This window comes from Pinus tabuliformis, chromosome 8, assembly GCF_031772625.1.
Source record: "Pinus tabuliformis cultivar Carrire ecotype Pingquan chromosome 8, CPIR1, whole genome shotgun sequence".
Taxonomy (NCBI): Eukaryota; Viridiplantae; Streptophyta; class Pinopsida; order Pinales; family Pinaceae; genus Pinus; species Pinus tabuliformis.
In genome coordinates, this window is record NC_142294.1 from 1,410,386,677 (window position 1) to 1,410,458,765 (window position 72,089).

The following is a 72,089-nucleotide window of genomic DNA, read 5'->3' on the forward strand; positions in this document are numbered from 1 at the left end:
AGACTTGTTTAGTAGGAAAGATTCTTTGCCCGTTAATGGGAAAATGTTGAAAAGGTACATTTCTTAGGAGATAACCTCGTCAAATTTTGTAATATATTTCTTTTTAGGAAAATAAGGGTTAACTAGTATTTACTCCTGGCATTTCAAAATAATTCTTGATAACATTTCTGATTTTTCTCTTTTATAAGAAAATAGGAGTTATAAGGAACAATTAGGACATTTGAGTACTAAAATAAACTTTATCCTTTGGAAAAACTTAATCTTGCTGAAAAAAAATTATTTTATGAAAAACTCTTATCTTTATAGGATATGAACATTTTCTTATTAGTTAAGAAAAGAATCTTTAACCTAGAAGGACTCCCTGCAAAGCAGTGTCTTAAAAACTCTATCATTATCACCGAAAATGCTTAAAAAGGCCAATGGCCCACTCCATATGTTAAAATATTCCTTTTTCAGAGTGTAATTCTAAAATATAAAAAACTTAAAAGATAAAGAGTCTCATTACGAGCTTGTTTACCATGTTCCTAGGGAAGTAATTAAAACTGATATTACCAATATGCATATCAAAATAGGGTAATAGCTAATGATATTATTGATCAGAAGACACGGGGTCTCATCAAGAGCCAGATTTTTTAGTTTATTTACAACCAGTGAATGGCATTGTCATCAGTAGGTTACCACACCTAGACAATGGCTTTTAAGGAAAAAGATTACACTCAAAAGGTAAAAAAGAAGGGACAAAGTCCAAGAGAGATTCAATTCAAATGAATATCATTTTGAAATATGAAAATTCATACATATGGGATAATGGATCATTGTTGGTTAAAAGGTAACCTTGTTGAGGCTTTGAACACCAACTGGCAGCAAAGGCTCTATTTGTGATAAATGAGTAAAAAAAACAAAAAACTAATTTGCAAGAGGCACCTACTATATTATTTTAAACCTTATTATTGACTAATGCTAACATTTATATTTCTATCATTACAAGGGTGAATTAATTAAGCATATGGGCCTGAGAAAGTAATGGTGGTTCAAGAGAAATGTTGTTTACCTTATAACTCATGAAATCATTATTCTTATAACTCCAATTACTTTGAAAGTTTTTAGAAATTTCAGAAAACTACTCAGAGATAATTGGTTCTCCCAAGTGAATCACCAATTGTTGTACTACGAAACAACCCCCACATTTTTATCTAATAATAGCTAGCATTTTAGTTATAAATGGGGACCCTTTTTAAATTTTTAAGCCTAGGACAATAATGCCTAACTCTAAAGAAAAACTTTGCAAAAACCTTGCAAAATGAGCTAAGGAGGAAACTTATATCGCAAATCACATATCGCACTTTTTCACATCATTATTTTATAAATCCTTTATGAAATTGAAATATGCGAAAAGGTATCCCGTTGCGATAACCTCATCTTGTCATTGCGCAATCGCATTTCAAAATTCGCAAAAAACTTGAACATGCCTTAGGGAAAACATTAACGATTTTCAAAATGCGATATTGCGAATTTCACAATCGCATTTCGCCTGATATATCTGATAAGTGTTACATGGTACCCCTTTAAAGACCACGATCTGTAATTAAGGAGGTAAAGCATGTAGAATAATTACATTTTAAATAATAAGAACAAATGAGTTGATAGGTTATTAAATGTTTAGCAGCCCGAGGGAGGATAATCATTCTCTAGGTTATGGGTAGTTATAATTGAATATCTCATAAAAACCTTTCTCACGATCCAAGGTCATTTTAGAAAGGATTTTAGTCTTAATTATTTGATATCATCTGCGTTGATATATCTTGTCTGTTTCAGGCAAGCGAAAAAAGACATGTCCTTAAGAAAGGTGATGCAGAAGCAAACTAAGAAGACCATTGTTGAGATAGAGGATACAAAGATGGCTCCTATCTTTGTTGATATCGTCTGTGATGCAGATGGAGGCACAACAACTTGGGAAGTAATTTACAAAATACTAGAGGATGAGTGTCCTAAAATTATTCCTACGAGAGAAACAAATGGGCCGACAAAGCCTTCAGGACCTCAATGCAAGGATGCCTCTTGTCCTTTCCTTCATAGGATAGGAGCAAGAGCCAAAATCCTTCCCTACATAGACATGATTAGATGGGTGGTCAAAAACCTTATCATTGAAGACAGGCAGTTCAAGAATTCAAGGATGAAGCTCGCAGGATCGTTCAAGGTAGAATACTTGAAGGTTATGTATCACATAACTGACCCGTAGGAAATCTACGATAACACATTTGTGGCTAACTTCGCAAAGAATAATCCAGACCCCTTCAAGTTAATTCAGACTTAGATAATGTTAGACAACAAATTCAAGTATGACAAATCGAGTATGTAAGAAATAGCGTCTTTGGAAAACCCCTACAATTATGCAACAACAATGTTATGTAGACTGTATGGACTGCCAAATAACACTAAGTTTTCAATAGAATGGATTCCATTAATTGATGCTTGTGTTAATTCCTATATCATGAATTGGCCTTCTATCCTATCTTACAACTTAGCCACCTCCATTACTGAATATTGACAAAAGAAATCCTCCTCTTTAGATAACCTCCCTCCCTTCTATTTCTGTGCTTATATTATTGATGCTATCTATTTTTGCACAACATTTCCAACCATGGGTTGGAAATGGACCATACAAGATCCTTACCCAATCTATCTTAGTCATAAACAAATATGGGAATATCATTACATACCTCACTTCTACAAGATATTTCATTCTATCGTGTTGCCCCTAAACCAAATGATTTTCAATAAGGAAGCCCCTAGGTTTTCCTAAGAAGCTACAACAGACCTGCTTGTTGTAGGCAAGTATTTCACTGAGGAATGGTTCACCTACATTATGGTTTTTGGTAGCACTTCTGATCCACACATCCTTCCCTTATATGGCCTACCATACTATGGGAAAGGGCCTGACGAAAGTTCTTAAAGATGGCAAGAAGTCATTATAGCCTACTTTCCCTATCAAATTCAGCTCTTTTACTTCAGCTAATTTTGTTCATGCTACTAAGGAATCAACACAAATAGAAGCCCTTAGGGTTCATACATTTTTGAAAAGGAAATTTGATCCAAACAAAGTGGCATACAATGTTGCTACAGGAGTAAATCTCAAGGCATACAATCATGGAGATAATTACTTTGAGGATTTGTTACAGTCAGCAATTTCTTTCAAGCAAGCACTTGAATGGGCAAAGGATAACCTGAAACTCAAACATTTTCAAAGATTTTAGAATTCAGGAATGATAGGCTTTGGGTCATTCCAATGCATCTATTAAAGCCCGAGGATAATCCTACCCCAAGTAACACTGTTGATAGCGCAACCCCTATCTCTCAAAAGGACTCTCAGGTAAACACTGAAAATACAATAGACATAGGGAAAGTCCAGGATGAAGACAATACAACTGAGTCTAGCAGGAAGCCAACCGAAAAAAATTTAATGGACACTCTGGCCACAGAGACAAGTTCAGAAGCCTAAGGCACTAGTTTGGAGCAGGAATGGGAGCAATTCAATAAAAAATTGCAAGAAACCCCCAAAGCTCCAAATACTCAAGAAACAAAGGAATTTAAGACTCCTTTGAAAATTCATCAAGATATAGAGCCCAAGTCTATCAGTGAATAGTTTACACCTATGGATCAAGAAGCAACAACATCCCAACATGCTAAGATCATCCCTGCTCTGTCCACATCAGAAATTGTTCTTAAAGTGACAAAGATACCTCCACTTGATGTATTCTATAGCCCTCTCCACAAGGTTGTAGTCTGAAGGCAAAGGAAAGGGAGAAGGGTAGATGCACTCGAATTCTCACCTAGAGATGAGTCAATAGACGTTGTTTGGAAGGATATGCCTTTTAATTTGGCCGAGAACTTGAATATACTATCACAGTTCATAGGAGCATATGCATCAGCCACTATGGATAAGGCTACTGAGGTGTCTACTCTTCTAAAAGAAAAGGAGGAAAGTATTTCTTAGCTCGAACAAGAGCTCAAGACAGAAAAAACAAGTGCAAACAAGCAGGCAACCGAGCAGCTCACACAATTGCAGAAGGACATGGAAGTCTTGAAAATAAGCCATTAAGCTGACTTATCAGCCAAAAACATGCAGCTCCAAGAATTACAGAATTCCTTGGATAAGTACAAGAATGTTCCTACTGCTGAGGAATTCATCAAAGAAGCTCTAGAACTAAATTCTCTTCTAGTCAAGCAGCAAGAGTATTTCTGCCAGAAGTTGTCACACATCACTCCCTACCTGAGTACCAGCGACCAGTTCACAGAGAGAGCCATTGACTAGAGAACATAGTTTAATTATTTAAACACCAAAATCTCCAAATTCATTAAATGGAAGGAATCAGAAGAGAGAAAGAAGGTCAATCTACCCGAGATTAAGGAAACTCACAAAGACATCCTCTTCACTGATTGGGATGCTAGGATAAAACAGGCCGAGCTGGCAGTCGTGAAGGAAACTGGAGTATCAAAGAACATCATATAGGTAGTAAATCATACACTGTTCACTACCAATCTCATGAAGGAGGGTAATTCGAAAGAAATGCTCAACTTAACTGCTCTGAGTAAAGGCTGGCAGGGAAAAGCAGGGAAACAAAGAGATGCAATTACAAAATTGACTACGACCGACTAGGAGTCATATTTGCAGTATCTGGTCAAGCCACATAGCCAAATCATGACCCTCAACTGTTCCCTCCATGCGACTCAAAGGATGATGCCACCTCTTGCTGATGTAATCTTTACAAGACAACTCAAATCTCATTTCGGACCACCTCCTCAAATTCAATCGATGATCAATATTTGCGATTTAAAGGACAAGATGGCAGACAATAAGTCATCCTCTTAGTTCTGTTTAGTTGATCTCTGTTTATTTTTGGAGTTAGTTACCTATGTAGGAGGAAGGTTGTTTGAAACCTCCTCAAATTTTGTATAATCTATTTTTTCATACTTAGTTAGAATAGTATTTATACCCTTCTTATGCATTTAGAGAAGGGTCCATAATTTTATCAGAAAACATTTGCAAAGAATGCACTATTGTAAGTTTGTGAATGCTTTGGTGAAATGATGGAACATGATATTTTTTTTAGATATCAGACTACTTTCCTTTGTTGATGCACTTCTATATTCTTAGGAGACAATTTGATTTGAAGGAAGAATTTGGTCTATGTCATTTGTCAAACGAGTAGAACATCATACATCTGGTGCTATTATCGTGTATGCATATTTCTGTTTACATTTAATTAGTGTTAAAACTTTATTTTCATGAATTATATGTGAGATCTATTGTTTCTGTGAAGCATTAATTGTACTTTTGTATTGATGCCATAACTGAGGTTTTGATTTTCATTTATAACTCATTAAACATGCGATATATTTTATAAATTCCTTTGACTAACTATTTAGTCAAAGGAAGTATCTTTTACATTATCATCTCCATTTAATTGTGTTCAATCTTTATTATCACATGTTAAAAGGATATCATTGTAGATCGCATACCATGCAAGTACACCTGGGTTTATATTACAATAAGTTAAGTTAGAGAAATTGCATCACAGAATAAGTCATTTAGATTATCAGTATTCTATTTCAAATCACTCATGAACCACCCATTCTCATCTTAAAGCCCATATTGGGAAGTTGGTCCCATTATCCCTAGCCGGAGAAACCACTTTAAATGGAAAAGGAGATATCTTAAGGTCTGGATCGAATGGTTATCCCCCATGTTTCAGAAACATAATTCTGAGGCCACAACATTAGGTTCTAGTCAACAAGCCTACACTAGTTTTGGTCAACATCACATTTATCCTAGTTCCCAACAACAACCTTATACTGGATATGCTCAACAAACCTATCCCTATCAAGGTTACCAACAATAGATTCCTTATGTTGGTATGCAAAGGCTTAATGCCCAGGCAATTCCATCTTACCCTGGTTACTCTGAACCCAAACTAAATCGACAGTTGCCTTTTGTTGCAACACTTGAATTACCAGATTTAAACCGGCTAACCAATGATCCCAATCTTTATTCAGCTTGGTGGCCAGTCATTCCACACAAATTGCCTTTTGCATTCCTCAGTTCAATGGAAACCCTGGAGAAGATTTGCCCAATCACATTATGACTTTTCATTTATGGTGTTCATTCAACTCCCTAAATGATGATTCAATAAGACTACGTCTTTTCCAGTGAACGCCCAATGGTCTGGTTGCAAAGTGGTATATTGAATTACCACAAGCTTCATTTGACAACTTCACAGCTTTAGCCACTACATTTTTAACCCACTTCCAGTTACCCATAAGATATGAAACTGGAACGAAATTGTTGACCAACTTTAAACAGGCCACTGATACTCACATTTTTTATCATATTCATGAGTGGCGTCGTCATCTTTGAATGGTAAAAAATTTTGTTCCTGATCAGCTTTTAACCGAGTGGTTTATTAAATCCTTGTTGCCATCTATCACCGAGGATGTGGTTAAAGGAGGAGTTTTTACTAAAGAGAAAGTAATTGCTCATGCCCAATACTTAGACTTGATTTACACCTAGTCTAGCATGCTCTATGATAAGATTCCAAATGCACCTAGACCAAATTTTACTATTCCACCACCTCCATCCAGTAAGGACTCTCATGCCGGTGACAGTGTGATAGGTTCTTCAAGCACTCAAACAACAAGTAGATCATCTAGTCAAACACTTTCTATTTCAAATCAAACCTCTAATACACCTAATAATACACTTGATTCTGAAATAAATGGCATGTCATTTGACAAAGGTAAAAATGAAAAGCAACCTGGAAGCAAGAAAAAGGGGAAAATAAAAAAGAAACAAAACTCTCCCCCTCAAAAGAAATCATCTGATTCCTCTTCTCTGGCTAGGAAATCTCATTACCCATGTTTAATTTTTAATGAGGAGCACTTTACGCAAGACTATCCTCACTGCTCTGAAGTCTCAAAACTTCTTAAGACTTCTAGTACATCCTCTATGTTGATAGACCCTTTTCCAAACCCAGAGAATCATTTGGTTGCTACAAATCATGCTTCCACTTCACAAGTGCTTATGCTATTCGCCACTAAGCCTAAGACTGATGTTTTGGTGACTACACGAAGTAAAGATTATGGTAATCCACCATCGTCATCAAATAACCAGGCTATAGATCAACCCAATACTTTGACTTCGACTTCGTCTGACTCCATTCCACCACCCATTGCACCAAAGTTAACAATAAAACCGCCTAAGGGAGTTGTTCATAAATCTACATTCAACCCTCGAGCTCGAGTAGCGCAAAATTATAACATAGTAGAAGATTTGGCTCAGTCACCTTTTGCTATGTCGATGCTTGAGGTGCTTCAAAATTGTCCCTCCCAAAAGCATGCTTTATTGTCAGCAATTGGTGGAATTGATCCAACAGATTCCAATCTCGTAGTTTTTAACCATGCGGGTTATACGCCACAATTACCAGCGCAGTTAGCATTCTTGATCCAAGAAAATGATTTGAATCACCTTATTCACTGAACAATTTTGATGAAGGTGCATATACTTGTGTCATGTCAATGAATTGCTAGAAAATACTTCTCTCACCACCTTTGTCACGATCATGCAAAGTTATAATGTCTATAACTTTCGAGCATGTAATGAAAAGTTTATATGTTGAAAATGGGTATGCCTTCCCTCAGCGATTCATGAAAAATTCAAAGATATCATGATATTATGTATTATAATTGACGCAGGTCATTGTTTGCTTCAGGTTCTCCTCATCACATCATCAAGCATATCACTCAACATTATCATTTTTGACTTCATGCTTTAGGGGGCAGCTGTCATAGGTCTATTCGGGCACATCACTCCCAATGATCAAATAAGTGTAAACAGGGTCTATCAAACTCTAATTTAGTTGCTACATGCCCTAGACATGCCACCTTATTGATTGCTTTCATCCATGAGAGTTTCCTGACTTCAAACCCTACTGAAGTGCTTCCTTGGGTCAACAACACACCCCTGGACAAGAATAAGTTCTCTTCAAAGTAGGTAGCCCCATTCAAGGCTATGTTGTAGAGCCCCTAAGCCCACTCAAGCCTGCATTGGGCAAGAATCCTCAAAATGTTCATTGGATCTTGAGTATATTCCTCCTTTCTAGAGCCTTCTAGAAGGAACCCATATCCTATCCTATCAAGATGAGCTTGACTTAGGATAGCTGTTGAGTTCCAAAACTTCCCTTTCCTTAGCAACTTTTCTCATCCATTCTTCTTTTCTTTTCCATGAAAAATGCATCCTTATCATCAATCACCATTATACATTGCCTCAAGGAGAACATTTTAATGATTTACATGTTATACTTTTATGTTTGTTGTTTGAATAAGTTTTTGTCTTTTAGCTACGGAATGCAGCCACATTCTGCAGCTAATCGGCTGTTCCGCAACTACTTCCACGCTTTTACAGGTTCCAGGTGTCAAGAGGGAAAAATGACTACATGGGCAGCTTGGAAAACATCAAGGCATGGATCGTGTCCTATTCACCTGGCCCAATTCGATAAGGAAGACTCTGGTCAAAGGGAAGTCAAACATAGAAACCTAAGGCAAATAGGACTCTATTTTGTACACATTTCTCAGTGATGGGATCCGAAGTAGTTTCCTGAGGCCACAGACTTCATCAACCACTTGTGCAAACTGAATCCAACAGCCATTACCTTAGATTTATGTCTCCAACAACTAAGGAAGAGGATTCCATGTACCTGTCTGCCTACGTGTTTTTTTGTAGCTTATTTTTCTCCTTAAAACAGTTGTATAATTTCTCTATAAATACCTGTGTGAAGAATGCAAAACCAGTTTGATTTTTCTCATGTGTTAAGTTCAGATTATCGCTTTCTAATTTTGAGAACTCAATCTCTGTTTTAAATATGAAGACTGTGTGTTTCATGGATACTTGAAAGCGTTTGTTGGAGTGTTGATTAAGTACGTTTAACCTGAGCAGTTGCAGAGGGCCCCTGCACTAGCTAAGGTTATAATTTTGTTTTGTCTTTCATAGTTGAACTGTAAATTCATTGTGTTTTTCCATGATGTTTATAACCATTTGCTAACCTTGTTCATAATGCAGTTTTTGTCATCTTCTTATTAATGCATAACAGTTTATTTCAGTATATAATAGTCTTTTGGTTTAATTTATTTTCAGTTCTTCATCATTATTTTGAAGTTGAGTTCAGTAGTGTAGAGTAATTATTTCATTTTCTATTCCTTAGTCTTTAAGTTTTTAGTTAAAACTGATCAGTACCATTTCTGCCTTGCCATTTCATTACTAGTTTAATGACTCATATTGTAAGTGAATATTTCTAAAAAACCCTTCTGGTTGATGGTTCATCTTAAACCAAGTGGTTGGATATTTCATTTATGTAATGAGTCTTTTTCTGCATTTTTCTATTTAGTTTTTCTTAGAACAATGAATTATGGACTCAAAATTTTATCACAAGGAGGTTGTTCTCCCAAAATTGTGTAGTAGAGTGACAAAGCACTTAATCTAGTTTCCATATTAGATTAGTTGCAATTTCATTTTCAGTCTTAGTCTTTCAATTAGTTTTTTTGTAAATTCACTTTCCGTTTTTCATTAAGTTTTGATTCTTCCATAGAATAATCAGTAGTTGTAATCTCACTTTCAGTATTTCATTTCAGTTCTTTTTTCATAATAGATAGTTGCAATTTAACTTTTAAGTCCTTTTAGTTCATGATTTGGAACAATAATAAGAGTAGGAAGAGAAACTCTGTTTTCATTTTCTTGGTTAAAACTTTACTTCCAAACCTATCTTAAAGCACTTTTAGCTCTCATTTCATTTCTTTAGATTCTTAGCAACAGTAGATTTAAGATTTTGTTAATTACATTGCAGAAAATTAGGAATTAAAGGATCAAACCCCCAAAACAACATAAAACTCAAAACAGTGAGGTAAGAAGGGTCATCTAGCACGTATAGTGCACTACATTTCATCAGTTTACAGTACTCGGATTGACAATTTATGTAGAGAAATTTAGGACACTAAATTGACCAAACATTTTGGCATTGTTGCCAGGGAGTACATCGACATGAAAGGTATTGATCCTAAGACTTGTATCCATCATATCTATATTGATGAAAACAGTAGACCAATTAGACAACCTCAAATAAGAATGAATCCAAATCTTAGGGAAATTGTGAAAGAAGAGATCCAAAAATTACTCAATGTAAACTTCATTTACCCAATTTCACATAGCCAATGAGTTTCTCCTTTGGTAATTGTGCCTAAAAACAATGGTAAATGTAGGGTGTGCATTGATTACTGAGAATTGAATAAAGAAACCTTGAAAGATCACTTTCCTTTGCCCTTTATAGATCAAGTGTTAGATACATTAGCAGGTAAAAGGTATTTCTCATTCTTGGATGGTTTTAGTGGTTATAATCAGATTCAGGTAGCACCTGAGGATCAGGATAAAACCAAATTTACTTTTCCATGGGGAACTTTTGCCTACTGAGTGCTTCCTTTTGGGTTATGTAATGCACCCGCAACATTCCAAAGAGCAGTACTAGGAATTTTTTCTAATCTAATACATGATTGTGTAGAGGTATATATGGATGATTTTACAGTCTATGGTAACACATTTGAAGAAGCTTTGGAGAATTTGGAAAAAGTCCTTAAAAGATGTAAAGAAACAAACCTTTCACTAAGCCATGAAAAATGCTTTAGGATGTTCGCAGAAGGTATTGTTTTAGGACATCACATTTCAGGAGATGGGATTAAAGTTGACAAGTCTAAAGTTGAAGTTATCTCTAAGTTGTCAATTCCAAATTGCCAAAAGGATGTTAGAAGTTTTCTAGGATTTATAGGATATTATAGAAGATTTATAGAAAAATTCACTAAAATAGCATCTCCACTCTTCAAATTGCTTACAAAAGATTGTGAATTCAAGTGGAATCTTGATTGCCAACTAGCATTTGAAACCTTGAAAGCAAAAATATCTAAAGCACCAATCTTAAGAGGACCAATCGGAAACTTCCTTTCCATATTTCTACAGATGCTTTAGATACATCTCTGGGAGCTGTATTGGGACAAAAAGATTTGATTCCTTATTCCATTTACTATACAAGTAAAAATTTGACTCCCACTAAGTTGAATTATACTGTGACTGAAAAAGAATTCTTAGCTGTTGTTCATGCAATTAACAAGTTCAGACACTATATAACAGGCTATGAAACCTTTTTTCATACAGATCACTCTGCAATTATATATTTGATGAATAAACCTATTACTAATGACAAAGTTACAAGATGGATTTTACTTTTGCAAGAATTCAACATTACTGTGCTAGATAGACCTGGAAAACAAAACACAGTTGCTAATTTCTTGTCTAGGATTCAGAATATCAAATAAGACTCTCCAGTTGAAGATAAGTTTCCTAATGAATATCTCTTTGCAGTAACTACTCAAACTCCTTGGTTTGCAGATGTTTCTAATTATTTGGTTACAGGGAAGTTACCTTCACATTTATTTCCTAGAGAGAAAAGAAAAATTATTCAAGAAAGTGTAAGATATTCATGGATCACTAACGAATTGTATAAAACAGGGCTAGATCTTATGATCAGAAGGTGTGTCAGGGAAGATGAGATGCCTGATATTCTCAAAGCATGTCATGATGAGTCATGTGGTGGACACTTTGCTGATAAGAGGAAAACCTATAAAATCCTTTCTTTAGGATATTATTGGCCATCCATCTTCAAAGATGCTAAAGAATATGTCAAAAGGTGTGACAACTGCCAAAGGGTAGGGAAACCTACTCCCTTAAATGAAATTCCATTGCAAACTCAGGTACTTATCGAAACCTTTGAAAAATGGGCTTTAGACTTTATTGGACCTATTAATCCTCCATCCAAGCAGAAAAAGTATATATTGGTATGCACTGATTATGTCACCAAATGGGTAGAAGCCAAAGCATTGCTCTTTGCTAATGAAAAATCTGTAGTTAATTTTCTTTTTGAGGACATCTTCACTCGTTTTGGTGTTCCAAGAGAAATTGTGACAGATCAGGGATCTCAATTCACATCCAACATGATGGAGAATCTTATGGAGGAGTACAAGATCAAGCATAGGAAATCTACTCCTTACCATCCACAAGAAAATGGTCAAGTGGAGTCTACAAATAAAGTGATTGAAGGAATCCTCACCAAGACCGTGCATCTACATAGAAGAGATTGGGCAGAAAGGCTTCCTGAAGCCTTATGGGCCTATAGAACTACATGGAGGAGTCTAAGGAGTCATAATATAATCAGAGCTGACATAACAATAATAATGTAAGGGCACAATAATAACAATAGTGGGCTTCTATGGGGCACAATAGTAACAATATGGGGACTACATGGGTACAACAATATAATAAGGGGGTTATACTAATAACAATAAGGGGTTACACTAGTAGTATAGGGGCCTAACATACACCCTCTGAACTTGTTTATGGGAAGCAAGTCCTGTTCCCCATAGAGTTCCAAGTCAAAACTTTCAAGATGGTAGTCCAGTTGGGGATGGATTTATCAGAAGCTCAAAAGCATAGAATGGAGCAATTGAATGAACTTAAAGAAATAAGATAATAGGTTGTTCAAAGAACTAGTCTAATTCAACAATAGAGGGCTGAATGGCATGACAAATACATCAAGGACAAGAAGTTTCAAGAGGGAGATTGGGCACTTATTTGATTCAAAGTTTAAAGATTTTCAAGGGAAGTTTCAAACTCATTGGCTTGGGCCATATGAGATTGAAAAAGTTTTCAGTAATGGAGCAGTAAGGATTAGAACAAAAGATGAAAGTCAAACTCCTCTCCTTGTGAATGGTCATAGATTGAAAATTGATCAAAACCCAATCTCAAAGGAGGAGTTCATTAAGATCTTTCAAAAAAATTCTGAAAGGAAGTTGGTGAAGAAGAATCCTTCTTCCCCACCAACTTAGTCTTTGTTTTTCCTACCTAAAAAAAATAATAAAAAATAAAAAATAAATTGTATAAGGTTGAAAACCAATCGCTGATTGACATGCTTATACATAAAATACAGGGTCAAAATCAGAAGCTTCTAACACCCTATATTTTCCATTTCCTTTTCTGAAAAAATGGTGACTCACTCTGCATTCTGCAAAAATTCATTCTTTCATCTCATTTCACTTTGTTTTACTTTTGCAATTTCAATTCACTCCACTGCCATATTTGACCAATAAATTTTTCCTTTTCCAGCATTTATTTCATTTTCATTTTCATTTATCATCGTGTCATATTTTCACTCACATAACCACTTCCATTTCATTCATTCCTAAGTCATATTTTACTATGTTTTACATTCTGCAGCTGTTTCCATGTTTTGCAGCTGACTCCGTTTAGTAGTTGATCTTGTTCTACAGCTAATCTGATTATGCAACAATAGTTTGACTATCAATCCAAGCACAAAGAGGCCCGTTTATAATAAAATCTTATATGCAGGTAATTGAAGAGAAAACAACTTTGAAGACCAATCATGCCTAAAGCACATGTGGAAGCAAACATCAAGATATTAGTAAGCAGAAGGTAAGGTTCCAAAGGTAAAAACAAAAACTTATTTCAAAAGAAATACAAAAACATAAGTTTGTATAACTTGTATGATCATATGTCTCCTTGATTAATCATTATGTGATTTCACTGCCACGAATACTTTGCCATACCTTCCGTCTTCAATGCCAAACGTTCCAATGATGCCTTCATAACTAATCTCCATTTTAAACTCCATGACTCGTACTTAACTGGACTTCTACAACCACACTTGTTAACGGTTAGATTAATGACATGACCTATCTACGTTCGACTCTTCAAACCCTGATTGTTCATTTATTACACTAAGTTTTTCTCTCATACTTCCACAGCCTCTTTGCGCATACAGTCACTTTTTTTTCATATTCTTTGTGTATAACAATCACTCTGTTTTTCACACAGTTTACATGTATAGCTACTCTGTTTCCATATATTCTGTATATACAATCGTTTTATTCACAGTCATCCTGCTTCCATATACGTTTTCATTCCATTTACATATCCATAATCGTTCTATTTATATCCACCCAGTTGCTCCATTTTCGTATACACAGTCCTCTTTATGCAGTCACTCCATCTCTCAAATAGTGAAGGGAATTTTGAAGAGTAGCCGAGAATAGAGGTGATGGGACTCATTGTTAGAACTGAACCCATAGGGTTGAAGTACATGGAGGGTTATCTGCAGTTGAAAAGAATATTACAGAAGGCTGGTTGGTTGAGTTTTATTGAAAAATTCAACGGTTACCATAAAGAAATCACCAAATCCTTTGCCAAGTCGTTTGATGGAATGGACGTGGAAATAGGTGACATCAAATTTGCAGTTACCGAGTCCTTTATTGCTGAAGCAACATAACTCCCAAGGCTAGGAGAAAGGTGGTTCAAGAACAAAGAGTTTTATGATGAATCCTAGAAGGTCATTCTCAAAATCCAGGTATGGACACTTTAGTTTTTAGAAAAGGGATTCCAATCTCTGCACATAAAAGAAAATGGAGTAGAATGTTGCTAATTTTGCAAAAGTTTATTACATGTGAAGGGAGGTTTGGTTCTATGTATGTATATCACATACGACTGTTAATGAATTTCCTAGAAGATGGAACCCTCAATCTACCCTTTTTCCTGTTGAATAGTCTAAGAAGAATGGCAACTAATGTTCAGAAGAAAGTTGAGTCAATAGAAACCACTCTATATCACCATGGACTAGTGAAGATTTTGGTTGAATTTCATTTGAGAAGTGTAGGGGACACATGGGAGGACTTTTTGGTAAGGAACTTCTTCCAATATGCTCCAGAATTTCCTGAGGGAAGTCCTGTAAAAAGAAGTAGGAGAAGGAATACCAGTCTCACCATTCAAAGAACCCCTCAAACTTTAGCGCAGAAAAATGATGAAGAAGAGCCAATCTTTGAGAAATTAACAGAGATAAAAAAGTAGGCTAAGTAAAGGAGAAAAATTAAAGAAAAGATTGAAGAAATCCACAAGGATATTCCTGAACCTTCATCACCTAAGGAGGATGAAAAACTTCTTTTTGAGAGATTAATCAAAATCAGGGATCAACTCAAGAAAGATAAGGAGAAAGGAAAAAGGAAACATGTTATAGAGGAAGAAATCATAGGTTCCCAAAGTTTGAGGAGGAGTTCTAGACTCAGGGGCAAAGTGAAGAAAGAAAAATCAAAAGAGACCCATTTTATATATTTGGAAGAAGAAACTCTAGCTCAATCCCCTGACAATATTCCATATAAGAAAAGACCACAGAACTCTCCTCCACGAAACTTTGAGAGTAGCCCAAGAAGAGCCTCTCCTAGTATTGATCCAATCCAATAGAAAATTTATGACTACATAGATTCATTGGAGAAAAAGAATACATCAGTAGACCTAGGGACTTCAACTAATCCTGAGCAGCCTGCCACCTCACAAGAAACTTTAACTATCTCCCTTAAACAAGAGATTTATGAGCTAGAAGTTCTAAATAGGCACATCAAAAGAGAAAATGAAGCCTTAAAAGAACAGAACAAGTTGGATAAGATTATCCATGATAACACTATGCTTCACTTGGGTTTATGGCACAAGAAGAACAAAAAACTAAAAAGGAAGAATAAGAAGCTAAACAGGGCACTTATTAATCTCAAGTACATATTTCTCATGAGGAAGCCAAGGATGGCAGTTGGTGCAAAGAAAGGCAAGAAGAGGAAGTTGGATGTTTTTGATGAAGTATCAGAAAAAATGCAGTAGAAGGAGGAAGTTCACAATTTTGATTGCATGGGGACATGCAATAGTATTGCAGTGGGTATATGTTGAGTTCCAAAACTGCCCTTTCCTTAGCAACTTTTCTCATTCATTCTTCTTTTCTTTTCCATGAAAAATGTATCCTTATCATCAATCACCATTATACATTGCCTCAAGGAGAACATTTTAATGATTTACATTTTATACTTTTATGTTCACTGTTTGAATAAGTTTTTGTCTTTTAGCTACAGAATGTAGCCACATTCTGCAACGAATCGGCTATTTCGCAACTACTTTCACGCTTTTACAGGTTCCAGGTGTCAAGAGGGAAAAATGACTACATGGGCAGCTTGGAAAACATCATGGCATGGATCGTGTCCTATTCACCTAGCCCAATTCGACAAGGAAGACTCCGGTCAAAGGGAAGTCAAACATAGAAACCTAAGGCAAACATGACTCTGTTTTGTACACGTTTCTTAGTGATGGGATTCGAAGCAGTTTCCTGAGGCCACGGACTTCATCAGCCACTTGTGCAAACTGAATCCAACAACCATTACCTTAGATTTATGTCTCCAACAACTAAGGAAGAGGATTCTGTGTACTTGTCTGCCTACGTGTTTTGTTGTAGCTTATTTTTCTCCTTAAAACAATTGTATAATTTCTCTATAAATACTTGTGTGAAGAACACAGAACTAGTTTGATTTTTCTCATGTGTTAAGTTCAGATTACCGCTTTGTAATTTTGAGAACTCATTCTATGTTTTTAATATGAAGATTGTGTGTTTCATGGATACCTGAAAGCGTTTTTTGGAGTGTTGATTAAGTACCTTTAACCTGAGCAGTTGCAGAGGGCCCCTGTGCTGGCTAAGGTTACATTTCATTTGTGTTTTGTCTTTCATAGTTGAACTTTAAATTCACTGTGTTTTTCCATGATGTTTATAACCATTTGCTAACCCTGTTCATAATGCAGTTTTTGTCATCTTCTTACTAACGAAGAATAGTTTATTTCAGTATATAATAGTCTTTTGGTTTAATTTATTTTCAGTTCTTCATCAATAGTTTGAAGTTGAGTTCAGTAGTGTAGAGTAATTATTTTATTTGTTGTTCATTAGTCTTTAAGTTTTTAGTTAAAACTGATCAGTACCATTTCTGCCTTGCCATTTCATTACCAGTTTAGTGACTCATATTGTAAGTGAATATTTCTAAAAAGCCCTTCTAGTTGATGGTTCATCTTAAACCAAGTGGTTGGATATTTCATTTATGCAATGAGTCCTTTTTTGCATTTTTGTATTTAGTTTTTCTTAGAACAATGAAGTATGGAGTTCCTCAAAATGTTATCACAAGGAGGTTGTTCTCCCAAAATTGTGTAGCAGAGTGACAAAGCACTTCATCTAGTTTCCATATTAGATTAGTTGCAATTTCATTTTTAGTCTTAGTATTTCAATTAGTTTTGTTGTAAATTCACTTTCAGTTTTTCATTAAGTTTTGATTCTTCCATAGACTAATCAGTAGTTGTAATCTCACTTTCAATATTTCATTTTTGTTCTTTTTTCATAATAGATAGTTGCAATTTCACTTGTAAGTCCTTTTAGTTCATGATTTGTAACAATAATAAGAGCAGGAAGAGAAACTCTGTTTTCATTTTCTTAGTTAAAACTTTACTTCCAAATCTGGCTTAAAGCACTTTTAGCTCTCATTTCATTTCTTTAGATTCTTAGCAGCAATAGATTTAAGATTTTGTTAAGTACATTGCAGAACATTAGGAATTAAAGGATCAAACCCCCAAAACAACATAAAACTCAAAACAGTGAAGTAAGACGGGTCATCTAACACATATAGTGCACTACACTTCATCAGTTTGCAATACTCAGATTGATAATTTATGTAGAGCAATTTAGGACACTAAGTTGGGCAAACAATAGCCTTGGATCATCTAATCTTCTATCCTCTCATCCCTTTGAACATGGAAACTAATCATCCAATTATGGAAAACCATTCAATGCCATATTAATGACAAAAGCACTTGCATTCATCTATAAATTGGCCTCCCATTATAGAGCCAAGGGGCTTGGATATTATAGAGAAATAATATTGGTTTAGAGACTTGAAATAACTGTCAAAGTAATGTTATGTTGCTAGAATGATGTTTCTATTGGTGTGATGAGGGCTTGGACTAAGTTGAATGAGTGACACTAGATTGAACCACATGGGGTGTAACTTCTGCTTCTATCAATCAATAGATTTGTTTGTTCATTTTCCAATACTTTTGTCTATATCTATGATGAATGTATGTTCAAATGTTGTTGATTCCATTTTTTTGCAATAAATAGATCATATTCTTTGATTGTTGTCATCTTCTGTTTATGTTGGCAGGTACCAATTGAGCGAATTCAGTTTGAGCAGGAGTGACGGGAACAATTTAAAGGAGATCAAAGGAAGCAAAGGATCACAAGTAGGTTCTTTTATCTTATATTTTTATTGTAGGAAAAGGTTAAACATCTTTACTTTAGTTGTTCTAAGTGTAACTACCCACTTAGGGAAGATATACTTATCCGTAGGTATAAATTCCTTATAACATTGTTTTCACTGCTATAGTTCGGGAGGATGCCACGTTAGCCCCCATTATTCATAGAAAAGTGCTAGCCACATGATTGTGATGTAAAATATTCTAGAAGATTCTATTCTGTAACTCTAGTTAAGAGTTGATGTAGTCAAACTTAACCACTAGTAGGCTATCAGGCTGTGTTATAACCGAGCCACCAGGAGGAAGAGACATTCCATTCTTTCAAGAGAATTTTGTTCCATAACTGAGCAAATATGGACAACAGAGATGTCATGCACATTACTGTGAGAAGATGCTAGAATACCAAATATACGAAGAAACACAACCAAGAACACATAACAAAATGAGGAATAACAACGTGTATTTTATTATTCAGAGATGAAAGCAATATTCACTTGCCTCTTCGAGGGGGCAACCTCCAATAGAGTAGGGCTCAATTACAAAATAAGACATGACACTCTTCAATGGGGAGTCTTTATCTTTTATATAGGATTCATACATGAAATACCATGGGTTAGCACCATGGTTCTCTTAATACCATGACCCGTTTGCAACTAACTGTGGTCCCTTTATTTAAATGCGGGTCAACCACTTACAATTATTAATATGGGCTTTATTAAATCTTTAACTAACTATAACTATGACTCGACCCTATTACATAAATAAGGGGGTTAGTGTTGGACCCTAACATGCCCTCCCCCATAAAAACAGCCTTGTCCTCAAGGTTGAAGCTGCAGAAACTACTGAGGAATAGTAGTTGGTTCCTATGTCGCATCTTTTGGAGAGGTGTCTTTCCACTTGACGAGGACTTCCTTGATCGTGCAGCTGCGCAGATGTCATTCTTGTGTGTTGAGGACATGTTCAAGTTGGAGCGTGATTGAACCTTCTTCATCTAATTCAGGTAGACTGGCTTGAATTCTGCAATTGTTCCCCACCACTTTCTTGAGGCATGATACATGGAAGACGGGATGGATTTTTGCAGTGGGTGGCAGGGATAGCTTGTACACTACTTCTCCAATGCACTAAAGTATTTGATAAGGTCTGTAGAATTTTGGAGATCATTTCTGATGGCACTTGTCTTTGAGTGATGTTTGCTTGTGTGGTTACAACCTCAAGAATACCTGATCCCCTTCATGAAATGTGCATTCTGAATGATGTTGGTCTGCCTATTTCTTCATGCGATTTTGAGCTTGATGGAGATTATCTTTGAGATGGGCTAGCATGGTTGCATGGTTTTGTAGGAGCTGATCCACTGCTTGCACCTTCGAGCATCCAGGGATATAAGTAGTAGGTGAAGGGGGGAGTTGACCATAAACTGCTTCATATGGAGTCATGTTGGTGGTAGCATGATAATTAGTATTATACCACCATTCAGCTAGAGGTAACCACTGTACCCATTCATGTTGCTTTTCTAAAGTGAAGCACCTGAGGTAGGTCTCCAGACACTTGTTGACTGCTTCAGTTTGACCATAATTTTAGGGATCATAAGAAGTACTTTGTTGGACTTGGGTGCCTTGTAGGTTGAAAAGTTCTTGCCAAAAGTATTGGTGAATATCGGGTCATGATCAGACACAATGGAAGTAGGTATGCCATGTAGTTTGAAGATCTGGTCCATGAAAGGTTGAGCCACCAAAGTGGGGGTAAATGGGTGGGGTAGGGCATAAGAATGATCATACTTAGAAAGTCTGTACACAACCACCATGATGACTGACTTGTTGCCTGCCTTTAGAAGACCAGTAATGAAATCCATAGAAACATCCGTCCAAATTGAGGCAGGGATGGGCAATGGTTGTAAAGTGCCTGGGGACTTGACTATTTCTCCTTTGTGGCATTGACACACATCACATTCAGCTATAAAAGTAAGAATGTTAGTTTTCATGCCTTTCCAAAAGAAGGAACGATGAGTGCGAGCATAAGTCTTCTGAAAGCCTGCATGGCCTGCAATGGGAGATGAGTGCAACTCTGCCAAAATGCACGTTTTGAGGGTGGATGTCAGTGATATCACTACTCTATCCTTGTAGCGAAGAATATCATCCTTCCAAGAGTAGCCCACTATGGAATTAGGATATTCTCACAAGTTATTAATGAGTTAGGAGAGTGAAGGATGTGAAAACCATCCCTTGCGGGCTTCTTCAATCCAATCTGGAATGGGAAGAGAGATTGCTAGCAGGGTGCTGTCCTCCTCAAATTGGCGTGATAAAGCATCCGATATTACATTTTCACGCCCTTTCTTGTAAATTATCTCATAATCATATCCCAGCATTTTTGCTAGCCATTTATTTTTCTTTGGCGAGGATAGCCATTGCTCCAAAAAATATTTGAGGCTTTGAGAGTCTGTGTGGATTTGGAAATGCCGCCCCAATAAGTATGGATGCCAAGTATCCACTGCATGTAAGATGGCCATCATCTCCTTCTCATAGGTATATTGTCCCAGATGTTTCCCACTTAGTTGTTGGTTAGTGAAAGCCAAGGGTCGACCTTCCAACATTAAGACAACTCCAATACCCGTACTTGAAGCATCACATTCAATCATAAAAGTTTTGGTGAAGTCAGCTAGTGCCAATACGAGAGTGGAACACATGGCCTGTTTGAAAGCCATAAAGGCCTGTTGTGATTCATCAGTCTAGAGGAATGAATTTTTCTTGAGAAGGTGAGTGAGGGGTCTAGCAATGTGACCATAATTGCAAACAAATTTGCGATAGTAGCCAGTGAGACCTAAGAATCTTCTCAAACTCTTTAAGGTATTTGGTTGGGACCAATCTTGCATTGCCTGGATCTTTTTGGGATCCACCTTGACACCTTCATGCCCCACAATGTGGCCCAAATACTCGACTTCTTCCACGCCAAAAGAGCACTTGGACAGTTTGACAAATAATTTATGCTTCCGGAGTAGTTGCAAAAGCAGGTCTACATGCTGAAGATGTTTTTCCCAAGAGAGGCTGTAGATGAGAATGTCATCAAAGAAAACGAGGGAAACTTTTCTGAGATATGGTTTGAGCAGGTGATTCATGAGGCTCTGAAAAGTGGATGGGGCATTACAGAGACCAAATGGCATGACCAGGAATTCATATTGGCCTTCATGAGTTCAGAAAGTAGTCTTGGGAATGTCTACTTCTTTCATGCGTATTTGGTGATAGCTTGAGCAAAGATCTAGCTTATTGAAGAATTGAGCACCATTTAGTTCATCCAACAAACCATCAACAACCAGGATAGGGAATTTATCTTTAACCATGAGCTTGTTGATGGCCCTGAACTCTGGACACATGGGCCATTCCCCATCTTTCTTGAGCACCATGACCATAGACAATGAATAAGGACCGATGCTAGGACGAATGACACTGGCTTCCAGGAGTTCCTTGATGATTTTTTCAAATTCATTCTTTTGGGAGAAAGGGTATCTATATGGGTGCACATTCCATGGTTGTGCCCCTGAGACCAAAGTGATGGTATGATCATTTTCCCCTGTAAAGGGTGGAAGCTCATTAGGCTTGTCAAAGACCCGTGGGTAGCTATTTAAGACTTGTTTCATCTCAAGATGAATATGAAGAGTAGTGGACTCGATGGCTTGGATGACATTAAATTGGGTGATAACTCCATGATGGCCCTTTTTTAACAAATTTTCCATTCGATGCGAGCAGATGATAGAAGGAGTACCTGCTTGGAGTCCGCAAAGGGTATGCATGTGGTCATTCAGCTTAAAGCTCATATATAACTCCTGGAAATCCATTGTGATTGGGCCTAGTGTGTGGAGCCATTCAACACCGAAGACAATGTCACAACCACCCATGTTGATGGAAAACATGTGGGTCTTTAGGTGGTAATCTCCCATTTGAAGTTTGATATTTTCATAGCGGCCTTCACATTTCATTATCCCCCCATCAACAATATAGACCTAGAAATTAGAGATTGCTCTGACAAAACAATGAACGGCTTCGGTGACTCTATGATGGATAAAGTTATGCGTGCTTCCACTATCAATCAATACTACTACAGGGAAATGTTTAATAAAACCTATGATTTTGAGAGTTTGGGGAGAAGAAATGCCTGCGAAAGCATGGAGCAAGATAACCGGTTCTTTTGGCGTCGCTAGGAGCTCATTGTCCTACTGGTTGTCCTCATTGTCCTCCTTTGGTCCCTCAAAGGGTGGGGCTTCCTCAGATGAACTATGATTAGTAGCATCAATTTGAAAGAATTTGGGTTCCTTGCATTTATGCCCCAGGGAGTATTTTTCATCACAATAGTAACACAATCCTTGCTTTCTTCTTTCAGCCATTTCTGCGGGGGACACCTTTTGAACCTTAAGTGTTTGGATAGTTCCTTGACCCTGGGTGGGGCATCCCTTGGTTATGAAATTTGGACGAGGCGATTGGGCCGTTAAAGCACGTTCCACTTCGACAGCCGTTGTGCAAGCTTCAATCCATGTGGATGGGTGGTGCATCCGGACGTGGGCTTGGATGGTTTCTTTGAGACCACTTATAAAACATTCCAAGTAGAATTCATCTCCCAGACCTGCTGTGCAGAAGGCCAATGTCTCAAAGGCTGTAATATAGTCATTTACTATGCCTGTCTATCTGAGCTTAGTAAGATGACCCAAAAAATTAGATTCGTGGTCAAAGCGGTCACAAATGGATTTTGCGAAGACTTGCCAAGTAATTTTCCTTGGATAACATTTCTAATGCCATTGCCACCATTACCATCTTTCTTGGTCCAAGTAAAGGCCTCCCACATGTAGTTTAGTATCATCATCTACAATGTGATTCAGAGTGAAATATTGGTCCATTTGTGCTACCCATATTTCCGGATTAGAGCCATCAAATTTGTACATGTCCAACTTGGGTGGTCGAGGGTGGGAATGTTGGTGATTTCCATGGAAGTGAAGATGATGGCTAGATTCTCCTTCAAGGTCTTCATTAAAAGCATATGCCTCCAATTGTAACACCAACTTGCCCTTTGTGACTGTGTCTGTTAATGTCTGGATCTGTGCTGTTAAAGCCTCCAATCAACTTGAGCTCTGGTTTCTACCATACACATATCTAGGTCACTTGTCGTCACTTTGAAAAAATTTGGGACCACCCAAAAATTGAAGCTGACAAGTGAATGGTACCACCTTGCTCAGCTCATCATCCTGATTCTTACGAGCTAAGTCTCTTATAATTTTCCCGAGAGGGCCTCAGACTGTAGTAGCCAATTTCCCAAAAAGTTAATCCTGCCCAATGTCCTCCGGGAATTGCCCCAGGGTATAGGAGCCACAAGCCTCCCTACACAAATGGTCAGATATGTCTGCGAAACCCTCAACTACCAAATGTGAGTTGGACCGCAGCAGCGACAGAACCCTAGTTACTAGTTTTGAATGGTACTATGGCAGTAGACCCTGAACTAGTGGATCCAATTGTTGTGATGGTGACAAAAAGCCAATTGATAGATTTGATCTAGAAAAGAAGATGATGGGCAATCTTTAGAGATACGAGGGAACTATGGTCTCAAGGAGTGTCAGGTGCTACATATCGCTATACATAAGGGTATAACAATAGTACTTGGCCCAATATTTCAGGGCAATAACTAAGGAGGATCAACCATATCCTTAGCCGTACTACCCGACTACCCTATCATACGCATGAGTAATCTCCAAGAGTGTTGTTCTTGGTGTACTGTAGTAGCAAGACGACCGACAGTTTATCTACGACAAGGTTTCAGGTGAGCCTAGGCGGCTTCCGATATACCCAGAGGGTACGTGGAAGATAGTCCATGCGAAATTCTGTTTAATGCGCTACTACTCGAAGGGGTACCCACAGGGGTTACAAGGGAGTCCAACAAGCGTGACCACCTCTTGTATTTCCTACGTGCATGCCTCCCCAAATCCGCAGGTTTATGCGCTGAATGACAGATCCCGTGGTTTAAAGATGTCAGAACACATCTCTAGCCAAAAACATTTCTGCTAAAAATGGAGATACCACCGGCCCTAGAAAGTGCTCTGATACCACTTGTTATGCTCTTGACCTACGAGAAGATTTCACCATAGCAAATATAAAAAGAAACACAACCTAGAACACCAAACAAAATGAGAAATAACATCATGTATTTTATTATTCAGAGATGAAATCAATGTTCACTTGCCTCTTGGAGGGGGAAACCTCCAATAGAGCAAGGCTTGATTACAAAATAAGACACGACGCTCCTCAATGGGGAGTCTCTATCCTTTATATAGGATTCATGCATGCAATACCATGGGTCAGTAACATGGTTCTCTTAATACCATCTATCTAATACCATGACCCATTTGCAACTAACTGTGGTCCCTTTCTTTAAATGTGGGTCAATCACTTACAATTATTAATATGGGATTTATTGACTCTTTAACTAACTATAACTATGACTCAAACCCACTACATAAATAAGGGGGTTAGGGTTGGACCCTAACAAGAGATAGGAGGTAGAGCACATAGAGAGGATCTGTGCACTATAGCATCCCACAAGTCACAAACATTACTTCTTTTTACCTGTAGCCATATTTTGAAACAAATAAAGAGAGCGAAGAGACCTCACCTTCCAACTGGGTTTTCTCCCCAAAGGGTTTCCAAGAGAGAATATTTTGTGTCTTATGTGTGTGTGAGTGATTATTTTGTCATTCTCTTTCTTTTATGCATAATTTCCATTCACATGCATGTACTAATTATAGTTAAATATACAAATATGGAATTTTAATTAAATTGTAATAGTGTAAATTCAGTATTTTAATATATTATTATCAGATTTGATGTGACAAACTATATAGTGGAATATCCAAAAAAGTTCATAGATCATTTGGTATGGGAGCCAAGTTCTTTGGGTATTTTGTGGAGATTTCAGGGATCTAGATCGACGGGGCTAAAAATTGTAAAACCTTAATCATGGATGACGAATCTGTAAATGAACCTCAGATTCCTGCAGAGGTGAGGTTTATGAGGTTGGAACAAGTCATAAATATCAATCTATTGTGACCATCAAAAACCCCCCTTTTTATTAGTGTTAGTAATGGCATTAATTTAATGTTGCCTTTTTGTTTTTAGAATAAAAAAAGATGTCAAAGTGGAACTTGCTAAAACATGGAAATTTATCTTTTCATACTCCAAGCGCATAAAAAATCATAAACTATGAGTTTCCTTATAAAAAGCGCTACATGACCATAAGACCTAAGAAAAAAATTTATAACAGAAAGTCTCAAATATTAAGGAAAACTTGAAAAACCCGCTTTAAAACGATTATTCTCGCATCGCAAAGAGGTTACAACGGGCATCCCTTAGAAAAAGTCACTCCTTGAAAATGCGATCCGCGAGAATGTGAGATCACGAAGCTTATAACCTTATCACATTGCAAATTCCAATACCGCGACGCCACTTTATGTAACATAACCAAGTATCATGAAATTCAATAACATCTCGCAAATCACATATTGCAGCCACTCAACTTAACGATGTTTTTAACGAGAACCGTTTTTGCGATATTGTGATCTATGATATTGTGAAGCAAATCGCAAAATCGCTCTTATCACAGATCAAAGGGCTCAGAGTTCTAGGACAGTACTTTCCTGCGTTCGATGCAAAGTTATGAACATTAAATTTTAGCATAATGGTCCATTAGTGGTCATTTATTAAAAACGATTCAGATCAGTGTAAAGGACCATTTGAAGCAAGTTGATATCTTTTGATATGATTTAGAATTAAAGATCTCCCGTCACCTTATTCTCGTCTTTCTATTGATTATTCCTATATTCACTATCATCTTATCATATTTTTTCTCTCTACTTGCAACTTTTAGGAAGAGCACACAGAGCGTAATACACGAAGAAATGGGGAAGAAAGGCAAGGCTCCTGCGTCTGAGAAGACAGAAATGGCCCCATTATTCACAAACACTACCTGTAGTCAGGACGCATGGATATCTACGTGGGATGCCATGTATTAGTTGTTGGAGGACGAAAAGACAAGAATTATGGAAGTTACAGTTACAACGGATGGGTGCGGCTCTTCTGAGGCATCCCTAACTGAACTTTCATGCTCATTTCTACGTCGCATTGTTGTAAGGCTGAAGATACTCCCCTACACTGACATGGTGAAATGGATTTAGATCACGCAGACATCTCCAATAGAGAGTTCAAGATGAAAAGCTAGGAAGTCATGGGGTCATTCACTCCAAACAATTTGAGGTGTATGTACCACTTACCAGAACCCCAGGCTAGCTACAACAAGCAATTTGTAGAAAAATTCGCCAAGGAGAATGAAGACTTGGCGGAATGCACAAAGCACTGGTCAAGTAATGAAGAAAGATTGAAGAAGGATAAAAATGGTATGTACGCCACTGGCTCTCTCTGTTCTCCTTACTGTTTTTCCACTGCAATGTTATGTAGACTATTTGGGAAACTAGACATCAACAAGTTTTCATCAGAATGGTTACCTCTATTGGATGCGGCCACCAATGCCACAATAATGGATTGGGCCCAAATTCTGTCGGACAATTTAGCCACTGCAATTTTAGGATACAGAACTAAAAGAAGCTTTGCTTCGAGGGTTTACCCTCCATTCTTTTTGAGTGCCTATGTCATGGACGCTATTTGTTTTGTTTCTGATTTTCCTATTATGGGATGGAAGTGGATGGTACAGAATCCACTTCCCATTCAGGTTTATCATAAAGTATTATGGGAATCCAATTTCATCCAACACTTCTTCAAAATTTGTCATGGAGTTATTGTTACACTAAAAAATGTCACCTTGACTACTTACAGTTAGTATGGCTCAAATCAACAGTCATGCTACCCTCTTAGGCAAGTCTCATGCCTCTGTTATCCATCTCAAACTCAAAGAAGAGAGAAAGTCTTGTAAAAACTATGTTTATCTCTGGGGTCGCAGGTTCTCTCTAGCCTTACCTGCGGGGACGCTGACCTTGTTCACAAAATATGCGTCCATGGACGCTCTGTATGTTAAGGGACAGGTGCGTCCCTCTGTAAAAGGCAAAATGCGCGAGTTTTATCTTGAAAAAGTTACTTGTGGTTACTTCTAGAACATTCTAGAGGTCGGTTTGATGAAATGGATGCGCCTCCAGTTGGTTCATGTATCTCTATTAAGGGGGAACTTATCCCATCAATAAGGGAGCTATCCCACCCAAGAGGGGGATGATCCCATTGATAGTGGACCTGAATAACCTCTTTACAGCACTATAAATAAAGGCATTGAGCCAGAAGGAGAAGAGGTTGGAGCTATACATTTTCTTTGGGTAAATGCTGCAGGATTTAGGTCTTCCATTAGAGCCTTTGTGAGGAGAGATTGTCTTCACTTGATTCTACTTGGGAGAGGGTGAGCTTTGTCAAAGTAGAGGAAAACCCTTGATGGACCCTGGGAGGAACTTGCACAACACCAAGGCCAGGTTGTAAGAGTTTCTTTGTTTCGTTATTAATACAAACTGGTTTATTTTTCTCAATAGCTTGTGTTAATGAGTTATTTCATGTGTTCCTTGGTCTGCATGTTGAATATATGTTTTATTATATGAAATGCAAGTGCTTGGTAATTGTTTGATTGTTTGTGGTTGCAGGAATTGACTTGAAGGAGGAGCTCATCCGGATCGTCAAGAACGGACTTCAACAACAGCGTTTTGGAATAAGGTAAGCCTAAACACTTGTAGTTTTCATGTTGTAAAAGGTGTATTTAGAGAAAGATCACTCCATTTTGTCTTGTTTGTCATTAGAATGTCTTAGACTTCTAGGAAGGTTAGTCGTGTCCGCACCCTTGACAAATTCCGTGTGACAAATTGGCGACTCCACTGGGGATAGATTCCATTGATGAGAAAAGTCTTTTCCTTTATGTGAACTTTGCTTTGAGAAAATTGGTTTATTTTTCTGGTTTTGGCTCTGTGATTCTGTCTCTGGGTGGGTTAGCTTAGGATTAGTTTTATTTTGGTTTTTCTTGAGTTTTTCAGACGGACGCACCCTCTGAGTGCTGCACAGTGCGTCCCTGGACGCACTTTTGCTGTGTGCATAGAGCGGGCCCGCACCTGTTCTAACGGGCTGCCTGCGTCTTCCTGTAAAAATTTAGGAAAATTCCATTTTTGCTTTTTTACTCTTAGATTTTGTTTTTTCTTAGTTTTTTCTGCCCAGATTCATTAGTCCCTTGTCCAGAATCTTCACCTAAGCTTGTTCCTGCTCTTAGCTTTCATCAATTGGGTGTTTTGAGTCTCTTTCTTGAGAAATTCTTGATTTGATTTCCTTTGATCATTACTTGGAGGTTTGTCTCAGTCTTTTCACAATTTTGCATCTTTTTGCTTTTGTTTTTGCAAAAAAATTTCCCCCTCATTCGCCGGGGGGGGCTAAATTGTGTATGAGTGTTAATCGCCTTTGAGTGTTTTTATGTTTTGATCTTTGGAACTCTCACCCAATTTTCTCAATTTGCACTTGATTGGTTCTTAGATCACATTAGAATCGTCTTGTGTTTGAGAATTCTTTTGCATAGATCACATTTGCACAATTAGAATTCTCATTTTCAGAATATTATTGAAAAATGTGCATAGATTACATTTGCATACTTTTCAAGTGAATTGTGCTTAGATTACAATTGCATAGTTTACGTTCTGAAAAATCAATTGTAGATTTAGATCAGCTTTCTTTGATTTGAATTTACACAAAATAAAAAATAACAAAAATGGTTTGGAATTGATTTGCATTAGTTTTTCTTGATAAAATTAGTGCATTAGAGGATTTGTTATATTTTCTCTTAGTGATCAATTTTTTGCATTGTTGGAAGTGAATGGAAACTCTCTCCTTACTTTAGATAGGATTCATCGAATTGAAAAGATTACATTATCATATTCGATTGCATTCAGTTGAGTCGGGTCATAACACCATTGGTTTCGTATCCATTTACCCATTTGAGTAATAACAGCCTTAATAACACGGCGCTTAATTAAAATTCATCTAGTAATTTTTACATTTCTAGGGCTCTGAAGCACCAACATAGCTTAGGCTAGTGTCTTGGAGTAGGTGAGTACTTAACTCTCCAAGACAGTAAAACCAAACAAGTAGCTGATCTTGTGATAGAATCAAATCCAATTGTTACATTTACACTCTGGGAAAGCTCCTCTTAAGGGAGAAGCACGAGCTCGTGTCCGAACCAGTGAGGGGATCCATCCTCCCTCGTTGGGAACGACGCCAGACAGTACGTATTACAAACGGTAAACCTCGGATTAACCATTGTCGAGGAGCCAGGGGTCACTTATCGGTAAACCTTGGATTATTGTCAAGGAGCCGGTAAGGGGATTGAGCTTGCTACTCTGCCCTTGCGTGCTGTCGGAGTTTAGACTGTTCCCCCAGGTGTACTTGTGGCCGTTGGTAGCCTTAGTGACCATAATCTTTAGGATTCTACCCAAGGTGACGGTGGAGGGAAGGTCCCACTGTACCTGGAGCAAACGTCGGTTATACTCACTTGGATTTTCTGGGGGGTTCACTTCACTCGAGATGGTTAAAGTGGAGGAACTTGGTCCAGTCTATTCATTAAGCAGGTTGCCGGGGTAACTGTTCCACCCACCACTTCTGTACTGAATTCGGCGATGTTGGGCTTCATCACCAACTAGTGTTTTCGGTCCGGAAGGCTACTGTTTGTGTGTGGTTTGACTCCTAGATTTGATAGCGCGTGTTAATTTGTTTGTTTTTACTTTTAGAGACCATAGGTGTGAATTGTGAATTTTAATTGTTAGGTGTGAATTGTGAATTGTTAATTTTAGTTTTAATTTGTTAATAAAATTCACTGAAGTTGAATATAATGGCAAATGTTCCGGAATTTATCAACCTAGGAACCCCTCCTAATGAGAATCCTAGTACTTTTCCTTACTTTGGAAATGTTGGTCCTCCTTATATGGCTACTTTGTCATTACCTGGATTTACAATAGGTTTACCGATATGGTTATTTTCAACTTCGTTGGCCCAAAATACTCCAATTGTTCCATCTCAACCGGATGCTTCACCTCAACAGAGTTCACCATCTCAACATCACCAACCTTCTGTTGACCCTTTACCTTCTTCGCCTAATTTTTCTTCCTCCATTTCTTCCTCTTCGCCTGGTAAAAGCCTTGATGCTAGTAACCAGGAGGCTAAGAAGAAGAAGAAAGGGAATAAGAAGAAGAAGAAGAAGAAGCAAGATAAGAAAGAAGTCAATCAACCAACCATGGCTGTAAGTGTTAGTTGTGTTGAGGAAAATTCCGACATGCATCGTAAACCCAAATACCCTTGCAGGCTTTGTAAGGGTGACCACTTCCTTGTCAATTGTCCTGGTATTCCAAAGGTCTTGGAAGTATGGTCAGAAAAATCCCATCAACTTTCCGTTGATCCATCAACCAGTGATAGTCAGGTTCCTGGGAAAAACGGTAAAGTTAGGTTTCCTTGTAAGTTATGCAAAGGGAGTCATCAAACTCACATTTGCCCTCACATGGATGAAGCCTCAACATTGTTGGAAAACCTTACTGTTCCACAGCAAGAATTTCCAACTGGTTACCGTAAACTTTCTCCCAACCTACCGTCAACTGACGGAGTGATTGATCTAAATTCAAGTACAGTCGATCACACTCTCCCATTGGAGAGTGAAACTCATGTCACTCAGGTTGATGATCCATTAGTTGATCAAGTGGTCAATTCAATTTCGCATTCGGTCGATCACACTCTCCTTTTCGAGAGTAAATTTCATACTGCTGATGTTCTTCTTGTTACATCGGATTCTTCTATGCCAGGGGGCATTTCACCTGTTTCTACAGAATCCCCTCCAAGTACTGAGGTCTTTTCCTTTGATTGGAATAGACTGACAAAACCTCATCTTCCTTCCTCCATCCCTTTCCAAATCATTGTCAAGGCTGGTGGTAGGGACATACATCGTACTCAGGTAGATGAAGGTGCTTTTGTTAGTATTTTATCCTCAACTGTTTGGAAAGCTTTGGGTTCCCCTCAGCTTGCGCCTATTACGCAGAATCTGAAAGCTTTTAACAGAACCATTAGTGAACCTTTAGGGATCCTTCCTAAGTTTTCTCTTACCTTGGAAGGTAAAACTGTCTGTATTGATCTTATGGTAGTTCGAGGTCCCTTGGATTTCAATTTACTCCTTGGGCGAGACTATGTTTATGCAATGAAAGCTGTCGTATCGACACTCTTTCGCGTGATGTCTTTCCCTCACAATGGCAGTATTGTGAGTGTAGACCAGCTTTCGTTCCCTAGTCTTATCTCAACTACCAATAATATGACACCCCTAAATGTTCCTGATTCTAAAGTGGTATCTACCCTGCCACGGGTTAATTATGTGGCAACCGGTCCCATGATTTCAGTTACCGATGTAAGTGAGCCTCTCACTGTTTGCTCATCTTCCTTTGATTTAGCTCCGGTAATTGACATGGAAAACTCTATGGGATTATTTGAACACGATATTCTTATCCCTTTTGAGTCCCTTGACATGTGTTCCTTCCCAAGAAGTATTCTTCCTTCGGATGAAGACCTCTTGGAAGCCATGATCAAGGTGTGTCCATTGACATGTCTTTCCTCCAGTTGGAAGCCATGATCAATGTTACGAGGATAGTTTGTTCCTCTCTCAACCTCGTTAAAAAATGAAATTGGATGTACCGAGGAAAGTTCCTTTTACTGTGTCAACCTCGTTAAAAAATGAATCAGTTGACGAGGATAGTTTGTTCCTCTCTCAACCTCGTTAAAAAATGAAATTGGATGTCATGAGGACAGTTCTTTTACTGAGTCAACCTCATTAAAAAATGAATCAGCTAGTTTTTAGGTCATATAGATAGTTAGAAATTAGGATGTAATGAGGAAAATTCCTTCTACTGTGTCAACCTCGTTAAAAAATGAATCAGTGTGTACGAGGACAGTTCCTTTTCCTGTGCCAACCTCGTTAAAAAATGAAACAGGTTTCCACGAGGATAGTTTGTTCCTCTCTCAACCTCGTTAAAAAATGAAACTGGAGGGTGTGAGGAAAGTTCCTTTTACTGTGTCAACCTCGTTAAAAAATGAATCAGTGAGTGTGAGGAAAGTTCCTTTTACTGTGTCAACCTCGTTAAAAAATGAATCAGTGTGTGCGAGGATAGTTTTTTCTTGTATCAACCTCGTTAAAAAATGAAACAAGGAGAGCGAGGATAGTTCCTTTTCCTGTGCCAACCTCGTTAAAAAATGAAATAGGGTGTTACGAGGATAGTTTTTCCTGTATCAACCTCGTTAAAAAAAGAAATAGGCTGCAACGAGGAAAGTTCCTTTTACTGTGTCAACCTCGTTAAAAAATGAATCAGTGTATGAGGATAGTTCTTTTACTGAGTCAACCTCATTAAAAAATGAATCAGGTAGATTTTAGGATATGTAGGTAGATTGTAGAAAGTAGGATTTCGAGGACAGTTCCTATTACTGAGTCAACCTCGTTAAAAAATGAATCAGGGTTATGAGGATAGTTCCTGTTACTGAGTCAACCTCGTTAAAAAATGAATCAGGTATGAGGATAGTTCTTTTCTTGTGTCAACCTCCTTAAAATGAAACAACTCCCTTTTCAAGTTAAATATTGAAAGTAAACCTTCATTTCATCCAGCTGGTTGAATGCAATGAAGCCTGGGGGGCATGTACCTCGCTTTGCATCATTATGCTGGGGGCATGCGAACTTTTTGAGCATAGTTCCTTATCTTGTGTCAAGCTCGTTAAAAAATGAAACAAGGGTAGGTTAAGTAGGTAGATTGTAGAGAGTAGTCATGAGCATAGTTCCTTGTCTTGTGTCAAGCTCATTAAAAAATGAATCAAGGATTTTATGAGCATAGTTCCTTGTCTTGTGTCAAGCTCATTAAAAAATGAATCAAGGTTTTTAGAGCATAGTTCCTTGTCTTGTGTCAAGCTCGTTAAAAAATGAATCAAGGTTTTTAGAGTAAAGTTTTTGTTAGGTAGATTGTAGAGAGTAGTTATGAGCATAGTTCCTTATCTTGTGTCAAGCTCGTTTAAAAAATGAAACAAGGGTTTTGAGGATAGTTCTTTTCTTGTGTCAACCTCACTAAAAAATGAAACAACTCCCACAAGTCTTTCCAAGATCTTGAAAGTAAAGCTTCATTCCATCCACCTCATTGAATGAAATGAAGCTTGGGGGGCATGTACCTCGTTTTGCGTCATTATGCTGGGGGCATGTGAACTTATAACAAGCATAGTTTTTCATTTCAAGCTTGCGTAAACATGAAACCGAATCCGAGCATAGTTCTTTTCCTGTGTCAAGCTCATTAAAAAATGAAACAAATCCTCCTCTACTTGAGACAAGAGTTTGACTAGATCTCGTAGATGTTAAGTTGTATATTTAGGTTAGTTATTTTCGTTTTTCTTACAGTTTTAGGTCGAGTCTTTCAATGATCTCGTAACTCAACCTTCATTTCATCCAATTGGTTGAATGAAATGAAGCAGGGGGGGCATGCACTCTAGCAGTTATGCTTAGGGGGCATCAAGCACAGTTTTATCTCTGTTTCAAGCTTGTGTAAAAATGAAACTACTCTGAAGCATAGTTTTACTCTGTTTCAAGCTTTTGTAAAAATGAAACCTAGCTCGAGTCAATTTCAGTTATTTTCAAGACTCGTTAAACTCATGAAAATCTCGAGATTATTTTGCTATCTTTCATTCTCGTAAAACAAATGAAAATGCCGAGTTCTTTCTATCTTTTCCTGCTCGTAAATTAAATTTAAAGTCGGCCACATGAGTACATTTTTATCATTTTTTCGAACTCATTAAAATTTACGAAAAAGTAAAAACCATGAGTACAATTTTATCCCTTTTTCGAACTCGTTAAAACTTACGAAAAAGTGAAACCTTGGAGTTCTCTTTTAAGCCCTTTTTAGACTCTTAAAACATGAAAATATTGCCGAGCGTTTCTTTTACACTCGTTAAAACGGAATTAAAAGACGGTCCCCTTTTAGCTCTTTTCGGACCGCAAAATCTGGAAAAGATTGCCGGGTTTTTGTCGTTTCAAACTCGATAAGGAAATAAAACGACGTGTCCTTGATCGCTTTTTACTTTTCAGGTCAGTGGCACTAATTATGAAAGTACTCCTTGGTCACAAGATCAAGCGGTTCCCCCAGGTATTATTTTATACTTTTTCGGGCTTGAGGGACACAAATATACGAAAAAGTTCAACGTGGAGTCTTCTTTAGTTTTTTCAGACTCTCTAAAATTGAAAAACGCCGAGTTTCTCCTATACTGGGCTCGTTAAACTTTTACAGTAGAGGACCTGTTCAATTACAAACAGGAACGAACCACTCCTTCCTAGGGTTCGAATTTAAACTAGGTTGGACTCGTCCGAAGGATGAGCTTATAATCAAGCATATGTTATCCTCCTCAAGCTTGTTAAAAATAAAGAGGTACTTGCCAGAAATGGTGGGGGAAAAGAGAGAAGAATGAACCTGTTTGTCACCATTTATCTCAGAAGAAACTTTATTACCACTCTTGAACACGACACTTTTCATTCACCTGGGTTGGGAAATCTTTTACCTCACAGTTGACCAAATCACTTTGAAAGTCTTTAACCGGGTTTCGGGGATTAATTTTGAGTTATTCGTCACCAAGCCATCTGTCGTGTCGTTATGTGTTCAAGAGGTCTGCAAGCAAAAACTTTCATCTGCAAAATACTTGTCATCCATTTGACCATCCCTGAGTCAGTCCTTACAGCAACATTTCTTCAACTTGAACAATGATTTCGTGTTGCAGGCTTGCCTGCAACGGGTCGCTTTCTATCGACATCGACACATTATCTAGAAAGATGACTTAGGAATCGACAGTACCTTGAAGTCTGCATGCATCAATGGCAGGTTTCTCGCCTTTGACGTCAGTTTACATCATTGACTTTCGATCAGAGGATTCCGTGAAGTGTTCGACATCAAAACATCTATTCACATTTCGCGGGTTGTGCTTGGTACTTTGAGAACCATTGACATTACTGGTGGTTTCTCTCACGCTTGTTAACAGTTTACATCATGGACTGGTAATCAAGTGGTTTCTACCATGTTCGACATCGAATCATTTAATCACATGGCTAGAATCGTACCAATTCGGGAAGTAGAAGTGAAGACCCTGGAGCTAGTTTCTACCATCCAGGCTGCGAGGAGTTTTGTATTCATTATCTATGTAGACTAATCATAAACAGATGGCTGCGTCCATACTGTGTCTACAAAAGTCTATTAAAATGATGTACTGCAAGATCATTCCTGTATCAGAATAGTTAGTCCATTAGTTAAAGTTTTGAATCTGAGTATAGGAATGCCTACCTCAGTGATGATATAATCTTATCCATGTATTTTGTGTTGAAAATTGCAGGTTCCAACCAGGCCATCCACAAGGCAATCCTTGAAATGATAAAGCGCTTCACCCTTCCTAGAATTACAAAACCCTATTCTATTCCAGGCTTCGCACTTTAGGGGGCAATCTGTTACACTAAAAAATGTCACCTTGACTACTTACAGTTAGTATGGCTCAAATCAACAGTCATGCTACCCTCTTAGGCAAGTCTCATGCCTCTGTTATCCATCTCAAACTCAAAGAAGAGAGAAAGTCTTGTAAAAACTATGTTTATCTCTGGGGTCGCAGGTTCTCTCTAGCCTTACCTGCGGGGACGCTGACCTTGTTCACAAAATATGCGTCCATGGACGCTCTGTATGTTAAGGGACAGGTGCGTCCCTCTGTAAAAGGCAAAATGCGCGAGTTTTATCTTGAAAAAGTTACTTGTGGTTACTTCTAGAACATTCTAGAGGTCGGTTTGATGAAATGGATGCGCCTCCAGTTGGTTCATGTATCTCTATTAAGGGGGAACTTATCCCATCAATAAGGGAGCTATCCCACCCAAGAGGGGGATGATCCCATTGATAGTGGACCTGAATAACCTCTTTACAGCACTATAAATAAAGGCATTGAGCCAGAAGGAGAAGAGGTTGGAGCTATACATTTTCTTTGGGTAAATGCTGCAGGATTTAGGTCTTCCATTAGAGCCTTTGTGAGGAGAGATTGTCTTCACTTGATTCTACTTGGGAGAGGGTGAGCTTTGTCAAAGTAGAGGAAAACCCTTGATGGACCCTGGGAGGAACTTGCACAACACCAAGGCCAGGTTGTAAGAGTTTCTTTGTTTCGTTATTAATACAAACTGGTTTATTTTTCTCAATAGCTTGTGTTAATGAGTTATTTCATGTGTTCCTTGGTCTGCATGTTGAATATATGTTTTATTATATGAAATGCAAGTGCTTGGTAATTGTTTGATTGTTTGTGGTTGCAGGAATTGACTTGAAGGAGGAGCTCATCCGGATCGTCAAGAACGGACTTCAACAACAGCGTTTTGGAATAAGGTAAGCCTAAACACTTGTAGTTTTCATGTTGTAAAAGGTGTATTTAGAGAAAGATCACTCCATTTTGTCTTGTTTGTCATTAGAATGTCTTAGACTTCTAGGAAGGTCAGTCGTGTCCGCACCCTTGACAAATTCCGTGTGACAGTTATGCTCCCTATTTATAAAATGCTCTATAACCGAGATACCCCAAGGTTTTCCCCATAGGCTGAAGTGGATATTCTCACCATGGCAAGGTGGTTTGGGGAATAGTTGTTCACGTATATCAGAGTGTTTGGTAGCATTTCTTCACCCCATGTGCTACCTCTTTATGTCCTCGACAAACTAATGGCCAAGGAAATAGCTTATCAGACCTATGGAGTGGGGGGAATGAGCAAGGTACTGAAAGACTCCAAGAAGGCCATTTGGCCGTAATTTGCTGTAGTATGCAGAGCCTTTGCATTGCATGACTTAGGTCATGCTTTCAAAGAAGTTGATAATATGTTATGTTTACAACTACCAAATTTCTCGGGGAGGTAATATGATCCCTTTGGTGTTGTAAGTAATTTTACTACAATGGTTAAAATAAAAGTGTTTTCCAATGAAGAAGATCTCTTTGACGATGTTTTTCTGCAGAAGAACACTTTCAGAGAGGTTCAGCATATGGCACGAATTGTTTTTTACCAAGAAGATCTCCAAAAGTTTGACAATTATAGAAAACAGAGGTTATCAAAGGTCCCATTGGACCAATTTCTCATCGAACCAATAAGGGAGCCTACTCCTAGTGTTAGCATAAGTGAAGGATCAAAATACGAGTCTAAAACAAGTTCCGAAAAAGAATCAACTGAAAATTCCGGTGATTAATCCAAGAGTGAACACAACAAAAGCGAGGGGTCAATTAAAGACATGGCTCAATCTACAGAAAATCCTGATTAGCAGGTTTTGTCCCCAAAACAAGTTGAAGTTCCCACTCCTCTTACAAAGCCAATAAAGCCACTTGTAATTTATCTAGAAGGGGAATGGGAAAATTTTAATAAGATTCTGAGCACAGAGGAACAAATTCCAGTGACTCCAACAAATCCAAAAGAGATGACTACGGAGATGGTAATAGAAAGGGATGCAAATACTCAGGAAACTGAGCACATCCCTGTCGCTCCCTCATCTGAAATTGTACTAAGGATAGAGGAAATTCCTCCTCTAAATGTGTTTTATAGCCCTCAACTTAAGGCTGTTGTCAGAAGGCAAAGAAAGAAAAGAAAGCTGGACGTCGTGCTTGTTCCCGAGGATGAACCTCTGGACATTCTTTGGAAAGACCCCACTACAGACCCATCGGAAAATCTAACTAAGCTCTCATAGATCGCAGGAGCATACACTTCAACAACGATTGATAAAGCAGAAGAAGTTCAATTGTTACTTAAAGAGAAAAATGATAGGATTTTGTTTTTGGAACAACAATTACAATAAGTCATCATCAATCAAGAAGTAGAAACACAGCTAGCAAAACTTTAGGAAGACTTCCAATAGCTGCAATTGGCACATCAAAGCAGTTTGAGCAAGAAAGAAAAGCAGTTACAGGATATGATATAACTGCATAAAGACGATCCCAAACTTGGGGAGTTCATCACAGAAGCACTTTCTCTTAATTCTCAGCTTTTGCAACAAAAAGAATTAATATGCCAGAATATTTCGCAATGGAATTCCCATTGCGAAAAAAGTGATAATATTACTAATCAAGTCGTAGAATTGCGACTTGAATACGATTAAATTTTTAAGAAGGTCTCAGGCTTCTTGAACTAACAGAGAACCGAAGAAGGGAAAAGAGCAGACATGCCCATAATTGACGAATCACATAAATAGATTTTATTTGTGAAATGGGATTCTCAGTTAAAAGAAGCAGAACAAGCAATGTAAGAGGCATCGACAGCAGCGAACAATGTCATTGAATGCATAAATGAAAACTTGCACAAGGCCAATTTGGTAGTAGAGACCACCCCGGGCTTCCTTCCAAAGGCACAATAACTTCAAACAATGTGGAAACGAACAACAGAGGAAAGGGCAGAGGCGTTTAAACAGGTAAACAGGTTAAATTGGGAGACATACTAGCAGTACATGGAAAAACCACATAGCTAATGGATGACCCTGAAATTCTTCATAACTTCTGCCGAGAAGATAGTGCCAACTCTTGCCAACACCATATTTGCAGGGCAGTTAAAAGCTGAAGTCGGCCAACCGACACTCTTAAAACCAATGCTGGAGATTTGCGATCTAAAATATCAGATGCATGATTTATCATAGATACAATTTATTTTTGTTTTAGTTTAGTTTTGCTTAAAATGAGGCAGGTTGTTTAAACCTCCTCATCTATTTTTGTAATATTTATTTTTATATTTCATAGAGTAGTATTTAAAACCGTCTCATGCATTTAGAGAGGGGTCTTGAGTTTTATCAAAAACAATTCTTCAGAACATGCATTTTGCCCCCCACTGAGGAGGTTTTGATAAAATGAATGGAACGAGATTTATTTCTGTATGAGTTTCATATCTGCTACTGAAATGCACTTTTGTACTCTTAGTGGATGTTAAGTGATTTGGGGATAGATCTATATTGTTGTAGCTCATGAGTATAACTTATTACTAATGGTATTTTTATCTCCTAATACTTTTTACTTATGTGTCAAGCGATAAATCATTTTCAGTTATTGATATATGAAAGCTTGAATGTTTAGTTGTCATTATTGCACTTATGTATGGTGATAACTTACTTTTTTATGCTGAATATGTGAATAAATATTATGCGATATATTTCTAATAATTGTTTTGGTTAACTTATTATATGAAACAATTCATTTTTAAATGGATTATTTTCTCCTGGTGATTGAATGCTTTTCATTATCAATTGCTTTTAGAAATTATTTTAGATCGCATAAGAAAATGTTACTCCCGGGATAATTTAGAGTTAAATGTTTTCTTTGATTGCAATAGATTGTAAATTATAGTTAAAATATAGATTAGATTTAGAACAAGCATTCACCCCATAAAACCTCAGAAATAAAAACATCATCTTGTTAGCACACACATTATTAACAAATTGGGAAACTGGTCCCATCATCCCCAGTCAGAGTCACTATTCCAAACAGAAAATGAGCTGCATTAAGGTCCGGTTTGGGTGGTTACCCCCCTTGTTGTACACCTGATTTTTCGAGCCTTCAACATTTTTGGTGCTAGAAGGAGGCCCTGACTGTGAATGGCAAGTAAATCTACATCTTCACGCCATTCTAAGAGTAAAACTCGCTCACCATCACCCTCAACTTCTCGTACGCACGATAAATATTCCATCATTAAACTAGGAGTTGAAAAGAAAAATACAGAGCGCATTATTGAAATCCCAAGCAAGTCAGATCATTCTTCTTTAGATCCCCCTGAGTTACAAACTTTAATTCATAAGTTACAGGGAATTTATTTATCTCAAGAAGAATCTGAGTTTTCCCAAGGTAGTGTCACTTCTCATCTGACCCCATCTCAATGACTAACTAGAGCACAAAGTGAAAAGCTAGGAATACCACTAGTTGATTTTCCTTTACTGAGTCATAAGAAAGTTAGGAAAACACCAGGAGAATCTCAGAGTGAGGTTCTATCATCATCTTCATCTACCATCCCATCTATATCATCACAAGGTCATTCATCCATCTCTCAACTCTAGATTGTAGTTCACACGGGTATAGGAGCAACATCATCCTCTACCCAACCACCTTCAACTACTGCTACTCCTCCTCCTACTCACACTCCAACAATGGAAGGAAATACACCACCAAGGCCATGGGCCAATCCAGGAGCTGTACGAATTCCTACACCTTAATCGTAATTACTAGCTCATCCTGAGAAATGGCTTCCCAAGTTTAATCCTGACAATGACCTATCAGCCGAAGAGAACATACATAATTTCATGTTTTCTATTAATTTAAATGGAGTGATAGAAGAGGACACAGTTGTACGATTATTCCCCTATACTTTACAAGAAGCAGTAGGATCATGGTATTTTTCATTACCATCAGGCTCCATCAATAACTAGGATACTTTTCAAGATAAGTTTTTAACAAAATTCGGAGATAATCGATCTAAAGAAACCTTAATAAATGATCTCTCCAATTTAAAAACTGAACCGAGAGAACCAATTAAGGATTTCAATTCTCGCTTCAATAAATTATTAAACAAAATACCAGCAGCATCGAAGCCTAGCAACGAAGTCCAAAATGAATGGTATATTTCCACTTTTCCTTCAAATTTAGCCATCTTTGTAGATAGAGCCGCCAAGCCAACGTTAGCTAAAAATATGAAAGAGGTGATAGCTGTAGAGAAACGTATCCCAGCCGTAGAAAAGAAAAATGCTGTAGATGAAAGAAAGTCTAAAAAAGTGTCTTTTAGAGATGATCCTAAGAAAAAACAATTAAAGAACCCATTCGATCTAGAAGGATTACAGAAAGTCTTGAAAACCATGTCCAATGAAATGGTTGATATTAAGAAACAAGTAGCAGAAACCTCTTCCAAGAAACCTTTTAAACCCTTTAGGAGAAATCTTTCAACTGATCCTAAATGACCAAATGCTATAACAAATGCATAATCAAAAGGGGAAGAAGAAGAAGTTTCGAATGAGGAACAAACTGATGATGATGAAGTCATGGAACTACAAGGAATGTGGGACTTCATTCTTCCAGATGAAGAAGATCAAGATGTATTACCTGTTGCTACAAGAAGTAGAAATCAACTTGATCCTCCACAATCCAGTTCTAAACAAAAAAACCCAAGCCCCACTCCTAAGGATAAAATCATAGGTAAGAAATCCTCGCCAAAGGCTACTTAGACAAACCCAGTCTAGTCTGATTCAACAACTCCATCTTAAACGCTTATCATCTCTGATGAAATAGAGTATAACATTGTTGAAGACATGAAGAAAACTAGGGCTAATATTACTTTTCATGAGCTCAGCAAATGAAAACATCAACAGAAATTTCTCTTGAAAGATTTGAATGCAGTACCTATTACGCCTCTACCTGCTGCTGTGATTTCACAAGCCACTCATGAAATGGGAAGACCTTCGACTGGAATTTCAAATAAAGTCGATCCAAATGATATTTCTTTGATTGGAGGAAGGTCAAAATCCCATACTCCGCCATTTCTTCTTACCTTTGAAGTTGTCAATAAAAATTTGCATAACTGTTTGGTAGATTCTGGTGCCTCATTTAATATTTTTCCTAAGATAGTTTGTGCAAAGCTGAATGTTCAACATCAGAAATCTATAGTACTCATAGTACAACTGGATCGGTCTCAAGTAGAGGTCATCGGTGAACTTAATGAAGTGACCATCAGGCTGTCATCAAACCCAAAGGTATGTCAAGTCATTGATATACTTGTCGCAGACATCCCTGAATTTTATGGACTAATCCTTAGTAGGGATTGGTCAGAGAAGCTTCATGGTTACTTTGCAACTGACTGGTCTCATATGTGGCTCCCTTACAACGGTAAACCAAATCAGATCAAGGTTGAATGAGAAAGAAACTAAAAGTATATAGTGACAGAGTTAGAAGGAGAAAACGAGCCTGTAGTGTACAACAACAATATAATTGGAAACTATTCTGTTGATTCATTCTTAGGGAATTTCAATGCTCATACTTCACCTTTTTTGGAAAATTCTATTTTATCTCACATAGAAAATTTCTCTCAAATAGACACTTCTAGATGCATTGATTTCGTAGATAGACCTATAAATAAAAAATTGTTTTGGAAATTAATTTTTGATGGTTCTAAGTATAATGATGGAGCAGGAGCAACTTGTATATTAGTCAGTCCAAAAGGAGAGAAAACCATGCTAACATGTAGACTAGAGTTCGATTGCATGAACAATACTGCTGAATATGAAGCATTAGTTCAAGGGTTATACAAGGCAATCAGGCTTAATATCAAATACCTGCAAGTATTTGGAGACTCGGAGATTGTTATTAAATAGGTAAGAAATACTATACATTGTCTGTCAGGACACTTGAAGCACTATCAATTGTTAGTACAAGACCTGACTTCACACTTTATAGAATTTAATATTTCATCCATTCCAAGACTCCAAAATGCTAGTGTTGATCTCCTTGCTAATGTAGCTTCCAAGCTTATTCCATCAAAAGATTATAGCCTAGACAGATTCTCGATTGAATTAATCTTTAGACCCTCCATTCCTGATAATATTACCAATTGGAGAGTTTTCAACAATGACCTTGATATTGTGAGTTTTTTGAAATCAGAAGGCTCTTACAATAATCAAATAATTGATGAAGACCAGCAAGACAAGCATTTGGAACAAGGAAACAACAATAATGCTATACCAAAATCCATAGTCAAGTTAGAGGACCTATATGACCTAAAGGACAGATTCAAACGGTCCACCAATTCAAAACTTCAGAGTTCAACTCTGAGGTATGAGTTAGTGAATCTGTGGACTAACATAAAACCACATAACATCAACCTAGTCTTGGTCTAACATCCGAGGAAAAATCAGTTTTTGTTCGACTGTTGAAACAATACAAGAGTGTCTTTGCCTGGAATTATGATGATCTTAAAACTTATGTCACTTCGATTATATAACATACAATTCTGATGATCTTTGATGAAAATCTTATCCAACAGAAATTGAGGAAAATCCATCCTAATTTGGAAAACTAGATTAAGTTTGAGTTGAACAAATTACTAAAAGCCAACATTATTTTTCCTGTTAGACATTCCAGATGGGTCTCCAACTTGGCCCAGTCAGAAAGAAAAACGGTGATATCTGGATCTGTATTGAATTTTGAAACCTCAATAAAGCTTTCCAAAAGGATAATTTTCCACTTCCCCCTATGGAACATATATTACAATCGATCACAGGGTTTGAACTGATGTCCTTTTTAGATGGCCTCTCGGGGTATAATCAAATCTTGGTCCACCCGGATGATCAATTGAAAACTACATTTAGAACTAAATGGGGCACTTACGCATATCAAAAGATGCCATTTGGGCTGATTAATGTCGGTGCCACATTTCAAAGGGAAATGGACATTGCGTTTAAAGGATTAGTGAATAGGTCAGTGGTGATTTACTTAGATGACATAACAGTGTATTCTAAAAAACACAGTAATCACCTCAAAGACTTAAAATAGATCTTCCAACGATGTCAAAAATATGGAATCTCACTTAATCTAAAAGAAATATTTTTTTGCATTAAGTGAAGGAAATCTTCTCGGATTCATAGTGTCTAAGTCTGGAATTCATATCGACCTAGATAGGATTAAGGAAATTTCTGAGATATCCCTACCGCATAACAAAAAAACTATGCAATCTTTCCTTGGTCATATCAATTTTGTTAAAAGATTTGTCCTTGACTTCTCATGAAAAGTGTCACCTCTCCAAGCCATGATAATCCACATTTGAATCATACAAAGAAAAGAGCCCTAAGGATAAAAGCTAAACAATATCAAATTGTAAATGATGTACTCATTAGGACGAATTATGATTCTATTCTCCTTAGATTCCTTGAGAAATCTGAAGCATAAAAAGTTTTGCAGGAACTTCATGATGGACCAGCAGGTGGACACTACGTAGAAGATGCGATAGCACATAAAATCTTGTGTGCAGGATACTACTGGCCAACTTTATTTAAGGATGCACATAGCTATGTAAGAAGATGTCAGATTTGTCAAACTGCTGCTAGAAGACAGAGGAAGCCATCATTGCCATTACAACCGGTCAACATCGATCAACCATTTGAACAATGGGGATTGGATATAATAGGTGAGATCATTCCTCACTCTTCTAAACATCATAAATACATCCTTACATCTACCGATTACGTTACCAAATGGGTAGAAGTAGTTCCACTCAAGACAAACAACTCTAAGAGTATCATCGAATTCATAATCACCATGTTTGGCTTACCTTCTGCTTCAATGTTTGATAACACATCATATTTTTTAGGTAATGCTATGACTGAATTTGTGCTCAAAAGAGGTTTTAAACTTAAATATTCTGCTAATTATTAACCGCAAGGAAATGGGTTGTTTGAATCAACAAACAAAAACCTTATTAGAATCATTAAATGGACTATCGATCAAAATCATAAGAACTGGCATAAGTCTTTAATGTATGCTCCTTGGGCAGATCGAATAACTCAAAAACTTCTATTGGCACTTCTCCTTTTAATTTAGTTTATGGGAAAGAAGTGGTCCTACCAAAAAATCTAGCTATTCATTCTTTAGCCTTAGTTCAATTCATTGAAGAAACCCCTTCCTCATCCTTGCAATTAAGAAAATTGCAGATCCTTAAGCTTGAAGAGGAACGAGAAAAGGCCAAAATTACCCATGTGCATCATCAACAATTAGTAAAAGCTTCTTTTGATTCAAACTTGGTATCTAGAAAATATTTTCGGCTTGGAGACTTAGTATTAAAATGGGATAAATCCCATGAAGAGAAAGGCAAGCATACTAAATTCCAACGGATGTGGCTTGGACCATTCCAGATTGTCAAACTCATTGGTCCATCAACTTTCATGTTACAATATTTAGCAGGGAAAAGAGAATCTTTACCTGTTAATGGACAGATCCTGAAAAAATATTTCCCATAGAAGATGATCTCTTCTATTTTCTGTAGATTATAGTCTAGTTTAGTTTTCTTTTGATAATAAAACAGGTTGAGAATGTTCACTTTTTGTTTCCATGAAAAGAATAGTGTCTCATATCAATTTTGTTTTTTCGCTTGTATAAGTGGGAGTGATTAGGAAAATTAATCTCCATTTTTGAAACATAGGGTTAAGTGCTATCATTCTGAAAATTTTGCCTGTTCTTTTGTTTCAACTATACAAATTTTGGTTAGAATCCACCTTAGGAAGAAGTTTTCCTTATATCAGTCGTAAAAGGTATCAATAACAAAACAAAGATTCTCTGCGGAAAAGCTATTTTTAAACTCTACAATTGTCGTCCAGAAGAATTCTTAAGGAACCAATGACTTCCCCCCCACTTTAGGAAATTGCGAGATTCAAAGAGTAATCCAACTATGCACTTTAAACTTAAAGAATAAGAGGTCTCATCAAGAGTCAGCTTATCATGATCATAAAGATTATAACTAACTGACATTGCCATACTGCATATCAAAACAAGGTAATGGCTCGAGATTGTTTCAATCAAAAGACAAGGGGTCTCATCACGAGCTAGCTTGTTCAGTTAAGTTATAAATCAAGTGAATGGCACTATCAATTTTGGCCACCAAACCAAGACATTGTTCTTTAAGAATTAAAAGAGAAATAAGAAAAGAAAAAGCAATAAGTGTATATGAGGATTTATCTTTGAAAATTGCATGCTTCTCGAGTGGGACACTGGATCATTGCTGGGTAACAGGTAACCCTGTCGAGGCTATGAATGCCTGCTGGCAGCAGAGGCTCTACCTACGACAAATGAGTACACCTAAACTGATCTAAAGAGATGCCTTTGTTTTTATCTTTACAAACCAAGTAATGACTAATGTGAGTAAAATGACTAACTCTTGGAAGAAGATAATCAGAATAAAGATAGTTAGAACAAGATGTTGTTATTAATAAATAGCACTATTTACCTTATATTTCTACAGTGAAGTTTTATTTTCAAAAAAACCATCAGAGATAACTGGTTCTTTCAAGTGAATCACCAATTGCTGTGACCATTAACAACCCCTATTTTTTTAGTGTTAGTAATAACATTAATAAATGGGGACCCTTCCAAAAAATCAACTCTTAGCATTTAATGTTGCCTTTTTGTTTTTAGAATAAAACAAGATGTCAAAGTGGAACTTGCTAAAAGAAGGAAATTTACCTTTTCATACTCCAAGTGCATAAAACATCACAAACTATGAGTTTCCTTATAAAAAGCGCTACATGACCATAAGACCTAAGAAAAAACTTTATAACAAAAAGTCTTGAATATTAAGGAAAACTTGCAAAACTCGGTTTAAAATGATTATTCTCGCATCGCAAAGAGGTTACAGCAGGCATCCCCTAGAAAGAGTCACTCCTTGAAAGCGCGATACGCAAGAATGCGAGATCACAAAGCTTATAACCTTATCGCATCACAAATTCCAATACCATGGTGCCACTTTATGTAACATAACCAAGTATCGCGAAATGCGATAGCATCTCACAAATCGCATATCACAGCAGCTCAACGTAACGATGTTTTTAACGAGAACAGGTTTTGCGATATTGCGAAGCAAATCGCAAAATTGCTCTTATCGCAGATCAAAGGGCTCAGAGTTCTAGGACAATACTTTCTTACGTTCGATGCAAAGTTATGAACATTAAAGTTTAGCATAATGGTCCATTAGTGGTCATTTATTAAAAATGATTCGGATCAGTGTAAAGGACCATTTGAAGCAAGTTGATATCTTTTGATATGATTTAGAATTAAAGATCTCCCGTCACCTTATTCTCGTATTTCTATTGATTATTCTTGTATTCACTATCATCTTATCATATTTTTTCTCTCTGCTTGCAACTTTCAGGAAGAGCACATAGAGTGTAATACACGAAGAAATGGGGAAGAAAGGTAAGGCTCCTATGTCTGAGAAGACAGAAATGGCCCCATTATTCACAGACACTACCTGTAGTCAGGATGTAGGGATATCTATGTGGGAAGCCATGTATCAGTTGTTGGAGGACAAAAAGCCAAGAATTATGGAAGTTACAATTACAGTGGATGGGCGCGGCTCTTCTGAGGCATCCCTAACTGAACTTGCATGCTCAGTTCTACACTGCATTGTTGCAAGGTCGAAGATACTCCCCTACACTGACATGGTGAAATGGATTATAGATCACACAGACATATCTGACAAAGAGTTCAAGATGAAAAGCCAGGAAGTCATGGGGTCATTCACTCCAAAAAATTTGAGGCATATGTACCACTTACCAGAACCCCAGGCTAACTACAATAAGCAATTTGTAGAAAAATTCGCTAAGGAGAATGAAGACTTGGCATAATGCACAAAACACTGGTCAAATAATGAAGAAAGATTGAAGAAGGATAAAAATGGTATGTATGCCACTGGCTCTCCCTGTTCTCCTTACTGTTTTGCTGATGCAATGTTATGTAGACTGTTTGGGAAACCAGACATCAACAAGTTTTCATCAGAATGGTTACCTCTAGTGGATGCGGCCACCAATGCCACAATAATGGATTGGGCCCAAATTCTATCGGACAATTTAGCCGTTGCAATTTTAGGATACAAAACTAAAAAAAGCTTTGCTTCGAGGGTTTACCCTCCATTATTTTTGAGCGCTTATGTCATGGGCGCTATTTGTTTTGTTTCCCATTTTGCTATTGTGGGATGGAAACGGATGGTACAGAATCCACTTCCCATTCAGGTTTATCATAAAGTATTGTGGGAATCCAATTTCATCCCACATTTCTTCAAAATTTGTCATGGAGTTATGCTCCCTATTTATAAAATGCTCTATAACCAAGATGCCCCAAGGTTTTCCCTAGAGGCTGAAGTGGATATTCTCACCGTGGCAAGGTGGTTTGGGGAAGAGTTGTTCACGTATATCAGAGTGTTTGGTAGCATTGCTTCACCCCATGTGCTACCTCTTTACGTCCCTAACAAACTAATGGCCAGGGAAATAGCTTATCAGACCTATGGAGTGGGCAGAATGAGCAAGATATTGAAAGACTCCAAGAAGGCCATTTGGCCGCAATTTGCTGTAGTATGCAGAGCATTTGCATTGCATGAATTAGGTCATGCTTTCAAAGAAGTTGATAATATGTTCTGTTTATGACTACAAAAGTTCCCAGGGAGGAAATATGATCCCTTTGGTGTTGTAAGTAATTTTAGTACAATGGTTAAAATAAAAGTGTTTTCCAATGAAGAAGATCCCTTTGACGATGTTTTTATGTAGAAGAACACTTTTAGAGAGGTTTAGCATATGGAACGAATTGTTTTTGACCAAGAAGATCTCCAAGAGTTCGACAATTACAAAAAACAGAGGTTATCAAAGGTCCCATTGGACCAATTTCTCATCGAACCAATAAGGGAGCCTACTCCTAGTGTTCGCATAAGTGAAGGATCAAAAGACAAGTCTAAAACAAGTTTTGAAAAAGAATCAGTTGAAAAGTCCAGTGATCAGTCCAAGAGTGAACACAACAAAAGTGAGGGGTCAATTAAAGACACGACTCAATCTACAGAAAAGCCTAATCAACAAGCTTTGTCCCCAAAACAAGTTGAAGTTCCCACTCCTCTTACAAAGCCAACAAAGCCACTTGTAATTGATCTAGAAGGGGAATGGGAAAAATTTAATAAGATTCTGAGCACAGAGGAACAAACTCCAGCGACTCCAACAAATCCAAAAGAGAAGACTACGGAGATGGTAATAGAAAAGGCTGTAAATACTCAGGAAACGGAGCACATTCTTGTTGCTCCATCATCTGAAATTGTACAAAGGATAGAGGAAATTCCTCCTCTAGACATATTTTATAGCCCTCAACATAAGGTTGTTGTTAGAAGGCAAAGAGAGAAAAGAAAGTTGGATGCCATGCTTGTTCCCGAGGACGAAAGTCTGGATGTTATTTGGAAATACCTCACTACAGACCCATCAAAAAATCTAACTAAGCTCTTACAGACCACAGGAGCATACACTTCAACAACTATTGATAAAGGAGCAGAAGTTCAATTGTTACTTAAAGAGAAAGTGGATAGGATTTTTTTTTTGGAACAACAATTAAAGCAAGTCAACATCAATCAAGAAGCAGAAACACATCTAGCAAAACTTCAGGAAGACTTCCAGCAGCTACAATTGGCACATCAAAGCAGTTTGGGCAACAAAGAAAAGCAGTTGCAGGATATGATAGAACTGCATAAAGACGATCCAAAAATTGGGGAGTTCATCATAGAAGCACTTTCTCTTAATTCTTAGCTTTTGAAACAAAAATAATTACTATTCCAGAAGATTTCACAATGGAATTCCCATTGCGAAACAAGTGATAATATTACTAATCAAGTCGTAGAATTGCGACTTGAATACGATTCAATTTTTAAGAAGGTCTCAGACTTCTTGAACTGGCAGAGATCTGAAGAAGGGAAAAGAGCAGACATGCCCAGAATTGACAAATCACATAAAGAGATTTTATTCACGAAATGGGATTCTCAGTTAAAAGAAGCAGAACAGGCAATGGATGAGGTATCAACAACAACGAACAACGTCATTGAATGCATAAATGAAAACCTGCACAAGGTCAATTTGGTAGCAGAGACCACCCTGGGATTCCTTCTAAAGGCACAACAACTTCAAACAGTGTGGAAATGAACAACAGAGAAAAGGGCATAGGTGATTAAACAGGTAAACAGGTTAAACCGGGAGACATACTGGCAGTACCTGGTAAATCCACATAGCCAGTGGATGACCCTGAAATGCCTCATAACTTCTGCCGAGAAGATAGTGCTAGCTCTTGCCAATGCCGTATTTGCAGGGCAGTGAAACTCTAAAGTTGGTCAACTGACGCTCTTAAAACCAATGATAGAGATTTGCGATCTAAAAGATCAAATGCAGGATTTATCATAGATATAGTTTGTTTTTGTTTTGGTTTAGTTTTGCTTAAAATGAGGCAGGTCGTTTAAACCTCCTCATCTATTTTTGTAATATTTATTTTTAGATTTCATAGAGTAGTATTTAAACCCCTCTCATGCATTTAGAGAGGGGTTCAGAGTTTTATCAAAAGAAATTCTTTAGAACGTGCATTTTTCCCCCCACTGAGGAGGTTTTGATAAAATGAGTGGAATGAGATTTATTTTTATATGAGTTTGGTATCTCCTATTGAAATGCATGTTTGTACTCTTAGTGGATGTTAAGTGATTTGGAGATAGATCTATATTGCTGCAGCTCATGAGTATAACTTATTACCAATGGTATTTTTATCTCCTAATACTTTTTACTTATGTGTCAAGCAATAAATCATTTTCAGTTATTGATATATGAAAGTTTGAATGTTTAGTTGTCATCATTGCACTTCTGTATGGTGATAACTTACTTTTTCTGCTGAATATGTGAATAACTATTATGCGATATATTTCTCATAATTGTTTCGACTAACTTATATACGAAAAAAATCATTTTTAAATGGATTATTTTCTCCTGGTGATTGAATGATTTTCATTATCAATTGCTTTTAGAAATTATTTTAGATCGCATAGGCAAACGTTACTCCCGGGATAGTTTAGAGTTAAATGTTTTCTTTGACTACAATAAATTGCAAATGATAGTTAAAATATAGATTAGATTTAGAACAAGCATTCACCCCATAAAACCTCAGAAATAAAAACACATCCCGTTAGCACAAACATCATAAATAGAGTGGGAAACTGGTCCCATCATCCCCAGTCGGAGCCACTATTCCAAACGGAAAAGGAGCTGCATTAAGGTCCGGACCGGGTGGTTATCCCCCTTGTTGTACATCTGAATTTTTGAGCCTTCAACACAACGACAATGTAAGCCTCCCCATGGTGAACTTAAATAGAAAGTTGGGAATATTTAGAGAAGATGGGGGTTCGAAAGAAGAGGAAAAATCAGAGCAGGGATTAGAAGATCAGGGAGAAATGGAGAACCAATTGAAGAAAGGACCCAAAAAAGATCAACCCAGTTTGAGTGTCATGAACCAATCACAATCATTATTTAAAATGGAAGTAAAATTCGGTATCAAGTCGTACCATGGTGAGGTCGACGCTTTGATGCTGAACCACTAGTTGCAGCAACTGGAATTTTATTTCAATGTCCATTAGATTGAGGAAGGGAAAAATATCTCATTCACACAACTAAAATTAGAGGGCCATGCACTCAGTTGGTGGGAGATCCATTGAGAAACCCTAAGGTTGGAGGGAGAGCCACAGATAAACCCTGAGGTTGGAGGGAGAACCTACAATGATTAAGTGGGAGGATTTCGAAACCCTCATTAAGTCACATTTTTATCCCATTGGATACAAGGAGGATCAATGGATCTAATGGCATTACTTTAGGCAAAAGTCAGGCCAAAGCATGTAGGAGTACACCAAGAGATTCAGAAAGATGGCTATCTCCAAAGAACCCAGATGTACTCCTCAAGTATTTGGGGGGTCTGCACCACCATCTACGTGAGCAATTGATGTTGTTCAAGCCCAAATCAGTGGACAAGGTTTATGTACATGCACAATACCTAGATAACATAGTCTTAAAGATAACACAATCAAGTGGATCAAAGAAGAAGGAGAAACAATATGATTCTAAGGAGGGGAAGAAGAAGAAAAATGGGGAAAATATAAAAAGACAGTGGCCACATTACACCAGCACAAATATCCTAACAACCACTGCAACCACTGCAACATTGATGGCCATACAAAGGAGAAGTGTTTGAAGTTTCATCCAGAGCTAAACCCGAAGAAGAAGAAGATATATAATAAGAAAAAGAATCTCATGGCCACTAATTCGAGCAACCAAGTTGAAATCAACTTGAATGTGGATGAGAAGATATTTTGTACATCAGTGCAAAAGGAGGTGAATTTGAGTAGCCTTCAACAACAGGAAAAGAAAGAAATGACCAAACTCTTCCATATAAAGATACATATCAAGAAGACAAATATTAATGCTTTGTTTGAATCAAGATAGCAGGAGAATCTCACTGCAGTAGAGCTGGTCAAGAAGTTGGGGTTGGAAGTTTGTGATCATCCAAACCCATATCCATTAGGATGGGAAAATAAGTATGTAGAGTTGAAGTTAAAAAAACAGTATAAAATTAGATTTTACATTAGTGCCGATTTTATTGATGAAGTAGATCTAGATGTGGTTCACCTTGGTTTATGTGGAGTCATGTTTGGGAGTCCATACATGTACATGTTTGATGCAACATTCATGAGGAGAGATAACCAGTATCGACTCGTCGGGGATGGAAAATCATTCATCATCAACGCACACAAAGGAGAGTAATTTTTTTTTCTAGTAATTTCCAACCAAGCCAAGAAATTGATCAGTTCCAGCAAGAATTATGTTTTATTGTTTTTAAGAGAAAGTCAATATGTAGAGGAGTCAATAAGAGGCAAGGAATCCCTGGAGTGGTGTACTACAAAACAAAAAATCAATTGGAGGAGTTGTTATAGGAATACAGGTATGTGTTCCAAGATCCTAAAGGATTACCACCTAAGACAGAAGTGGAGCACGAGATCCAAATATTTCCAAACTCCCCACCCATTGCCAAATATTGGGTTGTAAAGGAAGTTTGTTATAGAAGCAAGTGAGGTGAAGAAACCTTTGCAAAAATTATTGGAATAGGGTGTCATTCGACTGAGTACATCACCATGTGGATCACACATCATCATTATGCCAATGAAGGATGGACTTGGAGGATGTTTATAGATTACAGGGTGTTGAATAAAATAATGCTCAAGAACATATACCCCCTGCCCAGGATAGATGATCTATTGGATTAGTTGCAACAAGAAAAGTACTTCACGAAGTTGGAATTGAATTCTGGATATCACTAGGTTCGAGTCAAAGAAGAAGATACCTAGAAAACTGTCCTCAAAACCAAGTAAGGCTTGTATGAGTGGTTAGTCATGCCATTTGGCCTATGTAATACACCAACTACATTTACGAGATTAATGAAAGATGTAATACACCCTTTTATAGATTAAATTGTTATTGTATATTTGGATGACATACTGGTATATAGTGCTACTAGGGAGGAGCATATGTTGCATTTGACGTAGGTGCTAGAAACATTGAAGAAGCAATAACTCCTAGAAAATCTCAAGAAGTGAAAGTTTGCACAATAGTATTTAGTGTATTTGGGGTATGTGATTGGTGGAGGAGCACTGAAGATAGATCCTTCAGAGATGGAAGCCATCATGAAATGGCCGATGCTTACTAATGTTTTTGAGGTCAAGAGTTTCATTGGGGTAACAAAGTACCTGAGGAAATTCATAGCCTCATTTTTAGTGGTAGCAACACTACTCCACACCATAACAAAAAGTGGCAAGAGTTTTCGCTAGGAAAAATGTCAACATAAGGCTTTCAAGGAGCTAAAGAAGAAGATTAGCCAAGCACCAATTCTAGCATTACCAAACTTGCAGAGACCCTTTTAAGTGGATACATATGTGAGTGGGCATTCAATGGGAGCTATATTGATGTAGGGAGGAATTCTTGTATACTACAATTTTGAAGTATTTCATGGGGAAGTTATTAACTAACCTACCTATGATAAATATCTCTATGCCATGGTGGCAGCTGTGAAGAAGTGGAAGCACTATTTGATGGGAAAGGAGACATTAATCCACATAGATCACCAACTGTTACAGTACTTGCAGGCCCAAAGTAAGCTACAACAAACTAACATTACAAGTGGATGGGGTTCTTAAAACAATTTCATTTAGTGATCAAATATAATAATAACAACACAAACAAGTTGGTTGACATGATGTTAAGGGAACCTGCATCAAAGATCACATATTTTGGGAATCTTATGTACATGGAACCATTCACCCATGACGCATACAAAGAGGCATATTCAAAGGATGAGGACTTCTAGGAGGTGTATCAACAGTTGCGGAGTTAGAGTCATGTGCAAGATGGTGATAACATCGTTGAATACCATCTCGAGGATGGGTTACTCTAAAAGTTGGATAAGTTATGTGTTCCTAAAGGTGAATGACTGCAGATGATTAAAGAGGCTCACACCTATAAGATTGCAGGGTACTTTGGTGTAGGGAAGACCGTGGCTAACTTGCAGAGGTATGTGTATTAGTCCAAGATGCAAGAGCATGTAGCTAGGTTCTTAAGAGGATTCATGCTTTTTTGTACCAACAAGCCTAGCAACATGAAACATGGTTTATATCATACCTTACTTGTATCAACTCATCCTTGGGAAAATATTTCCATGGAATTTGTGGGAGGTTTACTGAAAACCGAGAAGGGACATGACTACCTGTTCGTGCTAGTTGATAGGTTTAGCAAGATGTGTGTTTTCATGCCTTGTAAAAATACAATCAATGGGAAAGAAGCAACAAACTTGTTCTTTGGATAGGTCTGGGTGCACTTTGGGATACCGAGGAGCATCATTTCATATAGAGATACAATATTTCTCAGTGAATTTTGGACTACATTGTGGGAGAAGATATACATGAAGTTGAAGAGAACTACAACATTCCATCCACAAACAGATGGGAAGACAGAAGTAGTCAACAAGAATTTGGTTCAACTTCTAAGGGGATACAACCAGAAGAAGCCAAAGGCTTGGGATGAAAATATGGTATATAAAAGCATTCTTACAACATAGCAGTCCACACTTCTACAAGAAAGCCCCCATTTGAAACTTGTTTTGGATATTTACCACCTTCACCATTGGACATTGCATATGGGCAACAAGGAGGAGCAAGGGAAGATATTATAGGAGATTCTTTGAGGGCTAATTTTTTTATAATCAAGATCAGGTAGATCCATCTACAAGTACAAGAAACACTACAGAAATCATAGGAGAAGTATAAGGACAAGCATGATGAACACAAAAGAAAGAAATCATTCAAGGTGGAAGACAAAGTATGGCTACTGTTGAACAAGGAGAGGTTGTAGGGACCTGGTAAGAAAATAAAGGCTCCAAGGTATGGTCCCTTTAAGATACTAGAAAAGGTGGGCGATAAAGCCTATAGACTCAATTTACCACCATATATGCACATTTACTCAGTTGTGAATGTAGAGAATTTGAAATTCTATGAGCTTTCCATGCTAGATCAGGAAGAGGAAAAGGTCCTACCTTCTGTCGAGGATAGTGAACCAGATGCTCAGGCAAAGTTGATAGAAGATACAATTTTGCAGAAGAGGTCCAAAATTACAAGACATGGGCAACATGGCCTTTGGAAGATTGGGTTGATGGAACAAATTCTAGGCATATCTAAATGGAACATCAGAGAAAAGATGAAGGAAACATTTCCTCACCTCATTCAATAAAATATTTTGGGGACCAAAAGCCTTCCAAAATGGGGAGGTGTGAGCCATATTTGATCATTATATTGGTTTTCATCCATATTGATGCATTCAGAGTGGAAAACATGGAGTAATTAACTCATGGGACCGTTTTTACCAATGGGAACTAGTTCGAAGAAACGGGGTCCAAAACCTTTTAGGAGCGTTTTGAGGAATCAAATGATGTTCTTTGGGGGTAAAAATTTTCCTCTTTAGTCTGCACCATTTCATTTTTTCTATACACATATATCTTTCCAATGACGCAAGAAGCACATCTATCAAAGTTCGTATGCAAACGTATACCACTTAGAAGTTAACCTTCATGTTTTCACACCTATAGTTCGGGAGAATGTCGCGTCAGCCCCCATTATTCATGAAAAAGGGGCTAGCCACATGATTGTGATGTATAATACTCTAGAAGATCCTATATTGTAACTCTAGTTAAGAGGTTATGAAGTCAGACTTAACCACTAGTAGGCTATCAGGTTGTGTTATAGCCGGGCTACTAGGAGGAAGAGGCATTCCATTCTTTCGAGATAATTTTGTTCCATAGATGAGGAAATATAGCTAGGAAATATAGGAGGTAGAGCATAGAGAGAGGATCTGTGCACTATAGCAATCCAAGGGCTACAAACATTACTTCTTTGTACCTACAACCATATTTCCAGATAGAGAAAGAGAGCGGAGCGATCTCACCTTTCAACTAGGTTTTCTCCCATAAGGGTTTCCCAGAGAGCATATCTTGTGTCTTATGTGTGTGTATGTGAGCGAGATTATTTTGTCATTCTATACTTTTCTACATAATTTCCATTCACATGCATGCACTAATTACAGTTAAATTTACAAATCTAGAATTTTAATAAAACTATAATAGTGTAAAATTTTAGTATTTTAATATATTATTATCAGATCTGTTATGACGAACTTTCCAATGGAATATCCACGACAGTTTACGGATCATGAACCATATCTCCATTCTCAGCTAAAGTAATCATTTATTTGATGAATCATTTCACAATCAGGACATCATTTCAATGCTTAATAACATTCACTCAAACACATTATGTAATTATTACTTGTTAAAAAATCAAGAAGATTGTGTACACCAATATTAGAAAATAATATTTTCGGAAATTATTTAGCAAATCCATGCATAAGTATGGCTTCACAACCAATATCCATTGTAGGAGAGTGTAAGGATGTACATACGAACTATGGAAAATTTTAAGGGCTAATATTCGCAGGTGGGCTAATTTTCCATGATTTTTCCCAAAAAAGATTTGCCAATTTCATTTTTTTATAAAGATGGTTCACCTAAATTTTACAATATAGAATTATTTTTCCTTAAAAATCACCAACAATGTATAGAAATCATATATAAAATCATTATAAATTTGAAATTTTTTACAAATACATCAATAAACATTTTATAGTTTGCATATTAGGGACTAGTGAGATTCACCAATTTTTTTTAAACTTCAAGATAATTTTCCATCCTTAAAATTTTCCATGATAAGAACGATATGTGTGGCAGAACCTTTGTTCCCTCTTTTTTTACACCTCTACATATGTCACCCCTCCACACATCAACTTCCTACAACACAGATTAGCAAATATTAAAAAATTAATTAAGCTTAATCCTATGATTAACAAATATCATTTCAGATATTAATGGAAATTATTATTGAAATCATAAGTGCTTGTAGCAGAGTAATGGTAAAATCATTACATATTTAGAGCTTATGTGAAATCAAGCCTATTTAATTTTTCTAGTGGTTCTTATTTATTGATTCTTGTTCATTTGTGCTATAGAGTTGTTACATTTTCATGTTGTTTATAGTAAGAATACATTTTAATGGGTTCCTCTCATCTAAAGGTTGCCTAGGTAAAAATGAACAAGAGTACACAGACAAATGAAATTTGGCCCCTTGTTGAGAATCTAAAAATGAAATGGAGGATGAAGTTTAAGTATTCTTATTTTAGTGTTGCAGAAAGAAAAATGGCACAATACACATCACTTAGTAAACCCATAATCTTTACGATATCAAGGGCCAAATTTGAGTGTACAAGAAGGAATGAAGCAACAAGTCCAATTGACATTTTTGAGAAACTTATAGCTTATATATGCACTCTTTATGGAAAGAGAATTTACAGTACTATTTGTATTTCTTTCTTAGTTATCGTCTTGTTGTGAATGAGGATGATGAAGAAGTTGAGAGACCTTTGTAATGAAATACAAAAAGAGGCAACTATTTCTAATTGTATTTTGTTCAATTCTCAAAGATAATATCCATTAAAGATAACAAATTAGAGAATGGGTTGACAATAACTCCAGGATTTATTGTGAAAAATATGTAAGTATTTGTAAAGGAGATTTCCAAAACAATGTAACCATGATCATTGCTTCAACAATACTGCCTTAGAATCCATGTGGGTAGATGTCTATTTTCTACACCGGTTACTTAGACAAAATCACATTGAATATAATAAAGCATCAATTATTATTTGTCCAAATTGCATGAATTATGGGATTTTTTTTATTGCATGTGATCTAGTTACTGTTACTAAATTTTCTATTTGTATTTGTGTCAATATTGAAATTTGCAATGATTGTAGAAATACAATAATTATGAATTAATTTTTCTTTTGTCGCTACAATTTTTTACCTAACTATTGAAAGAAATCTAACTAGTAGGGCATGTAGATTTATTATGCATATTCAGCCTTGGCAATATAAAACTGATAAAACAAGTTTAGTTCTATTATTGGCTTTTTGTAAATTGAAAGGAATGATGGAATGTGTGATCAAATGCATAAATATTTTTAAAAAGCGTGGGGGTGTGGAGCTGCCATTCAATGTGTGAAATGCAGAGGTGTGGAGGTGGAAATAACAAAAAATGACATAAACAATTTCTGAAATGAAGCATTCTCGAATAATGATAAAGCACAGACCCCACATTGCCTTAATAAGATAATTCTGCACTCCAAACTTCGAAAATTGTAATGTGTTGCATAACTATTTCATTATTAGCCATTAAGATAAGAAAATATATATGTTAATCATATAATTAAGCCTTAATTAAGTCTTTAATATATGATAATCCACACTCCGAAAAGCTGATATGTGTGAAGGTGTAACATATATGGAGATGTAAAAAAGAGGGAACAAAGGTTTTGTCACACATATCATTCATCCATACATCCTTCTAGTTTTCTAGAATAAATATTGGTTTCAAAGCCATGTTTATGCATGCATTCACTGAATAAATGTTGAAAAGATTGTTTTATAATATCTATCAATTTGTTAAAAAGCAGTAGTCATCATACAATGCAATAGAGTAGATGATATTAAGCATTGAAATGATCTCTTGATTACATGTTGATTCACCGAATAAATTTTTAGGGAACAAAGTTTTTGCCACACATGTTGTTCTTCCACACATGCTTTTAGTCTACTAGAACATATACTAGTTGCATAGCCATGTTTATGTGTGCATTCGCTGAATAAATGCTGAAAATACTATTTTATAATATGGATCGATTGTTCAAAAGAAGTAATAATTATACAATGTGTTAGAGTAAATGATATTAAGTATTAAAACGATCCATTACACTTCAATTCATCGAATAAACGCTTACATCAACTGAAAAAGGAAATAGAGAAATAAAAAAATTAAATTAGGAAAATATTTTTTGGTTTACGGAAAGATGGGAAAAATAATTTTTTACACCTTGAGCATGGAAACAACTAAATAAATGGCGATCTACATTGATGTAGGGTATAACTAATAGATTAAAGAGAGATATATAGATACATGTTACCAATGGAAATTAAGCATTACTATTTAAAAGGTATGATAATATGCTATTATATTGTTTCCATACACGATAACAAGGTAAGGTGGAACACTTCTATGCTCTAGTTTCATTTAATCATTGTTGGTATATTTATTTATTTTTTCTTTGTTTTTTGAGGGGCCATTTTACTATTTTCTATTATTATTGAATGGTATTCTATAACTTTCCTTGTGTAGTCTATGACTATTCATTTAGAGAGTCTATTTTGGGACTATATCTTGGTTCATTGCAGTGAAAGTCTAGGTGGGTTTTTATTGTTCTCAATTGAGTTGTTGTTTTGTTTAACGTAAAAGGTTTTGTTAGTTTAGCCTGTCCATAAAATTATTGTATTTGAGGCTTTTTTACTTTATGATCAAATACAAGATGCCACGTGAACGAGGAAGAGTAAGGCATGGAGTTGGTAAATGAGGAGAGTCAAGTCAGCATCACCTAGAGAGCATTGGTTAGGGGGAGGTTATAGATCCCGACCCTATCAACCTGATTTTAACGACCCTACATCTAATCAACAAAACTTTGGCAATGAGGGTGCATATCTCAAGATTCCTTTGGAATAACTTGTAAGAAATAGACATGATGACCAGAATACGATCATCTCATTTATGAATGGTTTGCAATGCAAATGGTGGCATATGTAGGATATATTAACAAATCTGCAAAGGGATCAAGGGTGTTTATAGGAAAAACCAGATCGATTTGAAGGTATATCTCACATGGATGAACATGTACACTATGAGTTTCAGATTTCATTTTCACTAGGTTTAGGACCATAAAATCTTGTTTAATAACTATCCCTCATAGTTAATAGATTTTAGTTATGTATTGATCTTGAAAGTTTTCTGGATTTATGTTTATTTTCCTTTTTTGGTAGTGAAGCAATTTTTCACAATTTGTAATGTTTTTTGGATAATTATCTATTGGCAAATATATATGGTAAGAGTGAGGCTGGTAAGAATTTTTCATGTTGTTCTTGACAATGTAATCTTATTTTTGCATAAACTGATACTTAATTTCATTAACAAACACTTATAATGTGTAGACTATTCGATATTTCCATTTTATTGCTATGGAATCCACATATTATTTTTTCTTTATTTGTATTTTTTTTTGTTTAAAATTTGATGAGATGATCATTTTGTTTCTTTAGGACGAGGTATCTAATCACCAGTGTTGGAATCTAGTTTTAGTCTTTAATATCTTATGATTTACACTATATTGATCTTCAACAATTACTTAGATGCATTAAAAATAATTTTATTTAGCATATCACACAACACCATAATCGAATGTTGAGTGTTGTCCCGCGGTTTAATGAGGAATCACTGCCTTTTGGAAAATTGAAAGGAATGCTAAAATGCATGAATGAATGGATAAATAGTTTTAAAAATATGTTTATTTGACTATCTTAAATCAACTTATTTAATTAAATAAATTAATAGCGATAAATTATATTATTAAAATTTTGGAAAAACACAATATCTAAACTATATATGCAAAGTTTGGAAGAAGCCATTAATTTGCTTCCTTCACACTCATGCACATCGACATTCCGAAATTGTGTTGTGACACATAACCATTTCATTATTTAAATAATGTGAGCACACTTACAAAAGTAGTGTGTGAATATAAAGTAATTACTAGATTTGATTTATTAATAAAAAAATTGTTTCTGAATGAGAAAGTATGTGTATCAAATAATGTAAAAATTGGAAATTCGTAGTCTATAGAAAGAAGTGTATGAAGGGGGAATATATGCAGAGCATGGGACATTGTATGAGCTTATGTGACATTTTGTAGAAATGTTACTATACAATATTGAGAAAATATGTGTGTTTGAAATACCATGAAAGTTGATGTTTCACAACATCCATAAAAAATGAATAGAAGGAGAGACTATGTAGAGTTACAGATGTAGGCAAATAAAGGTTCTCCCACACATATACATTTTGTGCATATTGTTTCAATATGTTAGAATAAATACTAGCTGTCGAGCCTAATAAATCAATGGACACTATAGAATTGTTTAGAGTAAATTATATTAAGCATTCAAATGATGCCTTATTTATGTAAAAAACTGCTAATTAATTCATTAATATGTATCTTGCAAAAATGTATGCATAAACTATTTGAAAAGATGTTAATACTAAGCATGGGGTGGGGGGTGAATCAATATTAAGGCTAATTTTAAATTTTAATGCCAATTATTAATTTCACATTCAAAGCTTGGAAATCATTATGTGTGCAACCACCATCATATCATGTGCAACAAATTAAATCATCACATATACATTCATAATAATACCATATGCAACAAACACATGGAACACAAAGGGTTTAACATGGAAATCCAAAAGGGAAAAACCACCAATTCTTTTGTTATGATGTAATATATGAGCTCTTACTCTATTACATCATTTTTCTTTGTGATCCACCACTCACAACAAGAACCAACTCCCTTAGATTGCTTGTTATCACCTACTAGTAGGAAGCACTAAATTCCTTCTTCTGTAGACACGTGATTAGCTTACTAGAAGCACCAATTGAAGAAACAACTTCTTGGATTTGTTGCAAGAAACAACTTGTATATTCACGGATTTGTGCAAGAACCCACTTACAGGAGGCACCAACCTCCAATATTTATATAGACACCTAATAGATGGAAGCTCCAAATCCATATTTTGTAGGATCCAAATCACACTTAAAAATGAACTTGATTTCTCTCTCTTATGGCACTCACTTGGCTTGATTTCAAATTTTCTTTCACCACTCTTGTCCCTCTATTCTCTTTAGCAAACTTTACTCATTCACAACCCACACAACACTCAATCTTCTGCTCATTCTACTCACTCTACAACAACACACCTTCAACTCTCTACCCTCATACACTAAACATATCAACTCTTGACCTTTTCTATTCCATAGGCTCTCCTGACCTCTCTCAACAGCTCACTTGCAATGACAAAGATCTCACCTTAACTCACATTAATGCTAAATTCCCCCAAATTTCACCAATACACTTCATGATTTTTTTCATCTATTACATAGAGAATGATGTTGACCATTCTGTCATCCATACTTCTCGAGAGTGTATTCTAGCATGACTTCCCATTATGGCATTACAACCAATTGCTTAGACTCTACAATTGAATTAAATCTAAGAATGGGAAATGGAGTGTTTATCATGTTGAGAATTAAATCTCATTTTGAATTTCACACTCAAAGAGTTCCTCCATTAAGTTCAACTTGCATGAACAACATGGTTCTCCATTCCTACTCTTTAGGAGCTATTGTACAAAAACTATGATGATGAATGAATCATAGAGCTCAAAATGTACTCCAACATGGATTCTTTGAGCTTGTTCAACTCTTCATTAGTACCAAGGCTAATAATTCTTCATGGCATGTAAGGAAACTCAGGTTTGGATAATTTTGTTTGAGCTAGGCCCACAAATTTTCTCTGCAAATAGTGGTGCTTTGCATTCTTGATCTCCTGACAGTGGAAAACTCCCTTAGTGCTACTTTTCCATTGACACCAATTCATTCCAATCTAGTTTCCAACATGTTCAATGCCTATTAAATTTAGTTATGGCGAATAGACATTTTCGACATAATTGCCAAATATGGAGGGATGTCATCAAAGTTTCTGACCAATTCAAACTTCATATGCCCATGGAGCTAGGTTCTCAACACTTCTTCAATACACACCCATGGTATTTATTAATGAAATATGTCTGTAGACCATTGGTCGTATTAACACATGAAACCACGATAACGCTATTTTTTTTCACCCATTTGTGATATAGCCCTAAGGATTAAATAATATGCACTAATATTCTATGCCCATGGTCACACACAATGCACAAAACCAAGTTCCAAAATTCCCTTTAACTTAGCCCCTGGATTTTTCCATAATAAACGTCTTTTGAGATTCACTTGGGGACAATCTTCTGGGGTGACATGTATTGTGGGTCTGCACTGCACCGATATGAAAAAAAAAATGGATTACATGTATGCCATAGTGTCCAACTTCTCTGTCACCCTAGACCTTTACTCATGTGTCATGATGAATGAATCCTAGAGATATACCTTCCAGGGTGATGTGCCTCGATGGGGTCCTTTTTCCAAAATCACGCCAGTGATAAACCACCTGGGATTTTTTGGCCTTACCACTTCCTACTTTTGGGACCTACACTGTTTACACAATCGTGTCCTAGTGTCCATTCATCTTAGGATTTCACATAAGCTATGTAGCGAAGAATCCCAGGGATTATCTTCAGGGATGATGTGTCCTAGTGGGACCACTTAGTTTACTTGAGCCAATAAAAGGAATTTCTGGGTTATGTGTCTTGCCACCTCACAATTGGACTAGTGCCGCCATCTAGAGCCTTAGCATCCCAGCTCTATCATCCTTTTGTTTACTCTGGCCCTTCAGGGGTTGGTTTGCTGAGACTAGATGTCAAGTGGGATCCCATGTGAAAACCTTTCTCTAATCGATGTTACATACATCTCACCTTGATACATTATCATCCTAGTACTACACCCTTGTGTGAACTTTTTTAGCCTCTAGGGTTTTCCTGTTGAGATTATGTGGATGTGGGGACCTCCTTCCACCAATAAGTACTCATTTGTTCCACCTGCTAGCTCCGCCACACCCCCTGGAGCCTTGTCCCCTGAAAATTTTACTTTGGACCATGCTTTGATGATTTTAGGGTCAATATATTTGGATTACATGTCTCATGGGGTTCCTTTTCTGTTGTTGTCCACCAATAAAGGACCACTCCACTTGTTATACCTTTTTTCCATCTCACCCCAGCACCTTCCCATTTCGAAACTTCAACCTTTTGTGAGACTTGTAACTTCCGGGAAAGAACTCCCGAGGTTATGTGTCCTAGGAGGGACCTGTGCTGTACATCTTGATATTAAATACAACCAATTCCACTCTATCACCTGTACCTCCTAGGGCACATGTATGCTGACAGTGTTCTGGGACCCATGGCCATGTTACAAGTTTGACTTTTTTCCTGTTAAATTTGACTGGCCATAAGTTTTGATCCTGGAGTCCTTTCTTGGACTTTAGAATACCATTGGAAATATCTTTCTGAGAGCTTTCCAACCATGTCATTTCTAGGAGCATCCAGGATAATCTCCTGAGGTAAAAATTCCTTAAAACACTAGGACTCCAAACTACCATAGTTATAATTTTTTATAGCTTCTTCACTTATCTTGTTACTATGATGGTTCTCTACGAGAGACTGAAAAAACCATAGGAATCCCCCTGGAATTGAAAAACCATGCATATGCCATAATTGCATATTTGACATCAATGCCAACATGAGAAACTATTGTAAAACTAGATTTTGGATGCCCCTTTGTGATATAGCCCTGAGGCATTAAACAATATTCCCTAACCTTCCATGCCCATGGTCACACAATACACAAAAAAACAAGTCACAGGATTTCCTTTACCTTATCCCCTGACCTTTTTCATAATACGCCTCCTTTTAGATTCACCCGGGGATAATCCTCTTGGGTGACATGTATTATGGGTCTGCATTGCACTAATATGAAAACAACTGGGATTACATGTATGCCACAATTTCTCACTGCTCTGTCACCTTGGACCTTTACTGATGTACTGTAACGAATGGCTCCTAGAGATAGACCTTTCGAGGTGATGTGGGATGGTGGGTCATTTTTATAAACTCGTACCAATGATAAACCACTTTGGATTTTGTGTCCTTGCCCCTTCCTACTGCTGGGACCTACACTGTTTGCACCACCATGTCCCGACACCTATTCATCCCAAAATTTCGTATAATATTTGTAGCCAAAACTCTCAGGGATTATTTTATGGGGTGATGTGTACTAATGGGACCACTTAGTACACTTATGCCATTATAAGGAATTTCTAGGGTTATGTGCCTTTCCACCTCACAACTAGAATAGTGCTTCTTCGTCCCATAGCCTTGTCATCTTGCCACCCTCATCCTTTTGCTATCTTTTTTCCTTCCAGGTTCAGCCCTCCAGGATTATGTGTCAAGTGGGATCCCATGTGTATACCTTTATCCAATTACTGTTGTGTACATCTCACCCCAACACCTTGTCATATCACTAGTACACCTTGTGTGAACTTTTCTATCCTATGGGGTCTTCCTGATAGGATTATGTGGTTGTGGGGACCTCCTTCCACCAATCATTATTCAATTTTTTGCCTACCAACACCACCATGCCCTGAGAGAGCCTTGTCACCATAGAACTTTACTTTAAGCCAACCTTTGATGATTCCAGGGTCGATCTCCTGGGATTACATGTCTCATGGGGTGCCTTCACTACTGACATGCACTATTCATTGGCCACTCCACCTATTGTACCTTTGTGCCAACTCACTTTGACACCTTGTCATCCATTCACTTCAAGCTTGTGCCAGACTTGTAACCTATGAGGAAGAAATCCCAGGGTTAATGTGGGGCCTATGTTGTACCTCCTAAGCTTAAATATTTCCAATGCCACTTTTCCACCTGTACCTCCTACAACACATGTATGTTGACAATGCTGTGGGACCCATGGCCAAGTCACAAGTTTGAATTTTGTCCTGCTAACTTTGAGCAACCATAAATTTTGATCCTGGAGTCCTTTTTTGGACTTCAACATACTTTTGGAAATCTCTTTTAGAGCACTCCCTAACTATGCTATTTCCGAATCATCTAGGCTGATCTCCTAAGGCAAATTCCTTCAAATCCTGGGAATCCAAACTACCATAGTTATAAGATTTTATAAATTCTTCACTTATCCTGTTACAATGATGGTTCTCTACGAAATCATGCAAAAACCGTAGGACTCCCCTTGGAATTGAGACACCATGCATATGCCATCCTTTCCAATTTTACATCAATGCCAAGATTATGCTGAACAAAGGCATGTAACATTTCCAAAGAAACTTTCTAATCCTTGCTCTGGATAACCATTTTCCTATACAACACTTCTTCCTCTTACACATAAAAAAGAGACTTTATTTAATATTACTATTCAATTGAAAAATCAGAAATGAACTTAGTATTTATGTAATACAAACTTTTTACGTGTGAAACTTTAATAATCCCAAACTATTGATTAATTTATTAATATGTAATGTGCAGAAATGTATGTAGAGATACATGGCATTACAGTGGAAATCTTATGTTCCTTGCTCTGCATACTCATTTTTCCACACAACACTTCTTACTCATGAACATTAATAAACCAAAACCTCTAATTAGTTGATTAATTCATTTCTTATAAAATGTTTCAAACTCAAAAACTTCATTTTAATGCTCAATGCATTTCACTCAAGGTACGTTCAATGCATTATATGTGTGGGAGACTTATGCTGATAGATTAATAGTTTAATTATCATTTTTGTAGGCTAATACAACATTCCTCCTTTCCTAGAATCCTTGTACATTCAAAAGGTCAAACATGTACATTAATCAATAAAATATGGTCAGTAGGCATGCCAAAACTGGGACTTTTATTTCCCATAATAGTATATATTGATTATGAAATTTACCTCTTATTGATCATTCTTGAATCAAGGTGCAATTTATTTCCTTACACAATTCTTTGACCTCTCCATTAGCAAGATCAAATGGTCCTTCTTGATGTTGAGATATATACTTTGGAAGATGAACTTCTGGAAAGGAATATAGACAAGATAAGCTATGAGGATAATAAGTTATGTTTCAGTGTGCAGAGAAAAGTTATGTGGGGAGTGCAATAGAAATCATGTGGGGAATGCAACCAAAAATGTGTGCAGGGAGTGTAGAAAAAAGTGTGTGTGAAGAATGCATGTGTAGAGAAAGGGACACAAGCACCTCTGAACACACGTCCTTCACACACCCTTTCTCCGTACACCAAAATATCTAGTATTTATGTGGGAATAGGGGAAGGTTTTTTTTACTTGTTGCACACACCCATCACACACTAAAAATATAAAAGAATCAAACTTAGATATTGGACAATATGTATATTTATATATACATTTTTATATTGTGCAAAATATTTCTCATTGTGGGGAATGTGGAGGTGCAGAGAAAACTCCACACAATGAAAGATATCTGCACTCCACAAACAATAATGAAAACAAAACCAATTATTGTGAATGATAATTTTTGTAAAATAGTTATAAGTATTTTTAGTAAAAAATGGAGGTAATACAATAAACTGATGGATTCAAACCAATCACAGTGAACACCCTTTATAGGAGTAACAAAAAAATGAAATAATTGATCGCAACAATGATCTTGATTTGTAATGTCATTTAATTTTTCACCAAGATGTCATGTGGCTAAATCTCTCAGTTATGGGCAGTGCACGGTGTGACCAAATACCATTTTTACTACTTTAATTTATACCACTCACTAGAGCGTAGCCAAATCTTCCATTATTATTAATTTGTAGAAGGGTGATTCTCAGTGCTATGCACTAGCCACATTAATTTTGAAAAAACTATTGTGCCCCTTGTTTTTCCGAATAAAGTAAAATAAATTCCACTCACTCAGGCATAGTCACGTCTTCTTTTGTTATCAATATGCAAGAAGGGAGTTGCTCAACAATATGGGACAACCACATTGATTTCAAAAAGACTTTAGTTCCTCTTAATCTAGCCTTTTCCAATTAGAGAGTTGAATAAATTTGAAAATCAGGTTGTCCCTGTTGGCATTATGACAAAAATGTTGTCCTTGATGGCAACTCTCTCAGATGATAGATCAGAATACAGCAGGTTAACAGCTCAAAGTTACAGATCAGAATTCACAGAATGAAGAAAGAGAGGTATATGCAGGTTCACCATTGGCCAAGATGCATATACACGCGTGTTCACTGTATACAAGTCATGTATACGTACACACACACTTTCACAAAAGGAAAAGCATGTATACATTGGAAAACTAAGTTTTTGGTCCGAAGTATTTGGTCCATGGTATTTTGATCCATGGTATTGGTCCAAGGTATCGGGTCCGAGGTATTGACCCTAGGTATTTGATCCAAGGTATTGGTCCTAAGTGGTTTTGGTCCATGGTATTGAGAAAGGCCTAAAACTATAAGAGGAGAAGTTCATTAGGCCAAGGCACTCAAGCATTGAATATCTGATGAAGAGTGAGACTTAGTATGCAGGTTATTGGGTTACGGTGCATTGCTAGATTTGAACCAAGGAGGAACCTTAGCAGTTGATGGAGGATAAGATGTAATGATGGATCAGGATCTTAAGGCGTAAAGTGAGCTATCAATATGTGTTTTTAAATATTCTAGATCTGAATATTAACCCATAAATTATTCTTTAAATGATATGATCTGGGTATAACTCAAGTCTGGTATAGCTGTATAATTATGAATTAAAATTTGTAGATGTATATGTTGGTTGGCTTTGAGGAAAGCACGTATACACACAGGTTCGGCACAAGAAAGTAGCGTATACCTTATAATCTATGTTTTAGTTGTTGTTGTTTGTTGTTGCAGTGTTCTGGGTTCTGGTTACTGTATTCTGGTGATAGCATTCTGAAAGATCAGATTGATGGGTTGTCAAAGTGATTGATTGATTTGGTTGTGGTTGGTTCAATAGAAGGTTGGTTGATGCAGATATATTTGATGATTGAATGATGTTGTTGACAGATCCAGTCTGAAAATTTATGAAACATGGTCCCGGGAAGAAAGGAGAAGGTTGTAGCCTTCTGTAGGCCGGCACCTATGTACTAGTAAACATATCAGCTAGTACAAGAGCTAGGGGGTTGTGGCTCCCTTCCAGTAGAAGCTAGAGAATGAGAGAAGGTTTTAGCCTTCTGTAGGTAGAATCCTGCGTACTGGTATAAGGCTGCACTAGTACAAAAAAATTGTAAACAAAACTTTCTTATTATTAAAAGAATACAAAGACAATTGCAGCAGGTGGTTTTCACCCACATTGGGTTTCCACCTTATATCTTGGTGTTTATGTGTGTTGCTTATGTGTGATTCTTTATTCTGTTTTTACTGCATTGTCTAATGAATTGTTGATATACTAGTTAAATTTCACTACATGATAATTTGGGTAAATAAAAAGATCTCTTAATATACGCTGGTTTCATTAAGTATAGTTGCGTATACACACTAGTTCACTGAGCTGAAGTAGTGTATACAAATCAGTTTTGAAAATTAAATTATTGATCTGATAATACTGATTCAACCCCCCCCCCCCCCCCCCCCCCTCCCAGTGTTACTTCCAACAATTGGGATCAATGCAGGTCCTTCAGAAGAAGCTTGATCGCTTGAAGGTAGATCCATCATCATGAGTAATCAAGAAAGCAGGGGATCCATCAGACCACCAATCTTTGATGGGAGCAACTTCGTTTATTGGAAGGTAAGAACCACAACCTATCTTCAATCTCTTGGAACAGACGTTCGAGAAACCGTGGAAGGAGGATATACATTTCCATCAGTAATTCCTACAGATACGATAGGTAAAAAGCAATATGAAACCAATGCCAAGGCTGTCAATACATTATTAGGAAGTTTGTCACAATCAGAGTTCGTCAAAGTTATGCAGCTCAAATCAACCAAAGAAATATGGGAAAAATCATTCTAAGCTACGAAGGAGACTCTCAGGTAAAATGTACTAAACTGCAAGCTCTCAGAATTCAATATGAAACTCTCAAGATGCACAATGATGAAAGTATAGCTAGTTACTTCTTGTGTATAGATGAGGTTGTTAATTGCATGAAGAATATGGGTGAAGAGATAAAGGAAGTTACCTTAGTTGAAAAAGTTTTAAGATCCTTATATTCTAAATTTGAATCAAAAGTATCTGCCATAGAATAAAAGTAGGATCTATAGACTATTACTATGACACAGCTTCACGAAATCTTAATTTCCTTTGAGATGAGAAATAGAGGTTCATTAGATATGAGAGAAGCTGCATTTAAAGCTTCAACAAAAGGAAAAGAAGAACTCAATGAATCAGGACATATTTCAGAAGGAGAAGAGGAAGTAAAATTTGTCAAAAAGCTTCAATGGGGTTCCAAAAGATTCTGAGGTAAACTACCTTTCAAATGTTTTTCATGTGGTAGAGTCAGTCATTATGCTGCCAAATGTCCTCATAAAGATAAATATGATAAAGGGAAAGAATCTGCAAAATGGAATAGAAAACAAAGTGTAAGTAAAAAGAGCTACTATACTCATGAAGATAGCGATGCTCTATCAAATAGTGATGAAGAGGAAAATAATAATGACTATAGACTTCTGATGGATTATGAAGATGATGACTTTTTGGATGCTTTAGATGAAGAGGACCTTTATGAAGAAATATCTAAACTCAAAATCTGTTTAGAAGAAAAGAATATGATTATAGATACCTTGACATACCAACATGCTGAAAGAGAAAAACACAATGAAAAACTAGAATGTGAAATTGTGGGTCTAAGAAAGGATCTTGAGAAAACAAAAGCTCTCAATCTTAGATTTGTGAAAGGATCAGAAACCTTAAATGAAATTATCAAAGTGCAGCATTCTCCTCTGATAAAGACAGGTCTTGGATATACTGAAGAAGCATCTCAATCACAAAAGTCGTCAACCTCCACTAAAAGCTATCTTGATGCAACAAAGAGCAATGAATAGTTTGACAATCATCAGCAAAATGCATAAAGCAGATCACTAGGTAAATCAGGTTCAATTTACTTCAAGGATGAACATAAGCCATAATCAACCACAGGTAAATCGTACTTAATTTGCTTCAAAGAAAAATATCAGTAGAAACTACAATCACCAGGTCAGTAGATTCGATAATCGCAGGAACTTCTTTAATGGTCAATGTTTCTCATGTCATGATTTTGGACACAAATCTACTCATTGTGTTGCTTACAAAACCATCATGACTAGAGAAGCATGAAACCAAAGGAATGTGACAGGGATCACGAAAAGTTCCTATAATAACTTTTCTCTTCTTGAAAATGAAATAGAATTCTCAATCTGTAACAACTTTGGCCATGACGAAATCTGAATGCAGGAGTAAATTTTGGAAAATATCTCAAAAGGAGCAAACTCCATTAAATCCCAAAATATGGAGAAAGAAAGAACGACGAACAGAAAGATGTGGTATAGCCTTGTATGCAGAAGGACAAGAAAACCAGTGGTACATCGACAGTGGATTCTCAAAACACATGACAAGTGAAAAAGAAAAACTACAGTCATATAATGCCTTAGAGAAGGAAAAGAGTGTCTCATTTGGAAACGACACTCCTACTGTCATAAAAGGTAAAGTTCTGTTTTCTTGAAAGAAAAAGTTAAATATGGGAATGTTATGTATATTGATGGCTTAAAGCATAACCTATTGATTGTGAGTCAAATGTGTGATCAAAGAAATGAAGTAGTATTTCAATCAAATGGATGTGTTGTTCATGAGCTTGATACAAGAGAAACTATGATCAAAGGTACAAGAACTCCAAACAACCTATACATACTCAAGGGAGGACAACAATAGTGCTATCTAAGCAAAAATGATGAAAACTGGCTATGGCACAGAAGATTGGGGCATCTAAGCTTCTC